Source organism: Lutjanus erythropterus, chromosome 24 (genome assembly GCF_056507025.1).
Source record: "Lutjanus erythropterus isolate fLutEry1 chromosome 24, fLutEry1.hap2, whole genome shotgun sequence".
Taxonomy (NCBI): domain Eukaryota; kingdom Metazoa; phylum Chordata; class Actinopteri; order Lutjaniformes; family Lutjanidae; genus Lutjanus; species Lutjanus erythropterus.
In genome coordinates, this window is record NC_139340.1 from 970,563 (window position 1) to 1,042,651 (window position 72,089).

The window sequence follows — 72,089 nt, forward strand, 5'->3', positions numbered from 1 at the left end:
TATAAAATACAACACAATTTCAAGGTGCTTAAGTGTAAAACATAACCAGTTACATATCTGCATGACATTTGCAGTTCATATTTATTGTATTATTGTATATAAACTATTTCGGCGTGAAGCTGTTTTGGAGACGTCCTGCTGTCTCCATATATTGCGTGCTCTTGCACATTCTCTTCTCGAACCAGGAGCTCTGTCTTCGTGCTTTGAAAATCTTTTCTCTTTGTTTCTTCCTGGTAAATCCGCCGTCATGCTGCCTCCGCTTGCGCTGCTGGCGCACCTGCCTCTTAAAAGGTGATGAGAGCTGACTTTCTGATTGGTTTATTGCATTTTCGGCCTAAACTCGCCTGTGAATTAAAGAGGGCACTTGGGCACGTCTGATAGGTGTATCCCGCTTTGCGCTGGTGGCGCAAAGGGCGGGGCAGGGTAAAATATCACTCCCGCCCCTGGCACAAGACGGCAAAGGTGGATTTGGACACGCCTTGAATAAATTAAATCCATTGCGCCTCCCGCTTGCTTTCGATCAACACAGGACAGGACCCTAAGACACAAGCACGTTTTACTCCAAGCACAAGATAGCAAACGCGCCCGGCCACGCCTTCGTTTTGCCTTCATGCTTAGACCTCCCGCCCACAGCGGCACAGACCCAGCGCAAGTGCATTTGCTATCTTACCCACATGGCAAAAATGGTACTTGCGCTGGCACAAGATAGCAAAATCACTTGCGCTGGCGGCGCAATGGCTCCACAGTCAGGGCAGATAGGGCCCAAAGTGTTCTCACAGTGTGGTCAAGTACGCTTTGGAGTCAATTGCTGAGACTGGTACTTACAAAATGCACCAAGGAAGAGGCAGGAAATGAAAGTTAACCGAAGCAGATGTCAGACACCTCAAGATTTTAAGTACTAGAGACAGAGGGAAGACCACTGCTGGTCTTCAGGCAGAGATAAATGCTTCTAGATCAGCGTCTGAGAAAGTCTCTAGAATGACCATAAGCAGATGACTAACAGAACAAGGTTTAAAGGGAAGACTAGCTGCTAAGAAAGAGTTTTTTGGTTATTATGTGTGAAAGTTGTTTCAGTTTGTTATTTGTCAAATAAATAGCAACATTTTTAGTTTTAAACAAATTTTTTGAAAGATTTCTAAAATATTTATGTTTTCTTGTTTTTATGACAGGTGGTCTAATAATATATACAATAGAACTATAATGCTTTTATCTGATACATAACTAATAATGTAACTAATAACTAATAATAATAAGATTAATAATATTAAGAATAATAATAAGACCAGGGGTTTTCAAAGTTTAATCATTTCAAATAGTTTTTATGTCCATGAGTTTTAAATATAAATTTGGATGTAGAGAGCAGACTGTCTGTGTTAGAGGAATGTAAGAACCATGTTCATAAATAGAAATGATAACATATTATCATTATTCCTTGTCTTGTTTCTATTTGGAGGTCCTATTAGGGAAACCAGATCCCACCAAATCAAAATGCTGGACAAAGAGTTTGTATGGGACAGTATGGGACATGTAACAAATGCTGAGAGGCAGTCCAGTATTTGATGTAACTGCATTTCCTTTTCTTCATATTAGTTACCAGTGGCTTGTGACTTTGTGGTTCCAGGCACTAATTTGCTGTTTTCATTCTGTAGGTTACATTCTGGAGGTTGTTCTTTTTTCCTGGGGACTTTGAAAATGAAGATAGTGGATGCTGCAATCCCATGATCAGTGGCAGGACTTATACCTACAGTGTGCGACTGGTGAGTCAGACTATGATATGAATGAAAATGAAATGAAAAATAGCCTCAGAAGTGAAAGTCACTGAACCTAAAATGTGGTTCCTGTCTGTTCAGATTGAACTGAGTTATTACCAGTGGTGGACAAAGTACTCAACCGTAGTGCTTGAGTCAAAGTATAGATACTCCTGGTCAAATATTACTCAACTACAAGTGAAAGTTGCTCAGTCAAAATTTTACTTGAGTACTTGCTTTTAAAAATACTTAAGTATTCAAAAGTACATTTAAAAAAAAATACTTAAGTAATCAAAAGTAGAAATTACAAAGTACATTTTCTAATATCAATACATGCTGTATTGTTTTCATGATGCATTTACAGAAGCTTGTAACTCTCTGAAACCATCTAATGATGCACTGACCTGCTTGTAGAACCACTCTGCTACACAAAGTCTATAGAAACACCTATAAAACCTTCAGTATAGAAATACAATCAAAAACAAAAAGGACAGTTGTTGTCATTTTCTGATGTAACTGTATTAAAATCACTGCATAAAATAAGATTGAAACCAACTGTAAAGAGTTCTCCAAGTCTGTTTAATATTTGTTGTTTCTTTCTGGCTTCTGGGGCAGTATATGCATTAATTATGTGGTATTTTTCACGATAAAAACACCCAACATTAAAAGCCTACCTGGAATTATTTCTGTAATTATAATAACATCTTGAAATTTAATTTTGTCTTTCTCCTGCCGTCACCATTACCAAGTTTTGTTTTCATGAAAGAGGGAGAGCTTGCTTGGACTTGTTACAGAGCGCCTGGATGACATATTTCCACTTTTACATCAATCCCAGTTGAGAGCGGGTACTGTAATTGGTTTCCTTCTGTAAGGAACACAGCATGTGGCCAGTCGCATTTTAGAAAAGAAGAACAGCAACAGCTGATTTCAAAGCTATGCTTAGACTAAAAGTAACGGTCTAAGCATAGCTTAGACCGCTTAGAACGCATGCGTTGGCGTTGGCGTTTGTACCGGCTGGTTAGTAGCTCTGTCTAATAACTCGCATTTTAACCAGTTTTTGGACACAATTTTTATACGCCTTTGTTGGATCTCGGTTGTTCTACTTCCACGTTCACATAGGGGGAGATTTTAGCCTCTGAATGATTTGATCTTAAGTTTTAATCTCGCGATCGAGGCAGAACTGCTGCTACTAGCGCAACCGGTTTGTTGTTGTTTTTAGCATCTGAGCTAGCTCGGCAACAGGTACTACAGACAAACTCAGCGTTACTGTTTGTACCAACCATCAACCGAAGGGGACTACCGCTGATCAATCCACTTACCGGAGGCTGTTCCAACGCAGCAGGCCCATTCTTGGGCCTGTGCCGCAACCACCACCAGACCCACTGGCATGCCTCCACTCACCTCACCATCCGGATGCGACAGCTGCCTCCGCCTGTCCCAGAAAATATCCGAGCTGGAAGGGAGAATATCCGTGCTATACCAGATCCGGGATGAAGAACAGATCCTCGACTCTCTGATCACCATGGGCCCCGCTGTCACCACCACAAATGCCGGAGAACTGGACTCGACTGTACCATGTTTAGATGACGCTGGCGCTGCTGCTGCTCAAGCAGCAGACCACTGGACAAAGCTGGGAGCTAAACCCAAGGCCCCTGTTAGCTCCACTCCTAGCCAGAAGGAGCCGTGGACTGTTGCCCGGAACACCCGTAAGGGTAAACATAGTGGGGAGCTTTCCTCCCACCCCCCTCCACCTCAGGCTGTCCAGCTGAGCAACAAATATTCCATCCTGTGCGAGCAGGATTTCCCTCCACTCCCAGCATCGTCCCCGGGGTCTGACAGCCCCCTGTCACCGCCTCCTCCCTCTACAGCGGTGTCCAAGTCGTCTATCCCACCTGTTGACCGTCGCTCTCAACGGCATGCCCCCACTCAGCGACCCGGCTGCGTGCAGTTCACTCCGCGTCCTGGGGCTAGCTCTCAGGTACAGGCCACCGAACTGGAGAGGGCACGCTCCCGGCGACACACCCCCTCCCCACGTGCCAAACATCAACAGTCCACCGGTCATCCTACAATCCCAGGTCAGACTTCCAAACCCCCTCCTCTTGCGTCACTGATCATTGGTGATTCCATAGTTAGGAACATTAAATCCAAAACAGCTGCGACATACTGTTTCCCTGGTGCCACGGTTTTGGACATAGTTCGGCACATCCCGACTCTTCTCAGTAAACATCCGCAAGTCAGAAATGTTGTCATCCACGTCGGCACCAATGATACCACCAAACAACAATCCGAGACTTTAAAGCGGGATTTTAACAGTCTCTTTGACATCCTAAAAGGCTGCAAAAAATCAGTTTTTATCTCTGGTCCCACCCCGTCCTTCAATCGAGGCATAGGACGTTTTAGCAGGCTGCTAAGCCTCAACACTTGGCTACAGTCCGTCTGCTCCTCACACAATGTGGTTTTCATTGATAACTTTAATCTTTTCTGGGACCGTGCATCATTCTTTAGCAGAGACGGTCTTCATCCCAGCTCACAGGGCAGTCGTGCCCTAGCTGCAAATATTTTTCATTCTATCTTCATCGTCAAACGCACTTGACTAACTACTCCTGCAGCACACCTGGACACAACACCGGTCACTGCATCCAACTCTTCTTCTTCACCGTCAGTGACAGTGTCCACCGCGCTCACTAGCTCCACCCACTGGCCTATAAATTCATCTCCTTCAAACATTGTTTTACGCAGCTCTCATATTCCTGTTATTATAACACATAGATCTCACAACAGAACCACGAACAACTCACACAGAAATATTAACAACCTACTAAAGATTCCGACTGTTGCTCCAACTTTGGCTCCCAGACTGAACAAGCTTAAAATTGCACTTTTTAATGCAAGATCCATATCCAATAAGACTTTTATTTTAAATGATTTTATCTCATCTGCTAACTTAGATTTTATGTTTTTAACAGAATCTTGGTTGCAATTGCATGATCATGGCCCTCTTGTTGAACTGTGTCCTCCAAACTATGCTTGTTTTAACCAACCCAGACTCAGTGGTCGTGGTGGTGGTCTAGTGAGTGTTTTTAAGAAAATCTTAAAATGTTTTCAACTAACCTGTGAGAAATTCTCTTCATTTGAAGCTCTCACTTTTAAAGTCTGTGGTCTCCATCCAATCATCTTTGCGATAATTTACCGTCCCCCAAAATCGCCTGCCAGCTTTTTAACTGAATTTTCTGAATTTTTATCCACCCTTGTTTTAAATTTTGACAGAATCGTTCTCTGTGGTGATTTTAACATTCATGTTGATGACTCCACTAACATTTATGCTACTGATTTCTTAAACATCACCTCTTCTTTTAACTTCAATCAGCATGTGTCTGGGCAAACTCATAACCGTGGTCACACACTGGACCTTGTGTTTACACTGGGTGTAGAAATATCCCCTGTCGAACTCTTGGAGATGACTGTATCAGATCACAAATGTATAATTTTTAACTGTGAATTACCTGTGATCAGTACAGTTACACCCAGCACCTTGCCCACTCGATTTCTTAATGAGCGCAGTATCTTAGAGTTCTGCACACTGTTTGGTGATCAAAGTTCACAACTGTCTGAACATCCCAATACCAATGATCTGGCCAACTGCTTCAATTCAATCTGTTTGTCTACTCTCAATGCCATTGCACCTCTTAAAGTTAGGTCTAAGTCCTCAGCAAAAAAACAACCCTGGATAAATGATGACATTCGCAGCTGCAAAAGAGAATGTAGGAAAGCTGAGCGCAGATGGAAAAAGTCCAAGCTCCATGTACATCTCATTACTATGAAGGGGTTATTGTTACATTTTAACAAAATGGTCAAGAATGCAAGAACATATTATTTTTCTGATCTTATTTCCAAACATCAACACAATCCTAGAGTTTTATTTAAAACGGTTGACCAGTTGCTAAATCCTCTCCCCTCCTGTGCCCCAGCTGGAAGTAATGCTGATTGTGAAATGTTTTTATCTTATTTTATTAATAAAGTAGAGAAAATAAGAGCCTCCATTACCACAAGCATAGCTTACTCTGATAAAGTTTGCCCGCAGCGTAATGATTTTAATCAGTTTTATTCCATCACCCTGTCTGAACTTTTAGACACAGTGTCACATATGAGAGTGTCTTCCAGCCCTCTTGATGTGATACCAACAACGTTTTTACTTAAAATAATGGATTTTATTGGGCCCCATTTGCTTTCTGTTTTTAACAGTTCCCTATCTACGGGTTGTGTCCCTGATCATTTTAAATCTGCATGTGTGAACCCGCTTTTAAAAAAAAGTGGTCTGGACCCCTCCCTCCCTGAAAATTACAGACCGATATCCAAGTTGCCATTTATTTCAAAAATTTTAGAGAAGATAGTGTACAAGCAATTTCTATCGGCACTCGAAAATAATAACACTTTTGAAAAATTTCAATCTGGTTTCCGGAAGTTCCACAGCACCGAAACGGCCCTGCTTAAGGTCACAAATGACCTTTTAATGGCTGCTGATGATGGCAAATGTGCAGTTCTTGTTCTCCTGGACCTTAGCTCGGCCTTTGACACAGTCGACCACAACATCCTCCTCGACAGACTGAGGCGCTGGGCAGGGATTTCTGGTACAGCACTGCAATGGTTTTCATCCTATCTATCAAACAGGAAATTCTGCGTCTCTGTTAATAACTATGTGTCATCCTTCTCGTGTGTTAAATATGGTGTGCCCCAAGGGTCAGTTTTGGGGCCAATCTTATTTTCTTTATACATGCTTCCTCTTGGGCATATTTTACAAAAACATGGTGTGTCTTACCATTTTTATGCAGATGATTCACAAATGTACCTACCTCTGAGATCCTCTGACCCTAATATGTTTGATTCACTAAATGACTGTCTATCTGAAGTAAAGGATTGGATGTCACAAAATTTTCTCCAACTAAACGCTGACAAAACTGAAATTGTGTTGATTGGGCCCCAGCAAATGATCACACAAATCCCACCATTTGCTGGTCCCCTAACAGATCATATCAAGCCTGTTGCTAGAAATCTGGGAGTGTGGTTTGATGGAAACCTAAATTTTGAACATCATACGACAAAGCTTGTGCAGTCATGTTTTTATCATCTAAGAAATATTTCAAAAATACGTTCTACACTATCTTTTAAAGACACAGAAACCATTTTACATGCTTTTATCTCATCACGCCTGGATTTCTGCAACAGCCTTTTTACCTGCCTGAACCAAAAATCTATTAACAGACTTCAGAATGTTCAAAACTCAGCTGCCAGACTTTTAACCAGAACTAGGAAACATGATCATATCACTCCTGTTTTAGCATCTCTACATTGGCTCCCTGTATGTTTTAGAATAGATTTTAAGATTTTACTGATGACTTTTAAAGCTCTCAATGGCCTCGCACCCCCATATATCTCTGACCTGTTAGTACCTTACACTCCACGACGTACCTTGAGATCCTCAGGCAGAGGTCTCTTGTCTGTTCCACATGCCCGGCTGAAAACTAAAGGGGATAGGGCCTTTTCAGTCAGGGCCCCAAAGCTCTGGAACAAACTGCCTGAGGAAATTAGGACAGCCGAGTCAGTGATCTCCTTTAAATCTCTTCTTAAGACATACCTTTATCGGAGAGCCTTTCCTGATTTTATCTAAACTTGAACTGTTGTGCACTGCTTTTCTTAAAAATGTTTTTACATTCCTATTCTTGCTCTGTACCATCTTATTTTAACCTGTTTGAGTTGTTGTGTGACACTTGATCCTGTCTGTTTTACTTTGTTGCCTTTGTGAAGCACTTTGTAATGTGAATTTTGAAAAGTGCTCTATAAATAAAGATTATTATTATTATTATTAATGTCAACCTTCCTAGAAATGCAGTGGAGTCAAAAGTGCAATATTTGTCTTTGAAATGTAGTGGAGTGAAAGTCAGAAGTTTCTAAAAAAAAAACAGACACTCAAGTACATTTTTTGAGTATCTGTACTTTACTTAAGTACAGTACTCAAGTAAATGTGCTTTGTTACTGTCCACCACTGGTTATTACTCACAGAATAAGTGTGATTTTCAGGATGGATCTGTAAGTGCTTTAAAACATCTTAATCAGCTCCTATGAGCTTGGTGTTTCATTTATGTACAACTGAAATGTTTAGTGGCAGGAAGTTACTGAAATATTATTGACAGTCACAATAAATCAGATTGTCTCATCAAGTGTAAATTGTCCTTTATGGATCGTGTTACAGCTGCTCGTCACTTCACTGCAGCTTCATCACACCATCTAGTGGACTTATATTAGAACTACAGCAGCTGATGGCAGCAGCTTCCTCTGCCTCACACTGCTGTCTGACCACATTCAACTGACACTGTATGAAACAGAACATACGAAGGGAGGTCGGCTAAATTTATATGGATTATTTATGTTAAAATAATCCTGACCCTCCATTCTAGTTAGAATATCACTAGTACTTTTTTCTGATTCACTTTGAGCTACAGTCACAATCGACATGTCATTTACTCAGTAATGTCATTGACTTTTATGTAGTGAAGTTTTTGTCACAGAAATAAGTTACACGTATTGACAAGACATTTTCATCCTCTTTAAAGGTGGCCTGTAGCCACAAATCTCTTTTTTGACTATATTTCGCTATTTTCAGAAGTAAAGAAAATTGTGAATTTCATTTTAATTTTTCAAATCACATTATTTGTTTATTTATTCATGTCAAAAGTGTGACGCTGACACTTTTAGGTATGATGGCACTACTTTTTCAATTTGGCACTGGCATTTTCACAGTGCTTGTTTTCACCCAAAAAAGGAGACATGAAGAGAACCTTCAAAAAGTGTTGTGTTTATGTGTGAACTATTTCAGCAGTGGAGTCTACTTATATTAAATACATGTTTTCAATTACATAATTTAATTAAAAACTATATTTGAGGGGGAGGGGGACCTCATGTTTTTAAAATGTTTTGGAATCTTTATTACTAAAGTAACAAAAGTTCTTCCAACATGTACAGAAAAGATGTAAAGACAACAGTTTTTATATCAGGCTCAACATTTTGTTGCTCATCTGGGATTGGATTCTCATTAATCAACCCTCTTGGGAATGAATACAATATATATTTCTGAGCTACTGATACAATTTACTCTTTAAAATATTTGACGTATTCGCACTTGAGCCGTTCATATTCCAAGTTGTTCTAACAATGGAATAATAAAGGAGAGAACAGCGTTAATGTGAAAGTGAAGGTCCGTCATGATCAATCGGCGGGGAGTAATTAAGTAAAGTATTAAGTAAACAAATCGGACTTAGAGCAAAAACTCACACGCCACAAAAGTGTTCAATATTATGTTTCATGATCATAAAAAGTTTTTATATCAAGTCGGTGCGTCTGTCCCTATTCACACGCTCTCTCCCTCCCTCCCTCTCTCCTGCGGGTCTTTTTTTTTTTTTTTTTTTTCCTTTTTTCTTTTACCTGGTCCATCAGCACTCGCTCCGCACGTCCATGCCTTTTTTTTTATTCCATGTAACTCTGCAGCTGCAGATAAAATCATGATCATAACTGCGCAGGAGGAGAGAGAGGGACAGTAGAGAGGAGGGAGAGGGAGCGTGTGTGAAGTGCTGACTGATATAAAACTTTTTTGACGATAAATCCTGATGCTACTGTACAATTCCCTGACTAAAATATCTGTCTCAGTAACAGACAGACGCTCATCTCCTCCATGAAAGTTTTGTCACTTTGCAACATTATTTTAAATCATTATGAAGTGTCCAGACTCTGTGTCTCCCTCTTCATCTCCTCGGTGTGTGTCGGTGTGCAGTTTGCTGTCTGCTGTGGTCTAAAACATCCTCACAGGTGTAAACTGGGCGAAACTGACGTAAATTATCCTGCTTTCTTAATACAAAAACATTAATATCGCGCACCGTTTAGTCATTATATAGACGGACCTGAAAAAAGATGAGGACTTTTTTCCCTCAGAGGACAATATTTTATTAAAGACATAAACTATTATTAATAGTTATACTAAATAAATAAACAGATGCATATAAACAACAACCTTTTCCTAAAATACTGCTGGTTTTATGGTGATGGAATGTTAAATCTGACGCGCTATAGAAGCTTCAAAAGATGCGCGTCTATTGACGCGCGTCAAATGAAGCCTGCAGTGCGTTTTGGCCTGAAACAATACATATCTTCTATAAAAGCGATGTCTGAGGCAAGTGTATATATTGTATTGTATTGTATATATTGTTTCTATTTAAAGGTCCAATGTGTAATATTTATGGGGATTTATTGACAGAAATGGAATATATTATACATAAGTATGTCATTTATTATTATCAATCAATTTAAAGTCATAATCTTTATGTTTGTGTTACCTTATAAATAGCCATTTATAGTTACATTGAGAGCAGGTCGCCTTTCATCATGAACATGTTTTATAACCTGATGGAACTTGCTTAGTTAAGGTACTTCAATTTGTGCAAATTCTTTACAATGGTTATATTTGGTTTTACAATTTGTGCTGAAAGACTAAAGTAGGCAAAAAGTACCTCAATAAGTATGAAAGAAATCTGATACCACAAACCTTCAGACAATGGGAGAACATTATAAACAGACTAAAGCCTATTAGAAAATAACAAAATTTAAGAATAAATTAATTAAAAATTACCATCTTGTGGCTTAAAATTAATTTTTTGTACATAAATTCTCACTGAGAGATGTAAATGTCTCAGAGACTCTAGTTAAATGTCTTTGACAGGTTTATATAAAGTACCTATTTTAAGGTGTGTCACACACTTTTCTGCACAAAACAGAAACTATTTGTAAAAGACCAAAACCACATACTCAGCATCTATCATCTGCAGTGGGGGAATGTAACTAAATACATTCACTCAAGTACTTTACCTAAGTCCAGTGTCAAATTATATCTGTATTATATTACTTTATAGTTGTACTTAACTTTTTTACTCCACTACATTTACCTGACAGCTACAGTTACTAGTTACTGACAGGGAGCATTTTACTGCATAGTGGGTACTTTTACTTTTCATACTGATAACAGCTGATAATGTTTACATACTTTTACTGAAGTAAGGTTTTAAATGCAAGACTTTTACTTGTAGTGGAGTATTTTCAGTGTGGTATTAGTATTTTTACTGAATGATATGAATATTTTATCCAGCACAGCTCACCTGTCTAAAGATCATCTGGTCTCGGTGTGAGGCTGAGGTCCACTGTCTCATGTTCTCCACAGAGAGTTTATCATCTTCCTCTGATTGTTGTTGCTTTATGATGTCAGCTGATCAGGTTCTTTAACTCTCAGCTTCTCTTCGTTCTCTCAAAACACATTGTTTATAGTGACTTCGGGGATTTCATGACTCCATTGTACCATTCTGCGCACCACCAATCTCCTATCTCTTGTACTGACAGGGTCCAACTGCGCATGTACAAATTATAGCGAGAGTATTTATTTTTATTATTCTTTTTTTAATTAACTAAATTCTAAACAACAAGATCAAGATCTCGTGAGGGAACATAAAGATACTTAATATCAAAATACTAGACATAGGAAACTAAACTAGATGATTTAAATGATAATATAAAATACAAAGCAACAAATAAAAAATAAAGGGCTTTGAGTAAATGGAAGATAAATAAAGATAGGGTATTGAGCAGACACAGCACATAGGGGAAGGCGTTCATGCAGACCACTGGAAATTGTTATCCCAGTAAAAAAGAAACTCTTGTCCGTAACTGTCAACAGTTCCATGGAGCGCCACATTTAGGGAGGTGGCCTATTGGAAAGAAGGTTCATTGGACTGTGGGGGGATTTAAGGGGACAATTTTAAAGTCAAACATCAAAACAACAACAAAAAAGAGACATCTCTACAAATCTTTCTTGCTATTTTACAAGAATGCATTTTTAAGGGATGCAAAAAGCAACTTAAATTCATTGACAAAACAACTGAAAGAGAGCTTACTATTTTTCCACTTACTGCAATATGATATTTACCCATAAGAATTATTATATTATTCATGTCAGAAATGAAACGTCAACAGGTAAGTTTAAAAACACTTGTATTGACTGTTTAACTCAACAGGGGGAAAAAAAAACACTTATCACAATCAACAATAATTTTTTTCTTAACAGAATTATTCACAGTTTGACCAGCAGCCAGTGAAGAAAAGAAGAAAAAAAAACCCACTATTGTTAATGGCCTTTAGTTCTAAATATGTTTAGGATCCCCTCTTAGGTTATCCTACGCTAATATTAGCCCTAGGGTTATGCTTTTTCACCACAATGAGTATTGTATTTTTTGACAATGTACCCTTTAAACTGAGATGGATGTCTCAAAATACCTTTTAAAGTGCTTCATCAAAGTACCACTAAAAGTAAGATACCAATTTACAAACACTTCAACAAACACTTCAATCAAATACAAATTCGACACAATAAAATTTCAGAATGCCCTTTGTGTCCTTTAATAATCCAGTGAAAGGATTGAAAAAAGAAATCCTTATGTGTTATGGCAAAACTTAGTCCCACCAGGACGATGATGAAAACAACAGTTTTCTCAGGTTCGTCTCAACAATCAGCTCGACTCTACCACCACTGTTGCAGCGCAGAGAAGCAGCAGCACAAGTTCACACTCTTGAAACACACCAGTCCAACTTCAACAGGGAGAAAGAAAAAGACCCGGCCTGCAAGAGGCCACAAGAAAAATTACATATCCACCCTTTAAACATTAACACACGTATCCAGGATCTTAAACTCTTTAAATTATGGCATCTCTCTCGCCACTTCTCCTTAATGTTCATTAAAACAACTATATGCATGACAACTAATCAGAAATAAACATTAAAATATTTTTCTGACAAATATTTCTGTACGAATTAGTTGTGGGGGGTCAGTTTAAAGCGCATGGCCTCATGCATGGCATGTACAGAAGTAACACAAGATCAATTCAGCCAAATTAGCATTTTCTTAATTATGTAACCGTTCACAACAGGTCGAACCCAGCTAATTCACTCACAAAATTACCAATCAAATTCACTCACCGGAAAAGTTCAAGCACACGCTCCAAACTTGTGAAGGAGCACGGCTCACAAACTCCAGGTTTTTGTCCAAGTTTTTCCTTCAGCTCAACGGCGGCACGATGTCCAAATTTAAACTGATGAACTGCCAAAAAAAGTTATGGGCTCTGTCAAATTACGAAGTACGAAACTGTGCAAAAATAACTACAGAAAAAATAACAGTAAAACGGTACCAAACAAACAGATGAACAAAGTTGGGATCAGCTGGAAAATGCCGCAGCATCAGCACCTTGAGAGAGCTCAGCGGCATACATGCAGTATAAGTGTATACTGGTGTTGTACGCAGTAAGCAGTATGCAGTTTGTTGTTTCGAATACAGCCCAAGTTTCATGAGTGGGTCATATTTACTTATATTTTTGCTACAGGCCATTTAAAAATGGCTGTAGTTTAGACACCTCTGTACTACACCAAGATGCGTGTTGTGTTTTCTGACATTATTAAGTCAGTATGTTCAAAGTGTATTGTATATTGCACAAAATCTCAATGACAAATTTTATTCTGGCTGTTCTGATTATCATATTGATCCTTTAAGCTTTTATTTTTAATGCATTAATTAGGAATTTTTATCATTTTATCACTTTTTTTGTTTTTGAGAGAGAGAGAGAGAGAGAGAGAGAGAGAGAGAGAGAGAGGTTGAGTTACTATATAACGTCCTGTTACTTTTGACAATTGAATGCTTAATTCTGATGGATCAGTTGATTGGTTATTTTAAAGCTAAGTAGCCTATATGACTGTATGCTCTAAGTAGAGTAGTAGAGAAAAAGGTGGCAAGTAAGAAGGAGGATCAAAGGCAAGGTAAGTACAGAAGTAATAATCTGTCAGAAATGTATCCTTTGAAAATTGGGGTAATTGTTTCAACAGGGTCCCAGATACAGTTTTAATGACAAAGCCAGATTTTCTGACACACTGAAGCAACTGTAGCCCTTCAGACAGTCAGTGACACACATTTTTCCACAATTTCGCCTAAATTATATCTCTTTCTTTTAGTGTTGTGGCATCTAGGAACATCAGGGATACAAAACACAGAAACTGGAACACTCACAGGACTCTAAGGATTCAGGAAATGTGTAATATACCCATCCTATTTCATTGTGAGATGTTGTTGTGAGCCATAAATTAGAAGAATGACTTTGGCAGAAATCTCTCACATATAATCTCTCGTTTCAAGTAGTTTCGAGTAGCCTGTAATTAGTATGTGACAGGGCTGAAAAAAAATCAAATGTTATTTGTAACAATATACTTTGGAGAAGGGTAATTTTACATTTATTTTAAATAAATTATTATAACTTTAAAATGTTTTCTATGTTTCATAAAACATTGAAAAAAAATAATCCAAATGTACAAAATGAAGAACAACACACTTCACTCACTCGCGCAGTGATTCTGTAAGCACACACTAGTCACAATATTTCACGCTTTCAACTTCGACCAGTGCGGTTGACTGTCCATCAAGGTAAGCATTTTATCTGAACTTAAATAGCTATAATACCTTTTAGAATGTTAACATGTTGAACACTATACGTTAAGGCTACAGATAAATACAACTGTTATATTTGTTCCAGCAGGTAAAGTTGCTTCAGTGTTTGTCAGAAAGATTCCCAGGTGGGCTTAAATGAAAGCCAAGACGGTCCCCTTTAAAATTATACCAAACTCAATATTATAAAATATAGAAAAATGTCCAAGCCATGAGCCTAAACCAGGATATGCACCAGCGTCTAAAATGCAGTTTACTTGAGGGGGTGGTTCACTTTATGAGCTGGTTACTGTGACACAGCTGCCACTCAGAAATGTCTATCATACCAAAATATCATCTACAGACATGGACATTTTCATAAATTAATACTACGTTTTGCCACCTTGAGTGGTACCAGAATCTGGTCTGGCCCATGGACTAAGTACTGCCCTGCTGTGTCCGCCTCCCCCACAGACTGATGTTTTAATTGGTGTAAATTATTTAATAAAGATGAACTAATATTTTTCTAAAGACAGTGGTGTGGTTGTCATTTTCTCAGCCTCTTACCTAGTCGAACAGGTCCACCGCTTTTGTTAAAAACCAGCTACAACATATTTTTATTACAGTACTTTGTTGCGTGTGATGTCTCGAGAGGCTATTTTGTTGGTGGCTCTGCTACTCTGCTAATGTTAGAACAAATTCTGTCCCAGTCAGGACAAATGGGAGCTGAAGTGCACTGTATGCAAAGCTGGCATGTATGTTTCCTCGTCAAAAGTTCACATGAAGACAGAAAAAAAAAAAAAAAAAAAAAAAAAAACTTAAAGATTGAAGTAATATTTTCTGTTTGTTAAAGTAGTATCTCTGTGGGGCTACTGTTTACCATTTGCATTATTACAATGAAAAGACAGTAAGAGATATTTTGTTAAAATGATTTTCTAATACAGAAGAGGTGTTATTTCTATCATTATTTCATTCCAGAGATTTCAATTTTTTTTTTGGTTATAGAGCGAGATTATTTTGTTGTTTAACTGAATTTTCTATCCATACAGAGGAGGCATACTTTAAATATATTAAAGTTAAGTGAACTTTGAGTATCATTTAAGTATCTTGAGGCAGAGCCGAGTGTCCTCTGTTTTGGAAATTAATATATGGTCACCCTATTAACATTATAAATTCAAGATGTTGGGAATTGTTGGGAAAATCTTTATTGATATGTTATCAATAAACAGGGGTTTAGGAGCAATGTCCAGAACAGAAGAGCCCAACAACTTATCCCAGAAAAGGGCAATTCTTGTCTCTGTGTCTTACTGTGGTTGGTCTGATGGATTTTAGATCATGTTTTTCAGTTCTTGAGTGGTCTGATATGGTTAAATTAACACAATCTGTGTATCCAAAGATATCAACAAGTTGCTGTACCAAATTATGAGATATAATGACATGATAAAACTAAAGAAGACATTGATCCACCTTTTTAAATAATTAAAATGTGCTGTACTTTTATGTATATAACAGAATGAATGGCCCAGTAGAAAATAATGAAAAAGAGATGCCCAAAAGAGCACGAAACTCACCGAAGAAGTTGTTATTTTTCTACACAGCTTAGCTAATTTTTAAAGTGATTGTTATTTTTAACTTACTTGGACTTTGTAATAACCTGTATACTGTATACCTGATGAAGGTCGTTTGGACCGAAATGTCGGATATTCAATAAATCACTAGAAAGCGAGACAGTGTGCGGGAGTCTGCTATCTTTTTTCAAATTGAATTTTTCCTCCGACGCACCTGTCAGACATTTCAGGTGTGCAGAGACCTTCTCAACATTGTTTGAACACTGTAATAACCAAAATCTTCGACAGTCTCTGGTCTCTTATCACTGGGATTATTTTTATCACTATATTGGCAGCTTGAGGCACAAATATGGATTTACAGGATTTTTTAAAGAAATGTCAAGAGAAGGGAGCGTAACCCTCACTTGAAAATGTGTACGTTTTAGTGACAGAATTTTGCAACTCTATTGGTCAAATTATCACTACATTTGGGGCTGGGAGACTGATTTAAAAATGTTATTTCAATTCTCTCATCAAACTTTAACAATAAACAATAAACTTTTTTTTTTCCATTATAGGCATGAAATTGCAAATTGGTCTCTAATTGTTGTTACCTGCAGAAACTCTGTTGCCACCTGACTTCAGATTTTAGAATTAAATTCTTGAAAATGTATTGACAATTTTATTGAACTGTTTCAGCAGACATTATTTTAAAAAAATCAATTTGAGACAAAGTAAGACCAGGTGACAAAAACATCAAGAACAGAAATAGGCTAAATACAGTAAAATGCTGAAATATAAATACAATATTTTCATCTAACAACTAAGGTTGTCACAATACTAGAATTTCCAACTCGATACCGATACCCAGGAAAATACTCGATACTTGACACCATTTTCGATACCGCGGCAAAAAACTAAGAGGCATGACATTTTTTTAAAATAAAGATCATAACAGTAACATCAATGACAACAACAACAAAAGAAATCCTCCCAAAATAAATAACATCCAGAAACAGGTGGTCAATACTGTATTTCTGGTGAATTGGCTCCATATTTTCATTGCTGATCAAATAGAGTTGATAATTTAGGCTCAGGATGCCCGTTTCTGTGTACCTCACTATGTTATCAGAGAACTCAGGGTTACGTAAGTAACATTTCCTCAGCTTCAATCTGTGACTTTAAGAGAAACAGCGAGGGCTCTTTGCCTGCTGGACGCTGCCTGCACAGTGCGTGTCCGTCGCACCCGTCACACGTACTCGACAGGTGTTGTGGTGTTGCGTGCTGTCAGTATCGATACTCTTGCAAATTAGTATCATATCCGGATACGGCATTTAAGTATCAATACCCATCTCCCCCACATCTTTGAAAACCTTGTGCCTGTGAATATATAAAAAATGCTGTAAATAAACCCTCTAAAATTTTGCCACCTCTACTCTGACTACATCAAATGTTTGGTTGTCGTGTTATGTAACAATGCCAAAAAACAATTTTTAATGTTGACCTCTGACATGAAAAAGAGTGATGGACAGTTAAAGATCTTCATCGGACTGATTCACGCTGTTGAACTCACATCCACATCGGCTCACATCATCTGCAGAATAAACACAAATGATTTAACTGATCATTAACTAAAATCATTCTTTATATAATTTTCCATGTAAAAACATGAGCTGCTCTTGAAGCGAATAATGCAGTCTAACAGCAGTGTGAGACAGCTGCTATCTGCTGCCACTAGATGGCGTCATAAAGCTGCAGTAAAGTGAAGAGCAGGACCATTTATGTTCACTGACATTGATTGATTTGACTTTCTGAAGTATCACTACTAATAATAATATCAATAATAATAATTCCAAAAAAGGGTGCTGTGTAAAACAGACAAAAAGTACAATGATTTGCAAATGCTTTTTGAGTTGTATTTGATTGAATAAAGCACAAAGACGATATTTTATGTTCAAACAGATTAACTGAGAAACAAGCTTTTTTGCAAATATCCAGTTACTCACTTTTCAAAAACATTGGGACAAGATTTGCTCAAAAAACACCTTTAAGATGTAAAATAAAAAAACAGACTAAGACATAAAATGTCTCCATACTTACTGTCTGGTGTAATTCCAGTCAACATATGCTGCCATCCAGTAAACATCTTTTTCAGGGACAACCTTGTTTACTCCAGCAAGACAACACCAAGACACATTCTATGTTACAACAGCAGAGCTTCTTAGTAAAAGAGTGCAGTACAAGACTAGCCTCCTTGTAATCCAGACTTATCTCCACTGAAAAGGTGTAATGCTTTATGAAGTGCACAATATGACTCTGCACTGACACCTTCAGTTGTATATCAAGTAATGGGAAAGAAGTTTGCTTTCAAAACTTCAACAGTTAGTGTTCTCAATTCCTAAATGCTGATTAAGTGTTGTCAAAAGACAAGGTGATGTAATTGTTATGTTCTGCCAAAGACCTGGACCCCGGATGCAGAGACTGAGTCAGAAAGAGTTTTCAAAAGTGTTTATTTACCCACACGGGACAAAAAGGTAACAAAAGGCGAGGGCAGGTGCTGGCAGTGGTCGGCTGGCTGGCGTGGCAGGTGAAGCAGGTAAAAGCCGAGCAGGCGACAGCTCTGGAGCACGTGAGCTGCATGAACGGCTGGAAGGTACACTGGTGCTGCACAGAAACACAGACGAATTAGAGTCCCAAAAACACAAGAAATCCACGGGTGCACAACAGATGAGCTGCCACTACTTTACCGACTGAGACGGCATAATCCTGCATAGGAGTGGTGTCTTGACCAGGCTTATATAGCAGGAGAATGAGTAGATGAGCACCAGGTGTGTCTCATTGAGATGAACCAGCCAATCACTGCCGCCGCTGCACACACACTCTGCCCTGGAGAGAAAGGACGGGGAAGGGGAGACAGGGAAAAACACAAAACATGCCCAACAAAGACCAAAAAATCCTACAACCATGACAGTAACACAGCGATAAACATGCCCGTCCCAACTTTTTTGATGCGTGTTGCAGGCATCAAATTCATAAGGAGCATATACTTTAAAAAAAACAACAGCCGTTAATTTAATTAGTTTGCACATTAAACATCTTGTCAACTTAATTAAAGAAAAAAAAAAGCATTTGGAAATTATTCTGTTTTTATTTACATTTTACAGTGTCCCAACTTCTTTGGAATAGGGGATTGTTAACAAGGAATAAAAACAATAAATATAAAGAATAGGAACAAAATAAACAAGAAGCAGCCTACACTGTTGAATTTACACCATTGCACATAGGAAATATTGATATTGTACTCCCTGTAATCTCCATCTGTGATGAGGCGGACGATTGCAGAATCATCAGAGAACTTTTGCTGGTAGTAGAAGTGTAGAGGGTGAAGAGGTAAGGATCCAGGACTGTTCCCTGTGGTTCCCGTGGTGCAGAGTCCCTGGCACTGGTACAATGCAGGGCTGCACTTTCCAGTTTCAATATACCTTAGTGTTCTACAAAGCTTTCTAAGGTTTCTTAGCAAAGGAACTTTTTTTCCTATTAGTGTTTCCCAGACCATCCCTTAGCAGGTGCCCTTTAGGAAGAGCTGCGAAGGTACATCGTAAGCTGTAAGCTGTAAGCTGTCTTTTGCTGCAGTGCCTGCATCGATTAATCACTTATAAAGGCTCATAAATGATGTTTTAACATAGCAAGTGTTCATAATCATTTTACCTCAATCTAATACTATAACAAAGGAAATTTTGCCTACCAAAGATCATCTGCTTAATCTATTTAAGAGTTGTGGTGGAAAATCTGAAAATGAAAACAGGCACGAAGACCAAGATTGTCTTTGTGGTGTTTTAATAGAGCTTTGCAAAGGATCAGTACACAATCACACAGAGTGTAAAAGGAACTGATAATGAGTCAAGAATGTAAATCTGTCTTATAGGGTTAAGAGATGAAAGAGGTTGGGTCAGGATGGACCTGAAGTGCTTATTGGGAGAGTCAGGATGTGATTGTGTTATCAGAAGTTCTTCTTCCAAAGAGAGAACAACTGTGTGTTCAAGGACGAGTAACCAGTTAGTGCCTGACAGAACATGAGAAATAACTATGAGGAACAATAGTGACCAGTTCAGCATATAATTTTCCTATAGTCTAAAAAATATAAACCAGAATCATTTGGGACATATAAGCTACAGTCTGAGACTTCTTGAAAGGCCTGGTCTCAGGCTCAGTCTGGGGCACATGAGACTATAACTTAACCAGACAGCCAGAAAAGCCATATCCTGCAGTTAGCTCCATTACATAAAAGTAAAAAGCCACAGTTTTTCAGAAATCGGAGAGATGGAGAGATCCTATATTTTATTAGACTGCCATCATGACAAGAATTGAGAGATTAAATGGCAAAATTCTCACGATGTGTTATGCACATAAACAAACTTTTCAGATTTAATTTTCATGAAGTTAAAAAATGTTGTGAGTGTCTGTGATTTGCGCAAGTAGCCAGTGTTTCCAACTTGGCGACATTCTCGCTAAATCTGACTTTCCAAATCCTCTTGGCGACTTTTTTTGTCACAAGTGACTAGCGACAAATTTGGTGACTTTTTCTGGCATTATTGGAGACTGTGACATGAAAGCACATATCGTTCTGCAGTTGCTGTCCTCAGCGAGCAGCGGGTGCTGCTGTGAGCCCCTCCCCCTTCCAAAAGCACTCACAAGAGGTCAGTCTTATAGCAGTCGCAACAGTCACAGTGTAAACTGTACTGCAACCATCCATTTGAAAAGCACAATGCTGGTTTAATAAAGCTAAAACTGTGACACAGTGAACGAAGCACATCATTAAGGGACAGTGGTTCAGTTTGCCCTTCGACCTTTCAGAGGGTATATCTTAGCTAAAAAGACTCTTTGAAACAGCCCATAAACATAAGGTATAACTTACGATGCACGTATCACTAAGGAGGCTCTGGGAATCGGAGCCCAGGATGTTTCACAGCTGTGGCACTCCCCCCAGCTTCAGGCTCAGGTTGAAGATGTGCTCAACTATGCCGCACAGCTGGTCTGCTCAGGACTTGGGAAGCCTGGAGCTGAACACCATCCATCTTCTCAGTAATGACATGTCACACCGTGCTTGAACACTTCAGTTTTAATGCTTTTTTTTTTATTTTATTTTAGATGTAATGCTCTTTTAAAAGTTTGTGTGTCTGGATGTTTAGTTTAGAACTGATCTGTCTTTTAATCTGTGCCTTAATTACCCCTGCGTCAACAGTCACAGCAGCCGGTGGGCATTATCTGATATTACCATTGCTGGTATTTTTCTATGAAAAGAGACATTAATCCATTCATCCAAGAAAAAGTAATTATAATGCTGCAGTGGCTAGAAAGTTAAAAAGTGCACCACATCCAATACTGCTGATGCAGCTCTGTGGTGACAGACAGGTCTGACCTTGCAAGACAACAACATGCTGCACACTGTTGCTTCAGTACTAATAATCTAATCATCCTGTTGTATCTGCAAGATAACTTGTAAACCACTGGCAGTCATTCCATTCAAGACCAGCAGAGGCTAGTTCATCCATTAAGAGTATATGACCAACTGTGTCAAGGACTTAAGACAGGTCAGTGAACAAGGCAGCACAATGTTGTCCATTGTCAAGAGTACATATAATATCATTTTGAACTAGAAATGCAGCTGATATAATACCATGACCAGATCTGAAACTAGACTGAAAAGTATTTAAAATGCAACTGCTGTTTAAGAATTAATGAAGCCAAGTAAGATACAGAGATAAGATACAGATACAGTTTAAGAGTTTTGGCTTGACGGGATAGCTTCGAAATTGGGCAGTAATTGCGCAATAATTTAAATCTCTAAGATCTCCCTTTTATGAAGTGGAAACACATGAGCAGATTTCCAAAGTGTTATGTTCTTCACTTACATCAACAGCCATAAAATAATGAGCTGAACCATGACATGCAGTTTACATGACTTTATTGTTCAAGTGCAAGTTCAATCACATAGGTATCAGTCCACTGGCACATCACTTGAGTTATTATACAGGTACACTGACCACTGTGTCAATTAACAAAAAGTAGTTCATTTTCAAAGTATGTAAATAAGCTGCTGCCTCCCGGGTTACAGTGCTGGGGGAGGGGGTAAGAGAGGTGTATGAGGGGGCAATGGCCCTGCTGAATATGGACCCAGGCTTCCCTGCTGTGCTCATGGGGGTAGGGTGGTCAAACTTGTTGAAAAACAAATTCAGCTCATTCACACATTCCAGGATTACCTCTGCAGCAGGGATCTTCCAACACCCCCATACCCTCACCTTCAGTTTCTTCTCAGCTCCATCTAAACAGTCTTGACCACTTGAATGTCCCCTGCCATAAAAGCCCTCTTCTTTATGTTAAACAAGCCTTAATGTCATGAATGATCCAAGGCTTGTTCTTAGGAAAGCAGCATACTCACAGAGCCTGATGTAATCTGTAATGCATTGTGAGAGTCCATCTGTGTCCTCATTGTGGACCCTGTCAAACAAGTCCATCAGCTTATTCTCAACTTCCACTGCTAAACAGTCATGCAGTCCTTGCTGCAGCAGTTATCTGTGGTTGTGGCACCAGATCCATAAGGTTACACATGATAAAAAGGAAGGAATGATGTCCAACATCATTATTTTCTTAATGTTATGGTGCCAAAAAAATAAAATAAAGATTGTTCGAGGGTCTCAAATGTTGAGTCAAAGTTGGTTCTAAAGTTGCATCATCGTTTTACCCCCGTCTGTGTCCTTATCACTGCAGGTAAATCCTGTGGTGGCGCTGCCACTTGTTCCAGTCCACAGTTCTAGTAGTGAAGACAGGAACCTTTCAAAACAAGTACAGTGAAACAAAAAAAAACCCATTAAAAATAAATAATAATTATAATATAGAATGGATTGTATAGAAACTATAAAAGCGCAATTCAATCTCTCTTCTATCAAATTACTTCTCAAAACTTATCTTTAACAAAAAAGCATTTAATTAATGCTCCCTCCAATTCTGTTTGATTTTGATCATATCCAATCTGTTTTATTATTATAACTGTTGTTCTTATCTTTATTGCTTAGTGTTTAATAAGGTATTTATTATTTTAAGTGTGATTTTATTTGCTTCAGTCCTGAAATGTATTAATCCTGGTTCAGTCATGTAAAGCAATTGACTGTGACTTTATTTTGGAAAGTGCTGTATAGATACAGTTTTAGTTATTATTATTTTGCATACACAGTACACAGCTGGTGTTGTAATTAAACTAATAGTGCCATACCATCCCAGGAAAAAGGACAAAGTGTTCAGGACAGCAGCAAGTCAGGGAGGATAGTATATATAAAAGTAATATACAGCCATCAGAGTAACAGTGCACTTTGGAATACTTTAGTATTATGGAATTATACTTAGACTTGTCTATATCACATAATACAGACAACTCTAACTACATATCTGTATCTAATACACAAGTAACAATAAATCAACGTTTTACTTATTTTATCAATTTGTATTATTTACTGTTACTTTTTGTAAGATTTATATATTTACCCAAGTAAAGGACACAGGTATTTTACTGATCTTAATTCTTAACACCGAGATATGGGCCGTAAATAGGTTTGCTCACTTTTATTTTGAAAATCAGCAAAAAAGTGTCACCGGAAGACAATGAAGTGACCGTAGCTAATATGCTAACTTTTTCCGTATCACGTGCGTTACCACTAGATACAGTCGGAGTGAGCGAGCAGAGCCTGTATATCTGGATAACCTTGTCGAAGTGGACTTCGTGTAAACTCTCGGGATGTTTTAGCTCAGACTTATCTCCTGTTAGCAAGGATGCTAAAAGACGTTAGCGTAGCTTGCTGGCAGGAAGTAGACGCAGACGGAACGAACTCGGCCTCACAGTGTGCGTCGGAGTAGCTTCAAAAGAAGCAAGTATTTTTCACGGCCCCCAAATCTACAAATGTCCAGATAGAGCTGTCTAAATAGACTCTGTGCTGTTGACTTTATTTGAAAATGTTTAACATTTGAATTCATCATAGTGTTCTACGAGGCTAGTTAAGTTAACTTAGCTTGCTAGCTGGAAAAAGACGGGCGCGACCGTGGTGAAATTTAGCAACACAGCGCGCATCAGGGGGATCAAACTGTTTTTAACGGAGTTTTGCTGGAGGAAAAAATGTCTCAAACGCTGAAGGCTTTTATCAACCAGCGACTAAGTGCGGCTGCTGAAGAGATTTTCGAGCTGTTTGAAAGAACAATAGCAGAGTACGAGGATGAACTGTGCCGTCAACGCCAACTACTGGACGGTGATTTCAGGCCTGAACTTTGGTTACAAAGAGGAGGTTTGTACACTTTGATTGTTTTTCTCACTTTTAATTGCTGGGAAACTCACAGTAGTGGGTGAAGCATTCAGCTCCTTTAGTGAGTATGTAATATAAATAAGCCACTGAAACTATTTCTCCACAAGTAAAAGCACTGCCTTCGAGACGTTATTCGGCATGCAACAGCTATCAGCAAAGTGGACTTTAAATATGGGAAGTAACAGTAAACATTGTGTAGTAAGATAGTTCCTGTCAATATTATATACGATGTTTTTAGGATAAATAATCCTGCTGCATTAATATGTTGCATTTCAGTGCTGTTGATTTTTAAAGCTGAGCTAACATTATCTGTACTATATATTACTGAGAATTTACTCTTTAGTAATGCATCATTTTCTCTAAGATCATCATGTATTTTCACCGGCGCTGTCCAGTGTGAACCACTTATCTCTTAAAAGTCAACTTTTCATGAGCTAAGAAGAACAGCTTTGTACCAATGCATTTAACAAGCAACAGTTTATTTAACTGAAGAAGTAGGGGTGGGTGTTGGTATTGGCTGAATCCCAACTAACTATCTACTGTAACCATTGAAACTTTTCTAGTCAAAAGTAGCATGTATTCAATCCTTTCAGTACCCAGATCAAGAAAAAAAATTGACTACTTGTAGTGTTTTGCTTCAGCTGAGAAAAAACAGCCCAGTTTCCAGTTTTGTGATAATGCATTTAATAACAATAGGCTAGCCCAATTAGCTTAAGAAATAGGTAGGGGTGGTTATACTTATTCACTACCATAGGCTTTCAAAGTGGAAGAGGAGCCTTCTCTTGGGGGCTCTGAACAATTTCAGGGGTACCCCAGTGAATGGAAATGAAATAGCCAGAATATTGCATTAGTTATTATATTACTTATCAAAAGGAGATCACAAAGAATAGCCTAAATGTGCATGATTTAGATAAAGAGATGGTTCAGAGAGACAGCAGTTTGAGGTAATTTTAGTGGTTACTTTATCAGAAGCCAGAAACTAATAAAGATAGACCATTTTTTTATTTGATGTAATGTGAAGTTAAGTCAAGTAGCAAAATTAGGCTCAAGGGTTGATTGTGTTTGGGATCACACAGCATAATCATGAACCCAGGAATTTAGGGAGACTAGGGCAGTGGGATCCACGCCCTGCACTTTGTCTGAGGGGAGGGCCACTGAAAACTACTGCTTTATGGTATTGATTGAAATCACCCAGTTTCAGGTACCACTGAAACTTCAGCTTTTGATGGAGTTGTGTGTCGAAATGCCACTCAAATGTTCTAAAGTTTGTATATACATATGCACAAAATGTAGACAGATTATTCCAGGATTACATCCATTCACATGATAAGCACAGAAAATAAGAAAATTATGTATCGTACACTGTTGATATAGGTATCACTTAAAGGGTACTGATGTTGGTACACAGGTATTGTAATTTTTTGTTATCAATAGCCAACTCTAGAAATAGTAAAATGTTCTCAGCCCTTAAAGGGACACATCATCCTTAAGTTTAACACAAACTTTCAAAATTAACCCATTTGGACATGCAAGGTTTTCAGTGGACAGTGAGAATATGACAAATTGTAATCTGAAAAGTAAGTAGTAACTAAAACTGAAAAATTTAGTGGGGTACAAAATACCATATTTTCCTCAATGGTGTAGTGGTTTATCTGTGAAAAGCTACAAAACGTGAAAATATATATATATAAAAAAGTTCAAGTATTGCAAATTTGTTTTGAAGTACTGCACTTGGTTACATTCCATCCACCACTGGAAACATTGTCATTATTGTCATATGCACAATAATTGCAGTGAAATGGCCAATGGCAGGGAAATTTTTAATTCTCAGCTCTCCAAAATGCACTTGCATCCAAGAGTTACTCAGTCAATGGCACAGCGGTTCACTCACATTTTGAAATGGTGACCCACAGAGGCCCCCACAAATGCAAATCATTTTTTCCAAATGAACATATATATTTGACATTAACTAAAAAAAACTTTTTTGGCCTAGTTGGCATGTATGAAAATTATGTCTGTATTGCTTCTAGTCTAAGAAACTAGCTATAAATATGCATAAAGCAGATTTCAATGCATCTCAAGCTATTTGACAACATAGTGATATATTTTTTAAGACTGTATAGTGAGAAATTCAAGCTCTGACTTGTCACATGTAGCCCAATCATGTAGTATCATATAGTTAATCATATAGTTGACTAATTGGGCACATCCCTAGTACATACTGGTAAATACAGATTATGCAGCTTGTGACAGACGATAAGTCCTTTACTCCAAAGGGTAGAAGCAGTGGTGGTGATAAAATAAGTTTGTTTTATTATCGATCTTGGTTGGGTAGGTGTCTCTGCAGTTTACACACAATGCTGTTCTGACAGTTGTCCACCGACCCATGTCTACGGTCAGGTCAAGGTCACAGCAGGCCAAGCATGATGTCCCTCTCTTCAGCGACACTTTACTGCTCTTGCACCTCAGCACACTCCTTCTGACACAAAGGAGCAGAAGTGCTTCTCCAAACTCCCTCCAAATGTTCAAGTCCCTCATCCTCTGATACTTGTCACTGACTTAAATAACAAAAAAAAAAAAAAGCAGTCAGGCGTAGAATGCACATGTTACCATCAAATTAACCTTCACTATTCACTCACTCTGCTCTTCTGTCCTGTGTGGCTGGGGGCTGATGTAGTGATTTGTGCAAGTACTTTGACATAGTGTCATTCAATTTGCAACCAAGTAAGTATTCAGTATGTTGAACATTATTTGTTCATAATCAGTCATATTACTAACACAGCCTATTACTCAATAATAAAGTACATGAAGTTTACATGTATCCCTCCAGCCCCAGGAAATAATGGATTAAGAAGTGCTTTTTGAACATAGCGACCAACCAATTGACAAGCTGACCAGAAGATGTCAGCCCCACATGATATGCTTATATTTTGTTTTTATTTGAATGACTTCCAAATTTATTATACAAAATATGCAACATTTCTAAACATGTTTAAAATGTTGTGTTAGTAGTTTAAATGTCTTCCAAGAATGACATTTTTGTAAAACATTTATATGTATATCATTCTCCACAGACGTCCAGCTGCTGTTGGTGAGTAAAGATGAAGATCCCCCTGAACAGCAGGAGTGGAGCCCCAGTCTGGACCATGAGGAACCACCAGAGCTTCCAGACATTAAAGAGGAACAGGACCTGGAGGAGGAGACTGATATCAACAAGTTAACATTCACTCCTGTCCCTGTGAAAAGTGAAGAAGACGATGAAGAGAAACCTCAGTCCTCACAGCTTCATCAAATACAAACTGAACACATAAAAACAGAAAGTGATGGAGAGGACTGTGGAGGGCCAGAAACAGCCAGGGACTCCGACCCAGACACACATTTGCAACTTTATTCTGATGACAAGTCTTCAGACTTTTCTGAACCTGAGACAAAAGTCAGTCAGAAGCGTAGTGAACTTCAGTCAGGCTTAAACTTTGTGAAAAAAATCCGTGTGTATAATGCTAGCAGGAGGTCATTTAGCTGCTCTGAGTGTGGTAAACGATTCAGCCAAAAGTCAAATCTGAAAACGCACATGAGAACTCACACAGGAGAGAAACCATTTAGTTGCCCAATTTGCAATAAAAGATACACACAAAAAATAAATCTAACACACCATATGGCACTCCACACAGGGGAGAAGCGATATAGCTGCAGTATTTGTAGCAAAAGATTTACTCGGCCTTATCAGCTCAAAAAACATCAGTGTGATGGTCCTCAGTCCTTACAATTTCATGAAAGCCAAAATGAAGAGAACAGAGTTGTAGAGCATTTGAAAACAGAAGCTGATGGAGAGTACTGTGAAGGACCAGAACCAGCCACAAGCTTCAGTCAAGATAGTCATTCACATTCAGCTACTCATGAAGAACATGTAAAAACAGAAGCTGATGGAGAGGACTGTGGAGGATCAGAACCAGCCAAGAACTTAAATCCAGATAGTAATTTACAACCAGCTGCTCGTGAGCCCTTCAGTTGTTCTGTCTGTGGTAAAGCGTTTGCTCTACGGGCACGAATGACGCGACACATGAAAACCCACACAGGGGAGAGACCATACGGTTGCTCAATCTGCGGTAGAAGATTCGCACATAGCTCAGTTTTGACCAAACACTTAAGAGTTCATACAGGAGAAAAACCTTTTGGTTGTCTTGTCTGTGGAAGAAGATTCGCTCGAAGCTCCACTTTGACTTCACACTTGAGAATTCATACAGGAGAAAAACCTTTTACATGCTCAATTTGTAAAGCAAGTTTCAGCTTCAGAAGTAATTATTCTTTGCACATGAGAATGCACACTGGGGAGAAACCTTTTAGTTGCTCAGTTTGCGGCAAGGAATTTGCTCGAAAAGCGCATCTGAGACAGCACTCAACTGTCCACACCGGAGAGAAACCATTTAGCTGTTCACTTTGTGGTAAACGATTTGCACAAAAAACAAATATGAAACAACACATGTTTATCCACACTCGAGGTAAACCAACTGGTTGTTCAATTTGTGGTAAAGGGAATGAAGAAAGGTGCAGGGAACATTCTGACTCCACTGAGGCAGTTGTTTATTGCATGACTTAACTTGCAAACCATTGAGTTCTGTTTTGTGAACTCCTTCACATTTCCACAATCTACTAGGTATTCACACCTATGTATGAACTTAATCCACAGACCCAACTTTCAGCTATCATTGCCTGAACCCCAGATCACCCTATTGTTAACTCCCTTTTGGTCTATTTTCTCCTTGTCTTCAGGATCTTTGATCTCCATGTGTCTGCAGGAGCTGTGGTTCCTATTTTTAAGGATAGCCACTCAAGAGCTTGCCTGGTTAAAACATTTGCTTTTTCTTTTTTTTAAGGGAGGGACAGGGGCTGTCTCATAGCCAATTGTTGTCCTGAAAAGATTTTTTTCCTCTCTCCCATATTTAAAAAACCTCTTGCTTTACAGCAAGGGAAACACACTACCTCAAATATAGAAGGCTTTTATGTCACAATGTTGTGATGGGAGAGAGCTCAGTGGTAAATGACTGTCAGCCATTGCTGATATCCATCAGCCCAACCCTAGGACGGATTGTAGTTAGTGTGCAAAAAGTTGTGGCAGCCAGTCCCTTGTTCACCACCACTCACCTCAACACAAGCCTAGGAAAAACATTGCGAGGATGGCATGACTGACTGACTGAGTGTGTCAGATCCCTGATTGTCATTGTACAAGCTTACTACAGTGACGAAAGATTTTTTTTCCTTCAAATCAGGAGAGACTGTTTGTTTTATATTTTACTAGTTATGTATTTTTGTTTTGTCTTTATCAAGAAGGACCAAGTATGCTAAGAAAGACACAAACTGAACACACTTTCTTGAATTGTTTTGTTTATTGAAAAGCCGTGCCTCTGTTCTTCTTAATACATTCTTGAATGGTTGAAATGCAAAATTGTGTTGATGATCTCCCTTGTTTCAGGTGTGTACTTTATCTTAAGGTTGTACGAGCTGTTTGATTTACATTGAAGCCATACAATGTAAATACCATTTACCTCAGAGGGAAGGTTTAAAGCCTCATCTCAAATCCAGTAAAAATTTACTTTAATGATTGGTATAAGTCATTTGTAAGAAATAAGTAAATGGAGATGACTTACCATTAACAAATAAGTTGCTTTGCAAAACATTTCCCTCCTTCCAGGCCATTTTTGTCAGTCAGACAGTTTTTAAAGTCTCATTTTCATCAAAAATCTTCCCATAAAATATTTAGACTTGTTTCAGATAGATTCAAAAATGAAGTGTTACGTCTTTAATTTAGCACAGCAATCTGTGTTCTTCTCCTGTCCTGTTTCAGTATATAGATTCATTTTGAGAGGATTTTTGAAACAAGTTATATTTTTACTTGAAACTCCTTATAGTATTCTCATGGCTTAAATATATGTTTTCATTTGTTTCAAGAAAATGTTTACAAAAGCTCAGTAACAGGCATAAATAAGTACATTCAATGTTTTTTTTAACGATTAATTTCCTTTTGATTTTTCTTTTTTAATTTTCTTCATTAATCCATTGTAAAGTTTTTGTAAAACATTAGAAGTTACTAAGAAAAGATGTGACGCTTCAATAAGTGTGCTGATTTATCACTTGAAAAACCAAATAGTTACTGAACAAGTCATTGATAGATCATCTGTAACATTAATTGAAAGTGGATCAACTGTACATAATCATTATGCATGAAGTAAAGTAAAATACTTGCAAATGTACTCAATACTAAACTGAAAACAAGCAGTTTCTGGCTTGTTCCGTGTTTCTAATGAGACAGGTCATAGTCCACCATGACGATCATTTTCATAAGCTCATCTAATTGTATCTGTAGTGATATGATAAACTGATGAATAAAACCATTCATAAGAAATGTTTGTGTGACTTTGCTATGGTGTTGATGTTCAGTAACAAAAGTTATTTGTGGACTGCATGGAGATTTTGTGGATATGATGAAGAAGAAATAAAATAGATAAACCAGAGGTATTTTCTTTTTAACCGTCCATCAGTGATTAAGATTGGATTAGGTTTTGGGACAAAAAATGGTTAAAATCATGGTCTGGTTAAAATAATCACTTGCAAGAGTGTACACGGGTCTGGGGTTCCTATTTATTACTTTAATTTACAATACGAGTATATGTAATGTCAAGTTTAAGTTGTAATTTAGTCACCTACCTAATGTTGCATACAAATATTGAGAATTGAGTTTCTGAGTTACTCATGTAAGGATGCCCCATTCAGACACAAAAGTAGTTGAATAGATCTTAATGGTTCAAAGCCAAAGAAAGGGTAACAAACAAAAGAATCAGTTGTTGATTTGAAACTGAGGCATTTTTGTGTATTTCAACTGTATACTGAATCTCTGGTACTTAAATTCTTTATTTGCTGATTTGGAAACAAAGTACAGATTTACATATGACTCTGACATCAGGATGACTTTGTACAAATAACTACTCAGAGTAATCAACCAGGGGCCTGTACTACGAAGCAGGTTCAACATACCCAGGGTGTCTTTGAAAGATCGGGCTTTACTAAACCTTAAGAAGGCAATCAAGAATAAGTGGTCACATGAAGCTGGTTAACTTGGTAAATCAACTCAGGGATTCCCAATCTAGACACAAGCATAGTCACATAAATGCAGTGGTGGACAGTAGTGAAGTACATTCACTTGAGTATCTGTACTTTACTTGAGTATTTGTTTTTTTGGAAACTTCTGACTTTCACTCCACTACATTTCAAAGACAAATGTTGTACTTTTGACTCCACTACATTTCTAGGAAAGTTGTTGTTACTTTTTGACTAAGTTTTGAAGTCAGCTGTTGCTGTTTTTTCTTTTCTAAAATGCAATTGGTCACATGCTGTGTTCCTCACAGAAGGAAACCAATCACAGTAGCTCCTCTCAAATGGGATTGATGTAAAAGCAGAAATAGGTCCAGACACTCTGTAACAAGCACAAGCTTTCTTTAATAAAATATTGTCCTCCGAGGAGAAAAATCCTCACCTTTATTCAGCTCAGTCTATATAATGATGAAACAGTGTTTTTGTATTAAGGCATTTACATCAGTGTCACTTTGACAGTTTACATCAGTGAGGTTGTTTTAGACCACAGCAGAAACTGCAAACTACATCAACACACACAGAGGAGATGAAGAGGAGAGACAGTGTGGACTCTTCATTGTGACTTACAATAATGCAGCGCAGTGACACACGTTTTGTGGAGGAAAAAAGCATCTGTCACTTTGGACTTTACAGAGACCAATATTTTTTATCTGTAGTGTTTAAAGCACAGAACTGTACAGTAACATCAGGATTCATGATCAATAAAGTTTTTATATCAATCTATACTTCACACACTCGCTCCTCCTCCCTCCCTCCTCTCTGCAGCTCATCTCTCCTACCTTGTTGTTGTGATCAATCAGCATGAAGTAATTAAGTATTTAAAAGTACACAGTGTACACTAAATGACATCAGGGTACTGAAAGATTAAACTGACGGGTTTATTTTTTGTTTGTTTTGTTTTGTTTTATAGGCAACATGCTTATTTATTCCTTCTTCTTAATTCAAGTTTTTTTTTTTTATGTATAGTTATAATCAATCAATCTATATAATAATCAGTGTACGCCAATACTGAGTGCAAAACAATCCAAGGCTAAGGGACATATGGGTGAGACTAGTTGCAGCAAGTCATACAGTAAAGATTTGTTAGATTAATATGATACCATCACATAAATTAGTGTACATGAGAACAATGGTTTTCAAATGTTTTTGGAAGTTGAAACAAGAACGGAAGAAATATGGCTGGCTGATTTGATTTTTTATATTTATAGTGATCTTCGATCATTTATTGACTATGAAGACTTTGTTATCTCCAAACCTTAAAATAAAAAAGGATTTCTTATGACAAAATCCTCTCAAACTGGGGGTTTCTGTTCCTACCATCATTCTGATTGAATGGTGAACAGTTTCCAAGTGGAAAAACAACCAAAAAAACATAAAAAAAATATATATATATTGCCCTGTAGTTTTTTACTTTTAAAAAATGGTCACCATTCACTTGCATTGTTTGGGAGATTCTGCAATGCTATTTTCCTGTGATTAATGATAAGGACTGATTTTGGGTGAACTATGACTTTAACAGTTGTCTGTATTCATACATACATTAATATGTCTAAAAATAAATACATTTCACTAACATTATGCTATAGTACTGCTTACTTGCTTACTATATCTTATATCCTACTTATCTTATGCAAAGATCTGGATATTTCCACTATTCGTAATGTTTAACAAAGAGACAGGCCTATGGGCTGTAAATAATTTTGCTTACTTTTATCACCAGCAAGCACAACTCTTAAAAGTTAGACAACATTCAGTGTCAGGCTTTAAGATTATACAAAGATGTATTTTAAATGACATACAGATTGAAATGTGAGAAAAAAAAAAAGTTTGAGAAATGAGGTGTGCAGGAAAGAACAGGAGAGATTAGTCAGTTATATCAAGACTTAGGTTTTGACTAAACAGCCAACTATTTAAAATAGATAGACATAATACAGGCAGGTGTGACTACTATGGGCAGGAACAATAGGGAATGTTGTGCTATCAGAGGTATGAAGAAGAATCTGAAAGAAAAGCTAAAAGATACTTGTTCTACCTCCTGACAGGTCCAGAGTTCCTCCTGTTCCTCTTTAATGTGTGGAATGCTTCGATTTAATAGAAATTCTATGAAAAAATTGGGCTGCGCGGTATATACGGTATGACGGTAGAAACGGTATAAATTTGGCCAAGGTAGAGATTTGCACTCTCCCGTCATACCGTCGATGACGTCATCGCACCTGCCTCTGTGTGAAAATGGCGGAGAGGGAGGGGCTGTTAAAAAAAACGGTGCTACATCCGTGATTTGGACGTGGTTCAGGTTTAAAAAGTTGGATGTTGAGCAGAATATTGTCATCTGCAAGATGTGTGGAGTAACTGTGACCGCCAACAAAGACCCAGATGCCGTCCTATACGGACCCGGACCTATAACCAATAAATTATTAATAGATTTATTTTTTTTACGGGACGCTTCTACTTTAACTGGCGCAACTATTCTAGTCTTTCCGCTGCTGGTTTATCTGATCAGGAAACACACAGACCAACTGCAGAGAAGCTGCGCGTGGAGGAGACTGTTGTTAATGACGAGTTTATTACAACAGAAACTAACGTGATGCTTAATGACATCGACACCAACCAGATGCACTTATAAAATTAAACAACTGTATAAGGAGGCCTATATGTAAAACAGGAGAGTCTGTGTTTCTCTGTGAGAAACTTTCAGATCTTCTCACAGCAGAGTGAACAGGTGAGGGAGGAGAGGAGGGCAGACTGATCACTAATCAATCACTGATACCGTCGTCCTCTCGAACTGATTAAAAAATAAAAATACCAAAAAAGGTCACAAACCAAACCTGTGTGTCCACACAAATAAAGTCTTTGTGTGAAACACTGCAGAGTGTAACATCGTGCTGTTTACAGACAGTCTGCTGTCATTAGTTTGACAGAGAGACAGAGAGGGTCGTGTCTAGAAGGGAACCCTAGACCCGCGAAAGATCGCGCGACTTTGATCATTTTAGTACAAAATAACGGACACAAATCTCGCGAGAGTTGTGCAAATGCGCAATTCCAAAAATAGAAAATCATGTCGTGGTGCAGATGTTTTTAATGTGGCGGGCCGCCATAAATAAAACACTATTCATTGATCCACAGAGAGTTACTGAAACACTGATCACTGACCTGCTGTGATGGAAAAAATACTCACATTCTTTGCTTAGGTATGTTTTACAGATTTTTCCAGGATTACAGAACCTTTTCACTGTTTTTGCCATTTGCCTCATAGAAAACCTCTCTTAAGTACTGTTTACAATATCCACTTTATTTTTGTAAGAATTTTTGTACTTCTGAGGCACTATCCTTACTTCTGTTGTTCTTCTGCACAATAAATGCTCAAAAAATTACATTATATCTTTGCTTTTTTTTTTTTTTTTTTTGTCAAATCAGTTTAGTTTTGCTAAGGGACTACAAAACCCATTAAGAAACACTTCCATTATAAGTTTTACACCTCGACATTCATACCGCGATATATACCGTTACCGTGAAGGGATTCAATTTATACCGTGATATGAATTTTGGGTCATACCGCCCAGCCCTAATTAAAACACTCAAGAAGTGAGTATAAATTAATATTTCATTACCTTAGACTGACAAATATGATAAGTGTAAAAATTTAAATTCCATCCACACACTATACCTGTTGGTGGCAGTAATGCACCAATTCATTGTTTGCCAACCACCAATAAACCTAGAAAAAGAGGTGTTACTGAAAGGAAGTGTACTTGCTGTAGCTAATAGGTGCGTTCGAGATGAGCCAGGCCTGCGCAGAATCAATCGGTGGTGAACACTGCACAATGCATGCCGGTTAGATTTGTATCTGACTGACTGTTTTTTTTCTATATGACTTATCAGAAGAGCAGTTTCAAAGTGCTTTACAAGGCAGATAAAAGAACAAATGTTCCACGTAACAGAAGAGGATCTCTGTTTCTACTTTAATCAGCGATCAAGAACACACTTTATTGCTTCAGCTATGAACGTGTTCTGCAAACTTCTGCAAACTTCAGATAACCTACAGGATGTTAGTGTCTCTCCCTGTATACTCTCTGAAGTCTGCTGGAAACTGTCCGACTTCATTTCAGCTTTTTGTCTCCACCTCCTGCTGCAGCCGCCTGATCTCGTCTACTTTCCACTTTCTTATTATTTTTTTCCATTGCATATTGTTATGCATTACCATAAATTGCAATTGAAATCAGAGTGAAATCAGAGGATGTATGCGTGGGCAAACTTGTCTAAGCTGACTTTGTGTAAACTTCAGGGATATTTCAGCCAAGACTAATCTTCTGCTTGCCAAGAATGCTTAAGGAAGTTAGTGTAGCTTGCTAGCAGGAAATAGTGGAAACACTTCCTTCCTGCAACAGAAAGAGAGTGGGGGAAATTCAAATTTAAGAACAAACCTGAGATTGCTGTTGAAGCCTCTGTTTTAGAGGATTTTGGAGGGATGGCTGCGTCCTCGTCTGGTAGTAAAGGAACGGCAGTGAGGCACAACTGCTCTATGGATCAAAGAAAGAGTTTGAATGGGGAGACAGTGATGGGAGTATGGAAGTGGGAAGTGAAAGAGAAAGCAGAGGATCCTCAGGGCAAAGATGGAAATATGTAAGGAGCAATTGGAGGGGGAGTGAAAGGAAAGGTGTAATTCGGAAGGCAGAATCAAGAAAATATAAAATGCATTGAAAGATTTGGTGACCAGTCTGGAGTGAGTAGGGTTAATCCACTAAAATTAACAAAAATGCTAAATAGAGCTATTGAAAACATTGATTTTGCTAAGGTACTGCCTGACGGTAACCTTTTGATTGGATGCAACAAGGAGGAGCAGGCAAGTAAGGCCCTCAAGCTTAAAGAGATCAGGGGGATTAAAGTGGTCAGTACAAGCAGAGTTGGAGGGACAGGTAGGGCCAGGGGATGTAGAGGCTTCATCACTGGTGTATCCCTTGACATAGGTGTAGAGGAGATTAAATTAATTAATTAATTTGAAAGGGGGCATGATATTAAGTGTTCAGAGGATGAAGTCTAATGTGAATGGGACCACGAAAGACACTGAAACTGTAATGACTGAGTTTCAAGGGTGATGTTAATCCAAAGAGGGTGACGTTGGGGCTGATGAGGTACATTATGAGAGACTACATTCTGAGACATGCATATTGTGGAGGGAATCACAAGTATGGCAAGTGTGGTGAGGGAGTGCAGTCAAAGTGTTGCAACTGTGGACAGGCCCACAGTGCCACCCTCAGGAGATGTGAAGTACTGAAAAGGAAGATGGAGATAAAGGGCACCTAGATATTAATGGCCAAACAATAGAAGTTCTCTTAGAGGAAAAAGAGTTGGTGTGTTTGAATGATGGGAGAGGTACTAGGGTAGATGTGTGCACAGGACAGGAATCTGTTCTGGACCTGACACTGGTTAAAAGGCATCTATGTGACAATGATCTGGTCAGTGTTTGATTATGGAAGTGTGGTTTATGGTTCAGCCTCAAAAAGCCTGCTAGAGAAACTGAATAAAATTCAAGCTCAAGCTCTGAGGCAGTGTTGTGGAACAGTAAGAACAAGCCCGATCCCAGCCCTGCAAGTTCTGGGGAAAGAGATGCCACTGGACATTAGGAGGAAGTGGTTGATGATCAACTACTGGGCTAGCCTCAAGGGGCAACAAGAGCAACACCCCACAAAGGTAGTGACACAGGAATGGTGGGAACAAGGCAGAGGACAGAGGGCTAGCTTCAGATGGGTTGGCAACCAATATGCACGTATCCCAATATGCATATGGGGGTGATAGATCTCAAGATAAGCCCAACAGTGGTAACTCCAGAAATTAAACCATGGATGCTTATAACACCACAAGTTGACCTATACCTGCTAGAGCTCAGGAAGGCAGAGAGAGGGAAAATAGATTAATTGTCAGCATTCTCAGCTCGTGTTGGCCAGATATATGATGATATATACAGATGGGTCTAAAGATCCAGAACAGCAAACAACAAGGGCTGTTTTCTGAGTTCCATGCAGAAATGTCTCTCTAGTAAAGCGTGCCTCAGACTGTTTAGGAGTTTACACTGTAGAGTTGTTGGCAGTGCTTTGGGCATTACAATGGGTAGAAGAAAACAAACCAGGAAATACTCTAATCTGCTCTGATTCTGTTTCAGTCCTCAGCAGCATGACATCTTTCATCTGCAGCCATCAAGATATCCTGTTCAAAATTTTACAAGTACACACCAGAGTCGCACGACAAGGTATGCATATCGAATTTATGTGGGTTTCAAACACATGTAAGTTCAAAAGGTAATGAGAGGGTGGATAAACTAGCTAAACAAGCACTATAAAAGGATGTCATAAATATACAAAAGTAAGTCAGAGGTCAAGGCAATAATCTGGAATAAATCAGTGGAAGAATGGCAGGGGAGGTGGAACAATGAAACAAGGGGGGGATTTTTATATAGTTTTATCAGTAATATAAAGTCAGCAGACAGGAATATAGGAAGGACAAGGAGGGAGGAGGTAATCTGCAATGGGATTAAATTAGGTCATTCAAATTTAAATAGTACACTAAACAAAATAGGAAAAACGCCCAACTGGTTTATGTGAACACTGTCATTCAGAGGAATCAATAGTCCATGTAATCACAGAATGCACCAAGTACAGCCAGGAAAGACAGCAAATTAAGGACGAATTAAGACAGACTGGAATACATGAAATTAATGTTAAAACTCTGATGAAACTGCCAAGTGGGCAAAGCACTAGAATTTTCTTTGCATTTATTAGAAGGACTGGTTTACGTAATAGAATTTTAATCTCATCTAATGATTCACACTCCGGAACAGAAGGTGGCGGTAATGCACCTAATACGCTGGTTGCCGCCGTCAAAATCCAAAAAGAAGAAGAAGAAAAAGCAGAAGGAATGGTAGAAGAAGAAGAAGAAGAAGAAGGAAATAGCGGAGACATTACTTACAGTGTTCATCGGAGTAGCGTCGTTAGATTCGTCGTTTGTTACAATGTCTAAAGTCCAAAAACTCAGAGATGTTGTCAGCCAGCGACTAAATGCAGCTGCTGAGGAGATATTTGAGCTTATTGAAACAACCTTCGCAGAGTACGAGGAGGAACTCTGGCGACAACGCAAACTGCTGCACGCTGTTTTCAATCCTCAAGTCCGGTTACGCAGGGCAGGTTTGTTCTTTCATTGTTCTTTCTTTTTTTCAGTGTGTTTTTTCCTGTCTTTCTGTCCGTTTTTTCACCAACGTGGAAAACCTTATGAAATTCTTCACCAAAGTAAAAGTACTAATACCACACAGTGAAAATACTCCAATACAAGTAAAACCATGTACTCAAAACCTTACGTAAAAGTAAGTATTATGAGAAAAATGTTCTGTAATTAACTGCAGTCGAGCCAGTCTCCACTTCGAAAATCACGGTCATTCTAGCCCTCACTTGTTTTGTGGTGCACATATACACTAGGCATTACGGTAAGGGAACATTAAGGACTGATTTCAATAAAGGTAACCTTTTTTGGGCGCGATCTCACATCTATTCAATCAGTCAGTCTGCCTGTCGGTGTGTATATGAATCAATCAATTAATTCTTCAATCAATTCATGTATTAAATATTTAAGCAAAACAATAATAATAATAATAAAAAAAGGAAATAGAATCATGCCATTAATATAAAAGTATTTCCATTATTCAGTCGATTTGATATCAACAGGAAACTACCTCAATACAGAATGATAGTACACCACCTCAGAGGGTCACTCACAAAATTTCATGGAAGTCTTCAAAATGAAAGCCCTGAGAAAAGTCCAATATTTTCAGTATTTCTACCTAAATTCAGATTGAAATTAAAAGGAAACTACCTGTTTCCTGTTGTTTCTCAGCATTGATGATGTGTAGATGATGAAGGAACCTTGCTGGCACTGGTTTACTTGTATAAAATAGGTTTATTACAAAAAGATCAGTTACCATACAGGCACCACCAAAATTAAAGCCCTGAGAAAAGTCCAATATTTTCAGTATTTATACCTAAATTAAGAAATTAAAAGGAAACTACCTGTTTCCACAGACCGGTTATGATTCAGAATGATAGTACACCACCTCAGAGCTTCATGCATAAATGTTTTCTTACATTTCTCTTATGTTTGCTTGTAAACAAAGCAGTGCTGGAAGTCTGATGTAGACTTTCAAAATTAAAGCCGTCTAAGATGTCATATTTTTCCTGTTTTTGCTGCCAAATTAGACTGATATTCTAGTTTTAGTCTCAATTTAGTAATTTTTATTAATGGTACTGCAAGATTATCTCAGCATCAGTCTATCTTCGTGTTCGTAATCTGCTTCTATTTCTGATCGTATTTATTCTTCCTATATGGATTCGTTCACTTGCTTTCACTGATATTGTGTGCATGACTGCTCGCCTCTTCAGTAGAGAAGTTGTCTTTTGCATTTTACATTGTGTCCCGTGTTTCTCTCTGCACCCGAATCTTGGATTGCTTCTAATGGTATGAATACTAACACACTTTTTATCCACTAAAGAAGGATTTTCAAGAGTGGATTTGTGGATGGATATATACTCTATATCCACGCTGTTCTTAAAGAAATCAATGATATACTTGGTCGAACAATAAACATTTCCCCCTTATCATGCATTCTTGGTATACATAATCCTCCAAATATTCTTCAAAATCCACTAAAACTCCCGAAAATCCTTCTTTTCTGTGCTAGAAGATGTGTTTTTTTTTAAGTGGGTGTCAGAGGAACCTCCTAGCATCACTCAGTGGATAAAAAGTGTGTTAGTATTCATGCCATTAGAAGCATTCAGCTTTTATTTAAGAGAGGAACCTTTTCAGCTTTACAAAGTATGGAGTCCTTTCATAGCTTATTTGGGACCTGATTGTTTACAAATGATAACTGCAGGGCTCTGTGGTCTGGCATGGAAACAGTAGATGTATCACCTTAAATGCAATGTGTCCTGACTGTGTCTGTACATTCCTGTAATGTTTTTCTTTACCTTTTTTTTCCTTGCTTGTTTTTATATTTACTGTCATTGGTTTACTTATGTCAGATCTGTAAATGACTGTAAACCTGTCAATGTTAATGGAAAAAAAAAAAGGAAACATCTCATAAATGAATAAGAAATTACAGTTGTGTAAAGTTTCTTGAGCAATCCAAGATTCGGGTGCAGAGAGAAACACAGGACACAATGTAAAATGCAAAAGACAACTTCTCTACTGAAGAGGCGAGCAGTCATGCACACAATATCAGTGAAAGCAAGTGAACAAATCCATATAGGAAGAATAAATACGATCAGAAATAGAAGCAGTTTACGAGCACGAAGATAGACTGATGCTGAGAAAACACTGTAAAGCAATGAGAACATTATCTTGCAGTACTATTAATAAAAAATGGTAAATTGAGACTAAAACTAGAATATCAGTCTAATTTGGCAGCAAAAACAGGAAAAATATGACATCTTAGTAGGGGTGGTTAATCTGTCTGATTTCTCGATCCGATTCAATTACGATTACTGAGGTCCCGATTCGATTACCAACCGATTTTCGATTATTAACGATTCTCGATTAGCGATTGTTGATTTTCCATTTGACAACAGTAACCCAAAATACACCACAAAGTTATTGCACGCTATTGTACGCTCTGTAGTGTGGTTCAATGTCCCGCCCACAGCACAGCACATCTGATTGGTTAGAAGTCATGATCAATCAATCAATCAGTAGACACACTGACGTGCTGCACACAGCAGCATCTGTCTGCATTGAGATGTCTGGTATTATAACTTATACAAAAGTAACAGTGACAGTAAAACTATGATGCTCACATGTGGTCCGCGGATCACACGCGTGCCGAACTGTAGAGGGCGATCCATATGGGACACGGATCAACTGCGATCTGTTGCAGCTCTAGTTGGTTGCTCGTTGCTGGTTGTTTTTCGTCCATTTTAAACCTGCTCGTACGGCTCACTCGCTCTGGCTGCTGCATGCACTTTGTGAATTGGAACTGGGCGCGCTCGTGTGATGTTCAACTTCCGTTGACTGCGGGATAACATTTTTACAAAATAAAACAATGCAAAAAATAATCGATTTTTGAAAATTTAATAATCGATTCATACTCGTCCATAACATAATCGCGATTAATTAATAATCGATTTTTTTCACCACCCCTACATCTTAGATGGCTTTAATTTTGAAAGTCTACGTCAGACTTCTATGAAATTGTGTGTGAGACTCTGTGAGGTAGTGTACTATCATTCTACATTGAAATTTGTCTGTGGAAACAGGTAGTTTCCTTTAAATATCAATCTAAATTTAGGTAGACATGCTGAAAATATTGGACTTTTGTCAGGGCTTTAATTTTGAAAGTCTACATCAGACTTCCAGTGTTTCCCCTAGTTTTTTTGCTTTGTGGGGGGGGTGCCTGGGTTGGAATGAGCGTGGTCCGTCGCTGGGGTCATTGTAGGACCCTCTCGCCAAAGGACCCCATTACCAAGATTACAGAGCATTTGGACCCTGAATAAACAGTTAACACTTATTTGTGTTCACATTTTTTTATTTTAGCAATGGAACACTGTTTTTATTCATTTATTCATTCGTTTACTTATTTATGCATCTATCCATCCATCCATCCATCAGGAATGGTGTTATGGCTGTCATCAGCGCTGTGTTGATATCAGGGTCAGTTTGTCTGCTGTGCGCATGATGTGACCGTCGTGCAGAACATGTATGTGACAATGACGGGCACAGAATCAGATATGTGACGCTGACCGGCCAGTCACCGGTCAGGGCCAGTCACGCTGAAAACCGTTCAGTTCCGGTCGCTGGCCGGTCGATCGGTGCATCTGTAGTTTCAACAGCCTGATTTTGTTGACTTGATCAGATTTTTTTGACTTTGTCATTTTTCCTTGCTATTTGTGCTTCTATCATGTGTAAGCCACGTAGTTCAATGGTTTCCTTTTTTTGAGAACACAAGAAAAAATTTATACAATCCATTTAATAAGTTTAAATGTTTGTTATTGAAGATAATAAGGTTACCCAGGCATATTCTTAAAACCTGTGTGCTGTTCTGGAGACTCAATTTAGATCAGGGACAAAACAATCCATTCCACTCATCTGTAAGTACTTTTAACTGTTGCTTTCAGAGAGACTCAAGTGATAGGTCTGATATATCCCAGCCCATCTCAGAAACTTCTCCAAAATGTGAACAGAAGTGAATATCAAGGCACCACCTCCATATAGGATCAAGGCTGTGTGTGTTTGTGTTCAGCTCAGTCTCTGACTGAACTGTGCACTCAGCAGACTCCAAAATTGCAGTTTTCTAAAAGGTGTTTATGTATTTCAGTTGTCTCCATAGAAGAGGATTCCCCTGAGCAGCAGGAGTTGAGCCCCTGTCTGGATCAGGAGGACCCACCAGAACTGCCACACGTTAAAGAGGAACAGGAGGAACCCTGGACCTGTCAGGAGGGAGAGCAGCCTCAAGGGCTTGAAGAGGCTGATATCACCAAGTTCACATTCACTCCTGTCCCTGTGAAGAGTGATGAAGATGGTCAAGATAAACTGTTCTCACAGCCTAATCAAAGACAAACTGAACAGATGAAAACAGAAGCTGATGGGGAGGATTGTGGAGGTTCAGAACCAGCCAGGAACTTTAATCCAGATAGTCATATTCAACCAGCTACTTGTGACAAGATGGCACACTCTAAAACTGAGACTGATCATAGTAGTTGCAATTGGAAGGAGACCAGGGACCCTCTGTCAGGTTTAAACCCCCTGCAAAACAATGAGGTATCTGTAAATGATATGGAATGTAGTACTGCAAAAACATCAGATAGCTCTAATAAATGTTCTACGGGATTTGACCACAAGGGACATCTTCAGAAACACAATGGAATCCAAACAGCAGAGAAACCATTTAGTTGCTCATTTTGTGGAAGAAGATACCACCGGAAGAACTCCTTAAGGGATCATATAAGACTTCATTCAGATGGAAAACGGTTCAGCTGCTCAGTTTGTAAAAAAAAGTTTCAGTTGAGCAGAGATGTTGTGAGGCACATGAGAACCCACACAGGGGAGAAACCCTTCAGTTGTTCTATTTGTGGTTTAAAATTCACACGAAAGGAACACATGAGACGGCACTCAACAGTCCACACAGGGGAGAAACCCTTCAGTTGCTCCATCTGTGGTATAAGATTGACACGAAAGGAACATCTGACAAGACACGTGACTGTTCACAAGGAACAAAGCCTCTGTACGTGATAAAAGATTCACCCAAAGTGTAGCTTTGACCTTGATGCTTTAGAATGCGCACTAGAGAAAAACGTTTAACATGCTGAGTAGGGATGTAATGATACATTTAACCCATGATTCAATACGGTTTCTGATACTGGCTTCACAGTGCGATTTTTTTTTCATGATTTATTTTTAACAGAATGAGATTGCAGACAAATTATGACTGAAAAATACTCCTGTAATTATTTCTCATTAAAAAACACATGTCTGAGGTAGGGTGTTGCTGCAAAACAAACTATGTAATGAATGTATATTTAAAAATACATATATATATAAAAACTACATTTTTTCTCTTACATTTAACAAATTAAAAAGAATCCCAGTTTATTTCTGAGGTAAACTGCAACGCAACCCATAGGTCCTCTTCTTAAAAGTGCAACTGAAATTCTGAAATTGAAAATTTTTAAACCAAATCCCACATCAATATAACTAAATGAATAATAGAAATAAATGAAATCATGGATTGTCCTTTTAACAGTGTCTTTGCTCAGGCAGTGCTGACTTGAGCTTCTCACTATGTTTCCAGGTGACATGCTGCATTATGTTGGTTGTGCTCCTTGTGTAGGACATCGTCTTCTTGCAATATTTGCACACTGAGTCTTGTCTGTGATCTTCTCGCCCTCTTCATTTTTGAACACAGGGGGCCCTATGTTACGTTGACCTAAAGCGCAAGTCGAAAGTGTGAGGCGCAATGGATTTAATTTATTCAAGGTGTCTCCACATCCACTTTTGCTGTGTTGCGCCGGGGTGCAGGGGTATCCTGCCCTGTCCTGCCCCGCCCCTTGCACCACCAGCACAAAGCAGGATACACCTATCAGGTGAAGCAGGTATGCCAGGAGCGCACGACATGGCAGCATGACGGCGGATTTACCAGGAGGAAAGAGAAAAGATTTGCAAAGCAAGGAGACAGATCTCCTGGTTGGAGGAGTGAAAGCGTGTGCAATATATTATCCTCATCTCCTCCCATCCTTACTCCTCCCTCCTGTTAACGCTACTGTGGGTGCAGAAAACAGAATTTGAAAGTGTTTTTGAAGTTTGGAGTGCGCAAAATTATGCACGGTATATCCAACCAGCTCTGTCAGAAGCACACATAACTGTTTTCTCTCCGGGTTGGACCAGTCTCATGCAGTCTTACACACTCTGCTCTTTAAAAATGCCATTGTGATTCATTTTTCATCTCAACTTATTTCAGTCGTCACACATTTGTATTGATTTTTAACTGTCTCATGATGTAACATTACATCCCTAATGCTGAGTTTATAAATCAAGTTTCTGTCACAGTAGCAGTTGTCCCATACATGAGAAGGCATGCTGGGGAGACACCATTAAGTTGGAGTGTTTGTGATAAAATAATTACATCACTTGGCCTAATAATTAAAAAAAACACATTTGTGCTGGCGAGTGCAGTGCAAGTAAATGAAGGTGCAGAGATGCTTATTGAGCCAAGTTCTTCCAGCAGGATGGGAATACTAAGGGCAAGACTTGGTTTAGGCTGACCAGTTCAGAAATGTGATACTCCAAGTAAGTTGTGCTTCATCTTTTCAGCCAAGATAATAAACAGATGGATGAAAAAACTTATAGGAAATGTTTGTGATTATGCAAACATGCTGATGTTCAGTAACTCAGGGTATTAGTGGACTTGGAGGTTTTGTGGATCTTATGTGGAATTGATAAGGAAGAAGAAATAAAAAGACAGTACACTTGGTTTTGCTTTATTGATTTTAACTGTCTATCATCAGTCCAACAATGGATCTTATTCACCAACCATTCTTAAGAAGAAATGTCTTCTTTAAACTCACTTATGCAGTTTTTACTAAGATTCTGGCATTCACCAATGTTTTCTCAAGCCAGATTTGTCCTTTGGTAAGAACAGAATCTACAAACCCTCATTTGAGTCCCTACAGACTTGTGCAAAATAATGTGTAATGGCATGTTCTTCAGTTCCACAGTTGTATTATATTATAGGATTTAAATTACGAAAATATTTTTTAAACTAATAATATTTGGAACGTTATTTTCAATATGTTACAAACCATTATGATCTTTAAAATAAATAATTTCACTTTATAGTGTGTTTATTTATAGTTTACAGTCAATTGGAAATAAGAAACACGTCGGAAATCGAACAGGTTTTAGTGCATATTTTTATTTGTTTATTTTTAATTTGCATCATTTATTTTTTTAAGTTTAGTTTTGAAGGCTGATTTCCAAATGAAAGAGCAAAAGCTCTAAGGAAGTAAATCAAAGTATCTGATGAATAGTGTCAGCACCAGATGATCGTAGGTCTCGCCACCTATCGATACAGAGGGAACAGCCACTAACAAATCTGCACCTCTTGCATTCCTATAGATGTACATATGTATACACATACATACATATATGTATGTCCACATGTTTTCAAGACATATACGTGTATATTAATGGAGAGCAGAGTGTCAGTGTTTTAAGAATATAAGGACCATGTTCATAAATATTCTTTTTAGCCAAGTATTTTTTTTAAATTCTCTCCAATAAAACTATTCTGAATTAGCTATTAACAGTTCATGTTTGCAGTGTATCCATGGATGTACAAACAAACAAACTGGATTACTCTGATACGCAGAAAACAAAAAGAGAAATACGGTGATTCTCAGGCAAGTCCTGCAGTTATAAGGAGTGTTGAATAATATGATATGATAATGATACTCTCAGAAGAGGAGATCACACTGAAAAACATGTTTCATGTCTGTGTGTGCAGATTTGACTGAGCTATGACTCGGAAGGAGTGATTTTAAGGATGGATCTCTGGGCATTTTAAAGTATCTCAATCAGCAGCAGGAGCTGTGTGTCTCAGCCACTGGTGCAGCTCCCACTGCTGACCCATGTTGGTGTGCGGCTTATTTATGAGATGTTGAGTGGTGGGAAGTTGCAAAAATATTAATCATTGCCAAATTCAATCACTGTGTGTGGCAGTGAATGTAAATGGTCCTTGCAGTGTGTGTGTGCTGGGCTGCTGTTCACTTCACTGCAGCTTTATGATGCCATCTAGTGGACTGATAGTAGAACTATATCAAGCTGCTGATGACAGCTGCTTCCTCTGCCTCACACTGCTGTCTGACAACATTCATTTGACACTGATATAACACAGAAAAATAACCAATCCTTCAGTAAGTGGTGGAGCAGACAGAGTCAGAGAATCCACATGTTACTGGAATTTATAAGGAAAGGAAACATGATGCTGATACAGAGCTCTTATTTTGTGCTGAACGGTAACACTGATGTGTCTGTCAAGGGACAGGCTGTGATGCAGGAGGGTCTGCAGCATCCTACTGACTCTATCTTAAAATATCAGCTCCCTTTTGCTGTCTCTAAAAGAAATATTCATCTAGCTAATAGTAGCAGTGACACAAACACTGTTGTATTTGATAATGAACAAAAATTGAATTATCTTGTAATTCACTGCTAATTATGAAATGTAATTCATTTCATAATTATCTCAAAGTTAAATTAATGACAAAGTCCTTATAATTTCAAGATGCGTCGAGCATAATTAAGAGAAAACTGTGCCTTAATTATCATACCCATCTCATAAGTAACAGAAATAAGCCCGAGAAATAATTATGAGGCCCGATCTCATTGATATACGGAAACTGTCAAATTTCTTAATTATGAGCCAGGTATCTTAAAATTACAACTAGAATAAAAATTCATGAAAAAAATAGGAGATGCTGAGTCTTAAACATGACAAACAGGATGTGCTGCTGACTTTGGGTGGTTTGAAAACAAAAACTACAATAATAAGTAATGACAGTCAACTGTAATCAATCAAACATGACTTTAGTTAATAAAAAACAAAGGAATGTGGTCATAAAATACAGTTACTAGTCAATAAAATATTTTCCCCCCTATTTGAATCAACTTTATTTGAACCAGATATACAAGTTTGCAACACCTTGTGTATTTCAGTCTACAATCACAAACACGCCAGGGAGACCAACGGGTGCAGAAAAAAGATTTAAATAAATATCTTGTAAAGCTTACAAAGGTTATGAATTTTAACAACTTTTTTGTTTGTACACAAAGCAATGTGTTGTTTGATATAGGCAACCAGCTCTGAAAAGTTTAGCTTACTGCTTTTGAATTTGTGAATAATAATAATAATTATTATTATTAATTTGGTCAAAACAACTTAATCAAATAAAACTCTGAACAATAAATGATTCCCAATAAGGTTGTCAGGAAATGTCTGTTTTGCATGAGGGGCTTATGCAGAATCATAAGAAGAGGTTGTATCCTCAAGGTGGTCATCTGTTCAGTTTGGCTTTTACTAGTGTACTAGTTTACTAAGTATTAGTGACTTTTTTTTTTTGTTTTTACTTTGATGTATCGTGTTCTGCGTTTCTTAAAGCAAGGTCACCTAACAATCTTTTTTATTTTATTTTGAAAGTCAGCAAAGAGGTTGCTCCGGAAGCAAGCGCACTCACCGTGGCTAATGTGCTATTTTTTCCGTAACGTATAGCGCTCAGTATTATCTTAACATACGTTAGGAGTAAACCGCCTGAGACTGTATGTGTAGATAACGTAGTTTAGTGGAGTTTGTGTAAAGTTTCGTAATGTTTCACCCCTGACTCATCTCCTGTTAGCCAAGAATGCCAAAGGACGTTAGCGTAGCTTGCTAGTAGGAAATAGACCGTGACGAGACTTTGCGTCACAGTGGTGGTCGGAGTAGCTTTGATAGATAACTGTGTTTTGTATAGACTCATAATGTCTTGATATGACTGTCTGAATAGACTCTGTGCTGTTTGAAAATGTTTAACACCTGAATTACCCCCGGTGTCCTACGAAGCTAATGAAGTTAGCTTAGTGTATTAGGTGGTAATAGACAGACGCGAATGTGATCTAATTTAGCATCACAACGCACACCAGAGTGACCAAACTTTTTAAGGCAGTGTGTGTGGAGGGAGGATTCCTGTGGATTTGTCAAAAAAAATGTCACGCCAACATGTGGACGCTGATTTCAACCCCAAAGTCCGGTCTCACAGAGCAGGTTAGTTCACTTTCATTGTTACAGAGATTGGTACTCGTGAAGCATTCTGGGGCGGCACCGCCATTTTTGGAGGATAGCATATGTAACAGTTGTGATTTGCTGCTGTCACCCGTGGTTTGTCAGCTGTCAATCGTCCATCGTCAGAAATGTAGAACGTATGTTCGAAAGGCAAATGCCCATTAAAGAAGCTCTTATCAGAGGCAACAGAGTGATATCGTAAAATTAGAGTCACTTTATAATAACGATCCTTATAAAGGACATAAGTTGACGTTGTCAGACATATCCTCTCTGTGCTTCAGACATATAGTCAGAGGATTACCATAATTGTTGTTTTGCTGGTGAGAAAAGCAAATGGTGCAAATATGGATCCCTGGCCAACAGGCCTATGGCAGGGTTGTCAGGTCTGAGTGACAAAACAATAATAATAATAATATGTATTATTATTATTATTATTATTATTATTATTATTATTATTATTATTACCATTATATTAATTATTAATATTATCAATAATATTAATGTATCAATTAATCTAACATTTTTTAAATATTAAGTTTTCTAACAATTAATTTAAGTAAAATACATATCCCCGCGACCCTTACAGACTAAGCAGTTACAGAAAATGAATGAATGAATGATAAAATACATATCAAAAACTTGTCTCATTAATGTTTCAATATTGTATTCAATCATAATTGCAAAAAACAGACTATTAAAGAACATTAGAATCATGATAATAGTGGCATATTTTAAAGGTAGTGTAATTTCCTCTCTATTTAATAGAGTTCATGTCAGATGCCTGATCAGATAATACTGGACCTCAAATTCTAAAGGAGCTATGATTAATGTTATTTAATAACTAATGACTGTGTCATCTCTTCACTGAACCTAAAAGTCTAAAAAAGAAATTTACTTAAAACTTAAATGGGTTATGACTAAGTTATTTCATCACTGCAGTCATATGCAGGTAAGATGATCACTTGCTGTGTATTTTTGCATCAGTATGGAATAAAGAAAGTACCCTTTGTCATTTGCCGACTGAAATTAATCACAGACATTCTGTAACATTTTTAGCCATTTGTGTCTCTCAGGCTTCTCACCCTCAGATGATGCGTGGTGTAAAGTTCTCCAGATGAATCCATGCTCTTATTTTGCATATCAAGCATTGATGCTTCATTATAAACTGCTGCACCTGGTCAATGTATTTTCATAATCAATGATGTTGATTAAGTTGACAGATCTCCCCAGCCCTAGTTGCTTTGTCTTTTCAGTTTGTCTTCTCTTCCTCCCTGCCTGGACAAGTACCATATTGCAACACATTATCATGTCACTTCACTATATTATAATCATATACTTGCAGTAAATACGTGTATATATGCAAGTATGTGCTGATCTGGCCTGGAGTCTTTATAATAGGATTTGGGTATAAACATAGAATTTTATTCAACATATGGGTATGTATTAATAAATATTATTCATCTAATTTGTATACAAAATAGGTCTGGCCAACCAGCAGACAAAATCTTTAACCGTGGCAACTTCAAAAGTAGCCCAGTACGTGGGACCTAGCAACCCTGGCCTATGGGATCTGACAGCTAATGTACACTCAAGGAGAAAATGCAGAGGAGAGCAAAGATATATACTCCATAAACCTACATACTTTGCTTAAAATAGCAGCAAATGTAAATATGATCTCCTTCTCACAGCTGTCAAAGCTGTTCGCTGTCTATTGGTGATGTTGGCTATACAAAGGTAAAGGTCAACTTTATTGTCAGACAATCCTAGTATCACAGTATAGTATATCCACAGACACCCTAATTTTTCGTGGGTCTCCTTTCACATGTGGACCTATTCTTTTGCCGAGGTTGATCAGGGCCAGTCTGAATATTTGAAAGTTTCCTTGCCATTCCTCAGGAACCAAATTTTTCAAAAATGCACGTATGTATTTCATTATTCTCCACAGATGTCCAGCTGCCGTTGAGGAGTAAAGAAGAGGATTCCCCTGAGCAGCAGGAGTGGAGCCCCTGTCTGGACCAGGAGGACTCACCACAGCTGCCACACATTAAAAAGGAACAGGAGGAACTCTGGACCAGTCAGGAGGGAGAACAGCTTCAAGGGCTGGAAGAAGCTGATACTAAGTTCACATATACTCTGGTCCCTGTGAAGAGTGAAGATGATGAAGAGAGCCCACAGTCCTCACAGTTTGACCAAAGCCAAACTGAGAGCAGAAATGCACAACATTTGAAAACAGAAGTCAATGAAGAGAATTGTGGGGGGTCAGAACCAGCCAAGAACTTTCATCCAGATAATCATTTGCAACCAGAAACTGAGGACAAGATGTCACACTCTTCTGAACCCGAGACCGATGACAGTAGTTGTGAGTGGGATGAGACATGGGAACCTCAGTCAGGTGGAAAAACATTTAGTTCCTCTGAAGGTTCTACAAGCTGTGGCCACAAGGGACATCTTCAGAAACACAGTGGAGTCCAAACAGGAGGGAAATCATTTAGTTGCTCAGTTTGTGGTAAAACATACCCCCGGAAGAACTCCTTAAGGGATCATATGATACTTCATACAGAAGGAAAAGGGTTCACTTGCTCAGTTTGTAAAAAAACTTTTCCATGGAGAGGACATTTAGAGTTACACATGAGAACCCACACGGGGGAGAAGCCCTTCATTTGCTCTTTCTGTGGTGAAGGATTTGCACGAAAGTCAACTTTGACCTTTCACTTAAGAGTTCATACAGGAGAAAAGCCTTACACATGCTCAGTTTGTAAAGCAAGTTTCAGTCTCAGACACAATTTGGTCACACATATGAGAATGCATACTGGGGAGAAACCATTTAGTTGCTCATTTTGTGGTAAAGAATTTGGAATAAGTGGAAATCTGAGGCGACACTTGACTGTCCACACAGGGGAGAAGCCATTTAGTTGTGTAGTTTGTGGTAAAACATTTGTACAAAAGGGGCACCTTAGTAGGCATTTGTCTGTCCACACAGGGGAAAAACCATTTAGTTGCAATGTTTGTGATAAAAGATTCACTCAGCTCTCTCACGTCAAAAGACACAAGTGTACTGGTGAGAGCAGTGGAAGTAAATGAAGCTGCAGAGACACTTGGTGGGCTTGAGTTTCTTCCGACAGTGTGAAGCATGAAACACAACAAAGATGGAGCCATGTGATAATTTTAATTCTGTTAGTGTTTGTCTTTACATTATTTCGTAATTTTCCGTAAGCACTTTTTGGTATTATATGTATTCATTGATTTTAAATTGTTTATATATGTTTGTAACCTGTGCAGCACTGTGGTCAACATTTGTGGTCTTACAATGTGATTAATAAATTAAATTACTTGATTTATCTCCCAGTAACACAATTTATGTCTTATTTAATAGCCTCCTGACATTGAATTATGAATTACAATTATTGAACTGTGCACAAAACATGAAAAGTTGATTCTTAAAGTGCTCATACCGTGTTATTTTAGGCAAATCACACGTCTTAAGACAAACTTTGATTAGACAGTTCAACAGCTGATGTGCACTCAGATGCTATATGTATATTGAGAGTGTAGTTAGTTGCTGTAATCATTCTTAAACTGGATTTGTTTATCCTGGGATTTGAGTTTATGTTGTTGTTGAGTTATGTTGTTTTTTGTGTATTTTGTCCTTTTGTTTGTTTGTTTGTTTTTTGTTTTTTTTTGCTGCTGCTGCATCAAACCTCCAAGTGATTACCAAGAACTATATGCATACACAAATGTTTCTCTGCAAAACATCTTCAACATTTTGTCTGTAAAACAGGCTTTAAAGTTATATTTTTTACTAAAAATCATTGCAGGTATTTTCTAAAATCAGTGGTTTCATTTGTTTCAAGAAAATGTTTTTCAAAGCTCAATAACAGGCGTAAATAAATAAATACAATGTTTTGAATGATTAATTTTCTGTTCATTTGTAATGTTAATCCATTGTAAACTTTTTTGTAAACCATTAGAAGTTTCTAAGAAAAAATATGTTGATTTATTATTTTGAGAACCAAATAGTTATGGGAAGATAAGCCATTTATAGATTATCTGTAGCATGAATTGTAAATAATTCAACTGTAAATAATCATTTTACATGAAGTAAAATAATAATAATAATAACAATAATAATAATAAAGTACTTGTAAATGTAGTTGGCACTGAACCTAAAGAAGCCATTTCTGGCTTGTTTCATGTGTTTCTATAATGACAAAAAAGGTGGTTGTCCACTGTATGATGTGTTCACTATACCATTATTGTGGTCAAAAGAATGAACAATAATTATAAGCATAAATAAGTTATTTGTTATTCTGATCTGTTCATGTATCTTTGCAATGTGTGTAAGTGTTTCTTCTCACTTTAGTAATAGAACATATAACTTTCTGGAATGGTAATGCCAAAATTGATGCTCATAGAGGGGTCTTGTTTAGCACTTAATGTTAGGATGTTAGAAGGTTGGATGTCAGTGTGTTTACCTGTTGTTAACCCTCATGATGTCCTCCCGACAGAGTAACATTCATTGTCCTCTGGGGTCAATTTGGACCCCAACTGGTTTGACTGCTAAAAAGCACAAAACATAACATTGTCACACAAATTTGTGTTTCATCTTTTTATTCAACTTCAGACCAACCAATTAATACAAATTTTACACTTTTTTTTGTAATTCATACCTTATTTATATGAAATAATAGATATTTTTTGAGTTTCACAAAACTGATATTCTGAATAATTTCAGATATAGTAAAGATCAAAGACAAATAAATTGATGGATTATCAGACACTGGTATAAGTCAAACTTCCATCAGGATTTTTTTTTTTTTTTTGTGTGTGTGTGTGTGTGTGTGTGTGTGTGTGCCGTGGGGGGCGGTATGGCATGACAATTTGCCCCTTTGCACCCCTTGTGCTGTGGGGTATTTTTGGACCCTAGAGGATGACGAATGTTGCTAAATTTTAAAAAACACTCATAATTCAATCAAATTACTTCAGATTTATTTTAGTTGTGAAGATCATAGTATTAAACAACCCCCATTATTTTCAGACCATTTGATGAAAAAACAAGCATATTATGAATATTAAGAATATTAAGTTTTCATTTGGGGTCCAAAATGACCCCAGGACATCATAAGGGTTAAGGTAATCTAGGTTTGGTAAATTTAATTATGTTTAGTTACTGTCAAGTGGTTTCTTATTTTCTTTGTAAATAAAACCTCACCACTGCTCTGTAATTGTCTTGGGTTCGCAGAACTCATTTTTGTTAGTGGACTTGTTGTGTTTTACACCAAAGTCTAGTAGGACAAGAATTTAACAGTAACATTTGCACTGTGGCTCATTTTAGGTCATTTAACCACTGTTTCCATGGTGGAAGGTTTACTTACGTCAGGCAACTATAACTGCACATGATAATGTGACAGTCCACATTAGTGCTCTCTGTCTCACTGCTGCAACTGCTTATTTTTACTATTATTATTATTGTTACTATTATTATCATCCTCAATCCTGGTATTGTCATCTTGGAATATGTCCGTGTCATCAGGGAAGAAAAAATCCATTGATGTAAAAACTTGTTCACTCAGTATATTCAGGTAGTGAGCTGAACTCATTTTTTGGCCACGTAATGTTGCTGAGCCTCAACCTGAGCAACTGAAGCAACCCCGGATCATAACACTGCCCCCACAGGCTTGTATGGTAGACACTAGGCATGATGGGAGCATCACTTCATCTGCCTCTCTTCTTACCCTGATGCCCCCATCACTCTGGAACAAGGTAAATCTGGACTCATCAGACCACATGACCTTTTTCCATTGCTCCAGAGTCCAATCTTTATGCTCCCTCACAAACTGAATCCTTTTTTTCTGATTATCCTCTCCGATAAGTGGTTTTCTTAAGGCTACACAACTGTTTAGTCCCAATCCCTTGAGTTTTCTTCAGATTGTGTGTATAGAAACGTTCTTACTTTCACTATTAAACATTAGTGAGTCATGAGTTCTACTGTTGATTTTTTTAAAGATTTGATTTCACCAAATGTTTAAGTGATCTCAGATCACAATCTTTTTTTTTTTTTTGACAATGTCTACCTTGAAGATGATAGCTCACTACTATCTTTCCAGGTTTTACCAATGTGTTGGACAGTTCTTAACCCAGTTTTAGTAGTTTCATCAGTCTCCTTAGTTGTTTTCTTTGCTTGATGCAGGACAATAATTGGAGCCTTCTCAAACAGAGTAACATCTTTTCCACAACTACAGGATATGTCTTCTGACATGATTGTTTGAGAAATGAGGAGCCTCAGTTATGGTTAAATAACTTGTTGCCAACTGAAACAAACAAACAGACTACATTCATGGGACCTTTATGTGGAAAAAATATGAATGGTAGTCAAATAATCTTTTGATCCCCATCTGAATTGTGCCAAGAATTACACATATGTGTCAATTTAAAAGATAATTTTACATGTCAAGAAAGTCACTGTATGCTGTAAAACTATTATAGTGTATGACTATGAGGATATGTAATTAGAAAGTCTACACGCCTGGAAGTCATGTAAGGAAGCCGGACTTTCTCCCTCTAAAAGCTAACATTAGCCACTGAAGTTATGATGCCTGTGTATCTGTTTTCATACTGGGATTTAGTCACATGATAAGTCTGAGGGTAAATTGACCCATCCCCTGTTTCTGGGCAACTGTGCTTGCCATGTGACCATAAATTTAGTAAGTACACATCATTTCAATCTGGTTGTGATGGATCGATAATCAGGTATAATAACTGTTAAGTCACAGAAAATTTACCCTCATCTAAAAATTTCTTCTATACATGTTGGTGATTTGCCAGTGTATAAAACCATGTGAATTATTTAGCTAAATATTAACCTAACTATTGTGTTTTGTTGGTCCACGACCATCATGATGATAATGGATAAAATAATCAGATGCAAATTTGAGTTTTTAGCAACAGTAAAATAATGTGTGCAACTAACTGAAACTAGTTACTAATTTTCAGTAACACAGGCCAAGTAGGAACAAGGTTTCTGGTCAGTCTGGGTTCCTGGGGCCAGTAAAACAAAATTTTTAATCTAGATCAGAATGATCCACGTAAGATTAAAGCTCAAAATTGTGTATTTCAAAATGAGAATATGTGACCCTGTGATCCTGATCCTACAAAACTGGGATACTGATTTGGTAATCCAGTGTTACGCAGAATCCAGATCAAATGTTGTTTTGGGATATTTCAAAACTCCTAGGTGCAGATGCTAAAACTCAGGATAATCCTGGTCCCACTGGAAGGGCGGCGTCAGCCTGGATGGATCCAGGTGGATGTAGAGACATGTAGTGCACATGGCATATTTTTAATCATTCTTGGATGAACTAGAGGAACAATTAGAAGTACAATTTAATAAATAAGTTGGGTGTTGTAAAGACACTTTAAATGCCTTGACAACCCATATGTAAACCCACAGTGAGCATGCAACATAAGGTTCCTTATTGCGATGGAAATGGAGATCATTCATAGCCCCAAACAGACCCTGACCTACCAGCTTTGCAAATACATGGACCAGCTGGACGGCCAATGAAAGACTTTAGTTTTAACCGAGGGTCTTTTGATCAATATAGAAGTGGTATGCTGACAACAGGTATGTTCTTGACTTTTTTAATCCTGTGAGAAAAATTGATAATAATAGTAGTAATGACAAGAATCATACATTGTGATTATCAAAATTATGGTGATAGAGATTCTGCAATTCTGGCCTGTACTAATGCTGATAAATGAGTTTGAATAATATGCAAATTAATTTGTTCCTCTTCCCAACATTTTCACATTTGTGTTAATGACATGTTATTTTGACAACAGATAGTTAGGTTCCTGTCAGCACTGTAACCCTGATCTTGTAGTATCAGGATAATTCTATCTGAAAATGCTTTAACAAATCGGGACAAAAAAACTACAAGATCAGTTTTATCTGGGATAGCCAAAAATCAATAACAAAATCTGGAACAATCTGATTTTTGATTAAAGTTTTTTTGTTTTTAGTTTTTTTTTAAAAATACTAATCCCTGGGATTCATCATTTAGCACACCTGGGTAAGAGCAGAGTTGGTGGTGGTGGTTAAGAATATTTTGTGCATGTGGAATTAACTTGTCTTCTTTTTTCATCTTAACAGAAAATTAAGGGAAATATAAGAGACAATTTAAGAGAATCTTGCCGCATTAGGCCCAATGTCAGTTCTCTCTATGACATTATTAAGTTTTTTTTAGAAGAAGAAACTGATTTAGCTAAAAGAATCTTGTGGATTTTTCCCCTTTATAACCTCCTGTTTCACACTCCAGTCCAGTTAGTGACAGTAATACACCTCTAGGCCAGTTTGCCAACCGCTAATAAACACCAAAGAAGCAGAAAATACAAAGAAGATAGAAATTTAACAGTACAAGTTAGACTCTCTGCAACATAGACCAGCAGTTATAAGTAACACTATTCCTCCATGGATATTAACAAAACCCAAAGTAAATCTGAAAAATATTAGACAAGAAAACAGTGTGAACAGAGAATAATCTCAACATGGGGTATCTGGCTCAAAAGTATTTGAACTACTACAACCACCTATATATTTTTACAGATGGATCAAAACACCCAAATAATGAGCATGTAGGAATGGGCATATACAAAATCCCAGAATTTCAGAAAGGCATTGTCAAAAGAATTTCAAACAATCAGTATATACAGTAGAAATGTTAGTAACAATCATCAGCCTTCAGTGGGTAGAGCAGGTCAAACCAATAAAAGTAGTCAAATATTCAGATTTCACAGTTGCAGTGCAGCATGTATGTGGCCTGGAGCCAATTTAAATCTCTGAGTCAACCCTTTAAAATATCAATAAGATGTAAATATGAATTAAGAGCAATTCAAGACTAACTAGAAGTAATTTCAATCAATATAAAAATGTTTTAAGAATAATTTAAAAGACTGAAAATCCCTAGGTGGCATTGTCTGAGCCCTAGGAGTCTAAAAGGCCTACAGGTTCTTTTAAAATCAGGGGTGAGCAGAGTTAAAAATGAGACAAGAGTAAATGTTAGCAGATTTATTACAATAAAAGCATGATGGTTAAAAACACAGCTGATGCCTAAAAAAGGTCCATTAAGTCCTTAAAGTACCCCTCTGCCAGTCCTTTGTCATTGCTTTCCTGTTCAGTGACTTGCCCACGTGAGACGCCAGCACCTGCAGCATCCTCAACGCCAATTCTTCCCCATTCCATGGCAGCTCCCGGCCTTCCTCTTCCCGTGGCACCTCCTCTGCTACTCTGGTCGTCCTGCAGAAGTAGACAAACCAAAACCAGTACCGTGGAAACAGAACAGTCCTAAATCACACCCCTTGCCTGGCCCCGCAGCCAGCCCACCAGTATCCATCGTAAACAAGGTTAACAAATTCTCACAGTTTTCCTGGGCGGTAGCCACACTACCGACCTAGGCTGGAGTATTCCTGCCAAACGGGTACAAGCAACTGCGCTTCAGGCTCCAGTGTCTTTGTCGTCTAAGCTGTGTCTTCCATCGGGTCACTGCTGTCTTGGCTGGCTCTACGTGGTCGCTCCATGCTGCTTCCATTTTCATTTTTTCAGTTTCCAGCACGGCACACCTGTTGCTCATCCGCTAATTGTTGCCTGGGGTTTGGTCAGTGTCCATTGCTTTCAGGCACAGAAGGGAAAAACAACACTGCATGCAAAAATAATCACACTATACAATAAAACACAATCCAATAAAACTTCTGATTAAAGCCATCAACACAGCAACTTAAAAACACAATAAACAAATTATCTAAAACATGCAGCAAAATATATAAAAACATGTTTAAAAAAACCCATCAACACCAACCCTGTCAAATATATAATCAGGAGAAACCCCTCAAGAAGATCTTTTATTATATTTGCTTTTACTGAATTTACAGAGGGTAGGGACTATCATAAAATTCAAAAGTCTGTCAGAGTAAAAAGGTATAGAGTAAAATGTCGAAAAAAGAAAATGTCAGTTTCACTAGGATAAGACTAGGACACAGGATTAAATGATACGTCGTTTATCATAAGAAAGAGAATCAGATCAATGTGAAACTTGTGGATGAAGGGAAACTGTCGAACATGTTCTGTTTGGATGTAGGAAATTCATTACAGAAAGGAAACGGTTGAAGGACAGTGTGGTCAAAATGGGAAGGGAATGGAGCATTAAGGGCTCCTAGAATTAGGATTGAGTCAGTCAGGTACAGGTTCAAAGGGCTTTACTTAAGTACATATATGAAACAGGTTTAATGTCCAGAATATGATTGTTTTTTTTGATTCATGAAATGAATCCAGTGTAAAGTAGGTGGCGGAATGCACCTTTAACGTTGGTTTGTAGCCCGCCATTTAAACAAAAGAAGAAGAAGACAAATTTCAAAGAAGAAGAAGAGACCTGAGGCAAGAGCACTTACCGTTTTGATGAATCTGCCAATCTGCACTAGAGTCTTTTTGAATTTACTAGATGTACTAGATTACATAATAGAATTTAATCTCTAATCCACACTCCGGAGCAGAAGGTGGCGGTAAAACACCTAATACGCTTGTTGCCAACCGCCATTAAAATCCAAAAAGAAGAAGAAGAACAAGAAGAAGAAGAAGAAGAAGAAGAAGAAGAAGAAACACTCCATACCAGTTGGTGGCGGTAATGCACCATAACGTTGTTTGCCAACCGCCATAAACACCACGAAGAAGAAGAAGAAGAAGAAGAAGAAGAAGAAGAAGAAGAAGAAGAAGAAGAAGAGCTCTTACCGTGGCTACCTTGGCGACTTTTTTAAGTGAACGACCACAGCCTGTATATCTGGATAAATTTGTTGACGTGGACTGTGTGTAAACTTTCGGGATGGTTCGCCCCAGACTCATCTCGTCCAGCCAAAAATGTTAAAGGAAGTTAGCTTATCTCGCTAACAGGAAATAGACGGAGACGGAACTCGGCCTCACAGTGGTAGTTTTAGTAGCTTCGATAGAAACTAAACTGTAGTGTAGGACCCAAAATGTCCAATTGTTCAGCTACAGCTGTCTGAATGGACTCAGTGCTGTTCCCATTATTTTTAAATGTTTAACATCTGAATTATCTGTTCGGGCCGTAAGAAGCTGATGAAGTTTACTTTGTTCGCTAACAGGAAATAGACGGACGTAAACATAATCTAATTTAGCAAAACAGCGCACATTAGAGTGACCGAACTGTTTTACCGGACTGCGTCTGGAGGAAAAGTTTCTCTGAATTTGTGAAAATGTCACGCAAACTACTGGACACTGCTTTCAATACTGGAGTCAGGTTACACCGAGCAGGTTTGTACATTTCAGTTATCATTCTTACTGACCGGTGTTCCGGATTAACTGGTGATATTCCCATGCATTAGACAGATGTGCCGCTGGTGTGGCTTCTAAGTTTTAACAGAATAATAAGCTTCAGATGCTAGCGATAAGAAGTTTACAACTTCTCCTGTTGTTAGTCTAATATGTATATAAAATATCTTTATCTGATCCATTGGAGAACAGGATAGAGATCTATTATGGCAAGCAGTTTTAACATTCAATAGCTAGGCTGGATATGTATTGCAGATATTCATAATTCAGTTCTTCCTACTCAAAAATAACATTTCAGATATCCACAACGTCATTCTTCCTATACCCAATTGTCATTTCAGATATTCTCAATGTCATTCTTACTAGGACTAAGGACATCACTTTTCCCCATTCATGTGTATGTGGTTTGTCATTACAGATAGTCATAATTAAGTTGCAGATATACACATTACACATTGCAGATATCTACATCTGAGTTACGACTATCCCTAATTCCAGTTAGAGATATCTACAACATAATTTTGACTAGTCATAATTCCAGTTCAAGATATCTTCAGCCTAAGATAATTCAGATGTAGATATCTGTAATGACAAACCCCATACACATGAATGGGAAAAGTGACGTCATTTGTCCTGGTAAGAATGTTATGGTGATATCATGATATCTGAAATGTTATTTTTGATTAGGAAGAATTGAATTACAGATATTTGCAATACATATCCAGGCTAGCTATTAAATGTTAAAACAGCTTGCCATAGTTCCATACAATATGAGAGGAACATGCAGACTGAGGTAAGCTGTTTTACACCAAGCTCTCCTTTGGAACCAGTGTGTAAACCACACTGCCACAGACAAACTGGCACAACAGCCTCTCACAAATTGACATGAGTACACCTCAGTTACTCACTTACTGTCACTCACATGGACAATCACTGTCACAATCAACACGCTATCACACTAGCAACTCTCTCTGTCTACTGCTCTAGAATCACTGTCCAAACTCCTCAACAACCCACAAAGTTATGGTACTGAAAATGAACTTTTATTGACTGCTCCATGCTTCAAAACACCTTAGTTTTCAATACGTGTGTGAATCCTGTCTGTAGCTACTTGCAAAATGAGAGTTAACAGTCTAATCTGGGTGAAAAAGGGGGTTGACTAGAATACTGTAGTGATGACGGACACTAGTATCTGTGACCTTTAATATAAAACATGATCAATGTTATATCACAAGTTAACCTGGATGGGACACTGTCACACTTTTAACACAGCTAATGCTAACAGGTATGTGCACACTATGTGTGCGCTTGGTGTAAAACAGCTTACCTCAGACTTCATGTTCCTCTCATAGATTGTATGGAACTCTATCCAGTTCTCCAATGGATCAGATAAAGATATTTTATACACATATTAGACTAACAACAGGAGAAGTTGTAAACTCCTTATCGCTACTGGCATTTGCAGTGTTTTGAACAGGTATCGACACAGTCACCTACACAGTCACCACTGTGAATGTAGGGAAACAACAACGTAGAAACACTATTTAAAAATAAGTAATATATAACACAGTAACCTATAGGAACGTTTTTGTGATGCATTTTTCTAACTTCTGAATCAAGAAATTCGAGTCCTGAGATCGCCATCGCAGCCACAGCCTAACGGAGAGGAGTATCACAAGTTAATTCAGACTCCAGTTGATCCGCTAATGTGTTTTTTTGTACCAGAGCTGATCTGTTGCCTATGTTAATGATTTAATTTTGGTGGATCTGATACTGGGTATAGAATGGCGCCAGTGTTTCCAGAAGCTTATTATTCTATTAAAACTTAAAGCCACGCCAGCGGCACATCTGTCTAATGCATGGGAATATCACCAGTTCATTCAATCACCAGTTAATCTTGAACACTGGCTGGGGAACCAGCGGTGATGGAAGAAGTATTAAGTACCCTTTGTCTGAAATACTACAATATTCAACTGCAAAGAAAAGTCTTGCATTTAGAACTTTACTAAGGTAAAAATTGTAAGTATTATCAGAAAAATACACTTAAGGTATTAAGAGTAAATTAATTGTCATTGTACAATAAAATGCTCTCTGTCAGTGTTTCACCATCAAGATTGTATATGATGTTTTTAGATTAATAATACAGCAACTAATGATTTTTCATAGTTGATTAATTGGTTAATTGTTTTCTTAATTAAACCATTAATAGTTGTTAGTTTTAATGTTTTAATGAAAATGTTGTTCAGTGTTTGACGTTGACGTTCTCAACATGTTTTACACACAATCCTAAAGTATTCAGTTTACTGTCGTAGTGGAGTAAAGAAAGAAAGAACATTCACAATTAAGAAGCTGGAAAAAAGGATTTAGACTTTTCTTTAAAATAAATACTCAAACTGATTTGTTGATTTTTGAAGTGGTTGGCAATTAATTTAATAATGCAGTAAAAATTAATTTTTGCAGCTTTAGGCTGCATTAATGGTTGCTGCATTTTACTGCTGTAGATGTTTATGGTTACACTAAAATTTGTTGTACTTTATATACAGTTGGGTAGTTAAATCTTCAACAATGAATCATGTTCTGTAAAATCATGTTTGTAGCTTCACTGTCCTGTGAAGAACCACGAATCTCTTAAAAAGTCAACTTGTCATGAACTGGAGCAGCTGTAGTGTCTGTGTCTGCGTGTTTGTTATGATCCAGAAAAACAATGTTTAAACAATTATGATCTATAACAGGGGTATTAAACACTGATCACTGACCTGCTGTGATGGAAAAAATACCTATTTTCTTAAGTAAAAGCACTTAATATCACAATGTAAAAATACCTAATTACAATTTAAAAAATCTTGTATGTTATTGTTTCCTTTTTTGAAAAATCAACATTTTTATTGCTTTTGTTGTACTTTAAGGGTATACTTATTGTTAATTTCTGATTACTAAATACAGACCTGCAAACTTATAAGAGGAGAAAAAGGTGGCATCCCCTGTCCTCTGGGGGTCTGGGAGCGTCTTTCCTGCTCCAGAAGAAAAATGTTGTGATTTTAACATGTTAATAAAACATTCTGGTGACTGTTTCAGTTAAAAGAGTTAGTTCACTCTTCTGTTTGTGGTTTCTGCAGACATTACTACCTTTACTTTTACCTTTGTACTTGAAAAAGAAAGTAAAAAGTAAAGTAAAAAGAGTAAAAGTAAATCTACAGTAAAAGTAAAGTTACTTTACTGAGTATTTTTACTTTAGCAATTTATAGTTGTTCATTTAATAGACCTGTCTTATCTTCTCTTTTGTATATTACCATTGTTTTTAAATAAAGCAAAAGTAATGTAATAGAAAAAAATGCAGAACATGCAATATTTCTTATCTGATTACTCGATTAATCTGCAGAATAATCGATAGATTACGCTTTAATTTTACTGGTCTGGCCCACTTGAGATCAAATTGGTCTGTATGTGGCCCCTGAACCAAAATGAGTTTGACAACCCTGGTCTAGGAGGATGAGGAGAGAGAGCTGACCAGAATCAGCTGCCAGGAGGAGGGCGTTGGTGATCTTGACCAGGGCAGTTTCTGTGCTGTGTTTAGTGCGGAAGCCTGATTGGAACTGTTCAAAGAGGTTATTGTTTTCGAGGTAGCTTTGAAGTTGGAGTGCAACTACTTTCTCAATGATTTTGGAGATGAATGGAAGATTAGATATGGGCCGGTAGTTGTTCTGATCTGTAGAGTCAAGTCCAGGTTTTTTCAGTGTTTGTTTGATTAAGGCAGCTTTCAGCGAGGGAGGAACTGTACCAGTGGACAAAGAGGAGCTGATGATGGAGGTTGTCAGAGGGATGATGGAGGGCAGACATGCTTTAACAAGGGTTGTGGGCATTGGATCCCGTTGGCATGTGGAAGTATTGGACTGGGTTATGAGTCTAAGGATGTGATTTTCCATTGGCAGCATGAACTCACATAGGGCAGTTGATGGGGGCAGTTCAGGGGCTTTTGCAGATGGCAGATCAGTGTGCTTCGTGTTTTCGGAGGTCAGTTGCTCATGAATTGTGGTGATTTTGGAATTGAGGAACTGCAGAAAAGTGGAGCAATGTTCACTGGAGAGGTTATTGTACATGCTGGTTTCTGGTGGGTTGAGCAGACGTTTCACTGTGGAGAAGATGGTTCTGGTCTTTCTTTCGCCTGTATCAATAAGAAGTTTTGGCTGTTGAGAGTGCATTCTTGTAATGGAGTATGTGATCAAGATACATTTGTTTATGAATGACAAGTCCAGTCTTGTTATAAAGCCTCTTGAGGTGCCGGCCTAGCGTCTTGAGCTGGCGTAGTTCAGCCGTATACCAGGGAGCAGTATGGGTGAAAGAGACAAGTCTTGTTTTCAGAGGGGCTAGGGTATCAAGCGTGGAGGATAAAGTAGAATTGTAATAGTCCATGAGATCCAAGAGTGAGGAGGAGGGGCCTGGAACTGGGTATGAGGTAATTAAACTGGTAAGGTCTCTGGGGTTAACATTTCTGATATTGCGGTATGAAATGATACGGTGCACCTTAGATTTACTGAGCAACAGATTGGTATTGAATAGTACAGCTTTGTGGTCTGAGATGGGTAACTCGGCAGGGGTAATATTAAATGGTATGACACCAGAGCAACAGACTAAATCCAAGATATGGCCCTTGCTATGGGTTTTAAATTGGATGTATCGAGTTAAGTTGAAGCAGTCCATCATTGCTTTAAAGTCATTAGTAAAAGTATTGTCTGAGTTATCAAAATAGACATTAAAATCCCCCATTAGAATAATATTAGTAGATATTTCGCTAAGGGTAGATGAGACTGCTAAGAGTTCAGAAATAAAAATACTCGAGGGCTTAGGTGGTCTATACAGGATAGCTAAAATAGTGGGTGCAGGTCCACAAAGCATAGCTGCCAGCAGTTCAAATGAGGACTGCTCAGGAATAGTGAATATAAGAGAATAACAAGTAATATAGTAATAAAAAAAATAACCACAGCATTTTCTCTACATGACACATATGGAGATATAACATTAAACACAAACTATTAATGAAAAACCTTTTTATCAGCGCTGTTTTGTTGATAATCAAACCTGTGAGGACAGCCCCGCTATTTCACTGTGATGACTTACCTGTCTGTCCCACTAGAAGCAGTGTCGATGGTAGATAAAGCTGGAGTTGTGACATGAAGAGGTTTTCCCTTCATAGGAGGTAATGTTACAGGACGTTTGTCATAGCTGCAGAAACATTAAGAAAATATGGGCTATGTGACACAGTCACACACACCTGTAATACATCCTGTTGCATTCAATGGTGCTGAGAGGAATGGCTCACCTGGACAAACATAACCACAGTAAATTATAGCTATAACTCATAAACCAGCAGTCAGCTACAGCCACATTAACTCTTCATGTTTATAGACAATAACTTCGAGCAGCTGTGAGTTAATCTTGGTAACTGGATGTTTCAGCTCCTGATCATACTTTTGAAACAACATACAAAATTACGATCTTGGTAACAAACACATTTTGACAGAAACAGGGGACAAACACGTTACTTGTGTGAGTCATTAGTGTTATGCCTGTGGCCATGTTGTATCATTAGCTAAAGGTATCTCATAATTAAGTGCAATTACATGTGTAGAATGAACTACCTGTCCAGCAGAAAAGAGGCAACTTCGGTGTTACTGTGAAAACAGTTCTTCATCAGTGATTTCCATGTGGTAAACGCCACACGAGTGTTAGTCCTTGTTTTCTGCTGTCTCCTATCGTGCAGCAGTTTGATATCTTCATGTTTTCGCTTCTTTGAGAACAAGAGTTCACAGTCTGCTTCTTCTTCTTCTTGTGGTAAATAACAACTATGATCATCCACTGGTCAAAACTGTGGTTGTCAGCCTTCAGAAAACAAGATAGTTTGCCAGTAAACACCGTTGCCTGTCCTCTTTGTCCTCCATATTTACGCTACAGAGTTTACGTAATGCGTCTGCTCTGCGTAGCTGCAGAAAATATGACAGCCACGTAAAAGGCAACCTGCTCCCTATGTAACTATAAATGACTATTTCTAAGGCAACGCAAACATACAGATTATGAGTTTATATTGAGTGAAATTAATAAATAACATACTTATGTATAATATATTCCATTTATGTCAATAAATTCCCATAATTACACATTGTTCCTTTAATACAGCATGGCAGGCAACAGTCTATTAAGTGCCAGAAAAAAGCACATGTTGAAAACATTCATCTTAAGCGACAAGTTTGTGTATTGCTTTGCAGACATTTTTGCAATGAGCCCTCGAAAGAAAAAACACCAGAAATACAGAATAATGTATATATGAAATATGAATTAAGAAAAATGATCGAAAATACACAGAATGCTGCCTATAAAGCTAACACATAAAACAATCCACATTATGTTTGGTTAAAGGTTTTCACATATGCACATATCAGACAGCATATGCTGTGCTTTCCGTGTGATTGGACAATATCAGGCCAAATTCCCAGCCAATAATGATGGTCGACAGGTATATTGGTCGGCATGTACACTTTCCACTACAGATTCGATGTCTATTTGTAGAATATGTCAGACATGAAAGAAATCAGGTGAAGCACGGCTTGACCACAATAAAAAAAAAAGTATGTTTGGAAAGTCTTGTAACATGTGCATTTATTGTATATTTCATTTTTCTCCACAGACCTCCAGCTGCTGTTGGTGAGTGAAGACGATGATCCTCTTGAGCAGCAAGAGTGGAGCCCTAGTACGGACCAGGAGGACCCACCTGAGCTGCCACTCATTAAAGAGGAACAGGAAGAACTAAGGATTGGTGAGGAAGTAGTGCAACTTCAAGGACTGGGGGAGGCTAATATCATCAAGTTCACATTCAATTCTATCGCTGTGAAGAGTGATGAAGAACATGAAGAGAAAACTCAGTCCTCACAGCTTCATCTAATACAAGTGGAACAGATGAAAACAGAAGTTGATGGAGAGGACTCCGGAGAATCGGAATCAGCCAGGAATCTTAATCCAGATAGTCATTTACATCCAGCTTCTCATGATGAGCTGTCAGACTCCTCTGAACCTGAGACTGATGATAGTTGTGATTGGGAGAATACCAGTGAATCTCAGTCAGGTTTAAACCATTTGCAAAACAATGAAGAACCTGAAAGTGATATGGAGGTTAATACTGGGAATACATCAGTTAACTCTTCTGAATGTGCTACAAGCTTTGGCCATAAGGGAGAGCTGCAGAAAAACAATGAAAGCCTAACAGAAGTAAAATCATTTAGTTGCTCAGTTTGTGGCAAAGGATACCTTCGAAGAGACTCCTTGAGGGTTCATATGAAAATTCATACAGAAGGAAAATGTTTCAGCTGCTCAGTTTGTAAAAAAACTTTTCAACAGAGTGCCCATGTTGTGAACCACATGAGAATACACACAGGAGAGAAACCTTTCAGTTGTTCTGTCTGTGGCAAAAGATTCACGCATAAAGAAAATTTGAAACAGCATATGAGAATCCATACAGGGGAGAAACCCTTCAGTTGTTCTGTCTGTGGCATAAAATTTGCACGAAAGGGGACTCTGAGACGACATTTGATTGTCCACACAGGGGAGAAACCCTTCACTTGTTCTATCTGTGGTAAAGGATTTTCACAAAGTTATAAACTGACTTCACACTTAGGAGTTCATATAGGAAAAAACCTTTTCACTTGTCCAGTTTGTAAATCACATTATACTAGCAAGGACAATTTGGCAATACACATGAGAATTCATACTGGGGAAAAACCAATTAGTTGTGCAGTTTGTGGTAAAGAATTTGCACGAAAGGGGCGGTTGAGAGAACACATGATAGTCCACTCAGAGGAGAAACCATTTAGTTGTTCAGTTTGTGGTAAAGGATTTACAGGAAAAGGACATCTAAGAACACACATGTATGTCCACACAGGGGAGAAACCATTTAGTTGTAGCATTTGTCATAAAAAATTCACTCGGGTTTACACTTTAAAAAAACATTTGTGTTGGGGGAGAGCAGCACAGTAAATGTAAATGAAAAGTAAGTGAAGCAGTGGTGCTTGTTGAAACAAAATAAGTTGTGCTTCATGTTTTTAGTATAGATGTTATGCAGTATTTTTATCACTCCATTACCAGCCCATTACAAAAAATTATTTCTATCTCATGTATAGCCTAACTCAGGTTATAATGTTGCAAACCAAAACCATTACATACAGAATGTCAGTAGTGTAAAGTAGTTGCAATGGGCCTATATGCAGGGTATTATGATGGACCCTAGTGTACACCAGCAACTTTAATTTGGACAACATCAATATACATATTACCCTGCAATTATCTCAGTATATCTATTCTGATTATGGCAAAAATACCAGAGTTCATTTAAATTAAATGTTTTTAATAGTTAGAATAAGAATATAATTTTGTTATAGGTTGGTACTGCAGTAATAGTTGTACAAACTCTCAAATAGGTTTTGTGATTATCAATTTTTTATTCTCATATATAATTAGGTGAACGGTGGGACATTGTTTTTGACTTCTCAGTTGGGCAACTATGAGTGCATATTTTCATATATTCTGGTATATTGATTTTTTATTTTAATATGTGTTTTTATGGCTTTTTTGTGGTGTTTTCAGCCCTCATCCATTGTAGCATTGTGATGCCATGAAGATTTGACATGTTTGATAGAAAATAAAAATGCTGCTGCTACTGTACATTGTACTACAGCTCTATGTCATGTTTATTATTTCCTTATTAAAAACAGCTAAGTTATGGACATGTGGCACTCAGATGAAGACAATTTTAGACCCAGCAACAATATCATCCATTGTGATGTTTCACTTTGGACATTGTAGTGGTAAAATATATGCTGAACTATATTTTATTCCTCATAGTCAGTTCTCATGATTTGTGAGACACTAATTGGTTACTAGTCCTTCAACACACAGCTGTTCTCCCTTTGGAACAAGAACTTCTGATAACACAATCACATCCTGACTCCTGATAAGCACTTCAGGTCCATCCTGACTCAACCTCCTCCATCTCCTAACCCTATAAGACAGATTTACATTCTTGACTCATTATCCGTTCCTTTTACACTCTGTGTGACTGTGTACTGATCCTTTGCAAAGCTCTATTAAAACACCACAAAGGCAATCTTGGTCTTCGTGCCTGTTTTCATTTTCAGATTTTCCACCACAACATCATCATTTGGCAATTGGGAAGACCTCACCCAACCCTAGCGCAGGCTGCACAAAACTGCTTAGCTGCTGCACCACTGACCTCAGTTTGAATTATTATTATTATTTTAGCCTTTTTATTAGCATTTGTTGTATTAATGCTGTCAGTATAAATGAACATTAATTATGGGCATTTCATTGATGGTTTTACGTGATTCACAAAAGATGTGGCACATTTTAGGTTGGATGGAACTTAAAAAGTGAAACTGGTGTGGGATGTGTGTGCCCACTATAGTATAAATCTAAATATATAAATACTTTTGTGCCCAAGTACTTCTGTGTTGCAACCTTTTGACAGGAATCTTATGCACATTTTTATATATCAGGCCATTACCACATTACCAACTCTTGAGTGCAGAAGGAGCCATTCTATTGTCATCATTGGTTGTAGAAGGCAGCTCACCTGTCAGCATGCAAGTGTTTGCAGGAAGATATAACTAACCTTTATGTGTCTGATGTGATTTATGTGTCAGATAAATTCATTTTCATGGGTTTCCTCGTGGTTGTTGCCTTAAATGACTATAATTAACCATCAGCCAGCAGTTTATTACTATGCATCAACATCCAGGAGGTGCTTTGCATTGACCATTTATGGTTGAATTTGGGCGTATAGAGGGTGAGATGTGAGGCTGATCCACGTGCACACACGTATAAGACTGTGATTTATAAACAATGGGTCCCTTGAATGAATGTGAGGAAAATACAAAAATCCTATGTGGAATCCATGAAATGTGCACTGACAGCCAAGACTGTTCCTCAGTATTGGTCAACAGTGGACTAGGATATGTCAGATCACCATCAGTTTCTCCTTGGATGGCAAGGAAACAGTGACAGTGGTGACTTTTTGTAGATGAGGTCAATGAGATTGTTTGGTATCTCAGTATCATCTTTAGGTGTAAACATGTAAGATTTTGAATTCAGTGTGCAAACTATAAATAATCCGCCATCCTTATTCAGTGTGCCTGATGTGCAATGCACAAAGGCACACTATATATTATCCGCTATACTTATGCTTCTTATTGGGTGTAAATGCTGCAAGCAAGCATTCACAACCTTATGTTCTTCTCTTCATTCATTATTATTATTATTATTATTATTATTATTATTATTATTATTATTATTATTATCATTATTATTATTATTATTGTTGGGTGTGAATTCTGCAAGGAACATTATTATTTTTTTTCTTCCTCCAGATTTTCGGTCCGTAACTAGTCCTGCACCATTGGAGCATGTACACAAAAAACACATCAAAACGTGTGGAAAATTCGAGACAAGTGTGCTTTGACTTTTAACATTTCGCTAAACTGATTCCACAAAAATCGCAAAACAGTGCAGAAAATTTCCCATTCAAAGTGAATGGGATTTTTGTGAAAAACACTCAAAAATGACCTCTCTTTGACACCATGTGGCTTCGCCATCCTTTAACGTAGAAAAGTCACTCAAAGTTTGAACGGTTCACCAGACTGTGGCCTTCATTCACAGTGAACAGCATTGTCCTAAGTACAACAATTTTAACGAAATCATAGTTTTAATTTTGTGAGATTTTCAGTCCATTTCAGACTTTATAATGGGTGTGTATTGCATGCAATCATTAGAGCTATAGTGGGTGATGTCATCGCTAGAATGGAGAGCAGCCCTTAAATTATCTAGAAATTGTCTTTTAAACTCGTGCCCACGGCCACAGTGTTCACTCTACATATACAAATTGTACATCAGGTTGTAGGAAAAGTCATGCCGGTCGCAGAGATGTGACCGCCAAAGCAAACGGACAAATGGTGCCAAGTGCCAACTTTTACTGTTTTCCTTTTGACTGCATTTATTATGATATCAGCAGCCTCCATCTTTTCCTTGTATGTGTTGATGGCATGGCTTTGATACCATCCAACCACAATTCTGTAGCCTGAATGACATTCTGATGTCACTGCTGTAGATCCTGGTGATGTGGATCAGTGAGTCGATGTCCCACTCATTCCTGGCATACAGTTTGATGTCATCCATGTAGTCATCCAACCATAGTCTTTGAGATGATCTGACTATGCAGAACAGCAGGGGGGATAGTGCATCACATTGGTATATGCTGCACTTGATGGTACCATGTGCTGGCTTTGAGCTGATATATATGTATGTATATATATATTTGGTCAAATTCAATTATGTATATTTGAGTTACAACAACAACAAAAATTTGATGGAAATGTGATGCCATGTCACCATGTGATGCCATTGGTTTCAACAAAACCAAAAAAGGTTCATACTTTAGCATCACAAATGTCGTATGATTAGACTGACCACATATGAAGTTGTTCTGGCTAAGTCTCTAGGAAGAGTTCGTTAAAATACAATGCCCATATATGGCAAAAAAAAGCACTAAAAATGGACTCAAAATTCAAAATGGCTAACTTCCTGTTGGGTTTAAGGTATGGTTCCAGAGGCCTTTTGGTATGTCTGCACAATATGTTTGCCCACCTGTTTTCAGACATCTATGTAAATCATTCTGCAAGGGCTGCTTTTTATTTGACAAACTTCTGTGTCTTCATGAAACATGGGAATATTTCTACTTCCCTCTCTTTATTCTTTATTCTTTATTCTTTAGTCGGATCCCCATTAGCTTGTGGTTACTAGTCTTCTTGGGGTCCACTCACAAAACAACATTAGAAATACAACAAACTCTCAATTTGCTACTGCCATGTCAAGATAAAAGCTCACAAGCATAATTTTTGTTTTCAAGAATTTTCATGGGAAAAATAAAAATAATAATAATCTCTACAAAAAATGTAGGTTCCTTGCACCTTCTGTGATATGGACCATTGAGCCTTGGCACCTAGGTGCTTGAGCTTTAA

General features: G+C 37.9%; 3 protein-coding genes and 1 pseudogene across 4 annotated transcripts; all 4 read left to right on the forward strand.

Annotated features, from left to right (window-relative positions):
* Positions 1–23,526: 23,526 nt before the first annotated feature.
* LOC146304463 (uncharacterized) lies at positions 23,527–29,074 on the forward strand. Its single transcript, XM_084713549.1, has 2 exons — positions 23,527–24,178; positions 27,271–29,074. Exons 1-2 carry the CDS (start codon positions 24,013–24,015, stop codon positions 28,791–28,793), a joined length of 1,689 nt encoding a protein of 562 aa, XP_084569675.1. The 5' UTR covers positions 23,527–24,012; the 3' UTR covers positions 28,794–29,074.
* Positions 29,075–38,258: 9,184 nt separating this feature from the next.
* LOC146304464 (uncharacterized) lies at positions 38,259–43,743 on the forward strand. Its single transcript, XM_084713555.1, has 2 exons — positions 38,259–38,517; positions 42,690–43,743. The coding sequence occupies exons 1-2, from the start codon at positions 38,346–38,348 to the stop codon at positions 43,601–43,603; spliced, it is 1,086 nt and encodes a 361-aa protein (XP_084569681.1). The 5' UTR covers positions 38,259–38,345; the 3' UTR covers positions 43,604–43,743.
* A 4,335-nt stretch (positions 43,744–48,078) lies between these two features.
* Positions 48,079–51,805, forward strand: LOC146304465 (uncharacterized). The gene is made up of 2 exons (XM_084713552.1): positions 48,079–48,662; positions 50,626–51,805. The coding sequence occupies exons 1-2, from the start codon at positions 48,605–48,607 to the stop codon at positions 51,759–51,761; spliced, it is 1,194 nt and encodes a 397-aa protein (XP_084569678.1). The 5' UTR covers positions 48,079–48,604; the 3' UTR covers positions 51,762–51,805.
* A 7,601-nt stretch (positions 51,806–59,406) lies between these two features.
* On the forward strand, positions 59,407–69,163 carry LOC146304466 (uncharacterized; annotated as a pseudogene). The gene is made up of 2 exons (XR_014769266.1): positions 59,407–59,997; positions 66,695–69,163. The product of XR_014769266.1 is annotated as an uncharacterized LOC146304466 (transcript).
* Positions 69,164–72,089: the final 2,926 nt, after the last annotated feature.

Bases quoted from the DNA above. Each gene is read 5' to 3' on its own strand.
- LOC146304465 (XM_084713552.1), top strand. From the start codon at position 48,605: ATGTCACGCCAACATGTGGACGCTGATTTCAACCCCAAAGTCCGGTCT. The intron at 48,663-50,625 runs GTTAGTTCACTT...TATTCTCCACAG, and splicing joins AGTCCGGTCTCACAGAGCAG to ATGTCCAGCTGCCGTTGAGG.
- LOC146304464 (XM_084713555.1), top strand. From the start codon at position 38,346: ATGTCTAAAGTCCAAAAACTCAGAGATGTTGTCAGCCAGCGACTAAAT. The intron at 38,518-42,689 runs GTTTGTTCTTTC...TATGTATTTCAG, and splicing joins AGTCCGGTTACGCAGGGCAG to TTGTCTCCATAGAAGAGGAT.
- LOC146304463 (XM_084713549.1), top strand. From the start codon at position 24,013: ATGTCTCAAACGCTGAAGGCTTTTATCAACCAGCGACTAAGTGCGGCT. The intron at 24,179-27,270 runs GTTTGTACACTT...CATTCTCCACAG, and splicing joins ACTTTGGTTACAAAGAGGAG to ACGTCCAGCTGCTGTTGGTG.